Source organism: Mercenaria mercenaria, chromosome 7, assembly GCF_021730395.1.
Source record: "Mercenaria mercenaria strain notata chromosome 7, MADL_Memer_1, whole genome shotgun sequence".
Taxonomy (NCBI): Eukaryota; Metazoa; Mollusca; class Bivalvia; order Venerida; family Veneridae; genus Mercenaria; species Mercenaria mercenaria.
In genome coordinates this window covers 82,364,106-82,436,194 of record NC_069367.1, presented here as the reverse complement: position 1 = coordinate 82,436,194, position 72,089 = coordinate 82,364,106, and the positions used below count along the sequence as shown (strand labels likewise).

General features: G+C 34.5%; 1 protein-coding gene across 2 annotated transcripts; it reads left to right on the top strand.

The window, feature by feature from the left end:
• The first annotated feature begins 23,496 nt into the window (after positions 1-23,496).
• Positions 23,497-58,804, top strand: LOC123553785 (fibropellin-1-like). 2 transcript variants are annotated; one of them, XM_053548802.1, is made up of 11 exons: positions 23,497-24,007; positions 30,515-30,624; positions 47,199-47,365; positions 47,702-47,841; positions 48,364-48,517; positions 49,293-49,433; positions 49,922-50,064; positions 50,555-50,648; positions 51,262-51,396; positions 52,009-52,213; positions 57,552-58,804. In XM_053548802.1, the coding sequence occupies exons 1-11, from the start codon at positions 23,849-23,851 to the stop codon at positions 57,700-57,702; spliced, it is 1,599 nt and encodes a 532-aa protein (XP_053404777.1). In that variant the 5' UTR covers positions 23,497-23,848; the 3' UTR covers positions 57,703-58,804. The 2 variants fall into 2 exon arrangements, with proteins under 2 accessions (XP_053404777.1, XP_053404778.1); XM_053548803.1 differs by lacking the exons at positions 23,497-24,007; positions 30,515-30,624 and adding an exon at positions 38,947-39,023.
• Positions 58,805-72,089: the final 13,285 nt, after the last annotated feature.

The following is a 72,089-nucleotide window of genomic DNA, read 5'->3' as shown; positions in this document are numbered from 1 at the left end:
ATAAAGGAGAGCTCACCTCCCCCTGGCGTAATTCAACAGCGTACTGGAAATATTCAGAATAACTGTTACATGCCTTAACACATTACTTTACCTGTTTGTACATATCTCTTATAATACGTAGGATTTTGTCTTGAATACAAGTTTTTTATATAAAGTTTTAACCATAAAGCGTTTCGATAAATTTCGTCAAAGCACTTCATCATATCTAGACAGGCAACATACAATCTTTATTTTCATTTAAATATTTCTGAACAGTAGACAATACAACAAATATTGCCTCTACAGTGGATCACCCTTTACGAAACCCGAACTGTGTATCAGAAATTACGTCATGATTTTCACAAAAATGTTCAATTTGTTTATTTAGTGCAGATGTAAACAGTTTTGATAAACAACTTAAAAGTGTAATACATCTGAAATTCACATCATCAGTTCTACCTGTTTATAAACAGGTACGATAATACCTTCCCTCCACTTTTCGGGGAAGTAGCCAGAGTTTAAAATTGCATGAAAAATTTCACATAAATGTCCAGAAATTACAACTCAACTTGTTTGCGCGTGCCAGACGCTTTGTGTATAACGGAGAAAAGGATTTTTAGGCTAATGTTTTCACTTTACCTGTCTTTTTGCACACATGCTTAATGTAATTGTTATTGAAATATACAGTCCGGGTCCAGGTGCTTTCTGTCGTTGACATTTTTGCACTTATAAACGATATCCTGCATAGATTATTTCAGAAACTTACTAAAATGCACTTTTCTGAAATATAAGCTTAAGCAGAGAATTATTACTGGTTTTGAATTTAACTTCGAGCACAATCTTCATCATCAAAGCATGAATAATTCGATTTTAGCAGATATACTATTGTGCAATGTTCTTTCTCCCACTAATCCTATGTAATTATTTCTTCTGAATATTATAAAAGCCAAATATATCATCAATATTTGCATTTGAAAGGCTTCCAATCATTGACGTAGTACCGATTCGATTTTATCTTTCTTAAAATATTTTAGCCAAATGTTTTGAATTTTAAGAATAACAGTTATACTTTTCGATTTATCAATATATTACAATTATAGCATAGCATAGCGGAATTATGTGCAATTTTCAAGTAAAAACCAGCTGAAACAGATATAGCAGTGAACCCAATATTATCAATATAGCAAACTCTTCCTGTTACCTGCACAATATGATAAGTTTTCAAATATGACTTTTCTTATTTTGACTGGGGCTTTCTTTTTCAGAAGAGTTGCTTCCCTTCAACATCGGAAATCTCTACCTAAAGGTAAGGAAGATCACTGTGTAGAAGATTGAAAAAAGAACTATCATTTTATTAGTCCAATCTCTTTATTTCTAAAGCATCAACTTCAAATACTTATGCAGCATTATCGTTAATATAACACATTTAAATGCACAGCAGCCGAACATTGCTTTTATAAAATATTCACATAATGCTACTTTAAAGTCTAAGCAAAGAAGATAACGTTTAATTACTATTTTACTATTCAATACAATATATGAAAACAAGATGGATATGCGGAAAGGCCAGTTTGTTCCGCATATCCATCTTGTTTTCATATGTATGACGTCAAAAGATGTCAGTCTGCTTAGATATGGTACAAACTAATTGTCGGAAAAGTTCCATTGAAACGGGCCACGTGTATTATCAACGTCATTCTTTATTCTTAATTGTTAGCATGATTTCAGTTCAACGTAATTTGTAACAAATTGTGTGTAGTGTAAATGGAACAGCCGAATGGCAATTAACCAATTATAAAATTGCTAGCCGTTTTTTTTTTGTTTTGTTTCTTTTTTATGTTTTTTACAGACGCAGACAGTTTATATCATTCATTCATGCTTTATTTTTCTTTGATAAAGAATGCATATTTATTTGAATATGTTCAAAATGAATCACAGTCTTAAAGTAAAATTCAGAACACATTGAACCTGCTTATCCTTTATTATTTAAATTTCATAAAAAATGGAAATAACACAATGTTCTGAATTCTGGTTCAGGGGAACCATTTTTCTTGCATGCCGGACAGGATTTTCCCGTGCTTTTCCGGTGCTAGAAAAACTCATTTTACGCCCGGGGGATTAAGATGACTCACGTGCTATAATTTATGAATGAATGCGTAAATTCATACGCTACTGTAACAAAATAGCGCCTTAAAGAAAAATCTTCGTTTTTCTTACTAACTTCTACAAATTGAAGAATAAGGCATGCAAGAAAAAGAACCTGGCAGCGGGTAAAGATGGGAATATCCGATATTCCATCTTTACCCGCAACTAGTGAAAGATTCTTATAATATTATCAGTTTTTTGCAATGATAATGGAATTCTTACAAACGCTACCGTCATAGTTCATTTATCCTCCGAAAAGCATGAATTAAACTCTACTCATACCCTATTGTATTAGCTCTTGAGAGGTTGCTCGGTAAACATATTTTGGTCTGTTCACAACGACTAACATCATTATGATTATAAAATTTGTTTTAAAACAAAACGTGTGACAGGTAATAGGTTCCATCACATAACTTACAAATGGATTGCCAGCATTTACGTACAACTAAGACCGAGACAAAATCACTCAACTCTAATTCTTCCTTTCTGACGTGTCACCAACTGAAATATTAACATAGCGTCATGCAAATAAATGCATTGCATTCATAGAAAAATATTTAAATATTTACATATGAAAAAATACAAATGAACTTTAAACCGCCTCGATAACCTAGTGGCAGAGCGTCCGCTTCGAGTGTGGGAAGTCGTGGGTTCGATCCCTGACCGCGTCATACCAAAAACGTGAAAAATGGTACCAGTAGCTCCCTTGCTTTGCGGTCAGCATTAAAAGGGAAACTAGCCTATTCTGTCATAGCCTTGTGGTGCTGGATTCCGTCAGTAATGAGGTGTCGAGAGTGATTAATACAAGTTGCAGAACACCCTTCATAAACGACCTAAAATAAATTATGTGTTAACTTAAATAAACTTTGGTTTTGTTGATAACATGTCGATATGGAAAATACTGAGTTGGTCATACTTTAAACTGCGTAAGGTATCTTTTATTTACATGGTAGAATCATACAAAGTATTCACAACTAATTTCAGGTTTGCCTTCTATTCTTTTCGAAATTGTTTATACTTTTGATATCATATACATGTATCTTTGAAACAACAAATCGTCAACGAACTGATGCTGATCGAATAGCAAACAATCTAAAGTGTCATGATAACATTCATTTTCCATCGGAAACTGCTGGGTAAATTCACGTTTTTCATACAACAAAAGGACGTAATTAAACAATCGTAGTTAATTGTATCGTTATCAACTACTCAGCTTCCATCTAAATTGGTATGCATCTGCTGCAGCTTCATTTGTTGACATCTCTTTGGCGTTAACAAAAATAAATGAAAGACGAATCGATATATCTACTCCTCATTTACTTTGCATGACTTGAGTTCCAATTTAATTTCCCGCTATAGTCTCTCAAGCAAAGACAATTTTATATCTTTATCCGAACGGATTTGTGCTCAATAGGATCTGTCAACAAAATGATGTCTTTATACAATATCTGTAACAGCTGACTTTATGTTCTTGCATACCAGACGGGGATTTCCGGTATTTTCACTTGTGCTGGAAAACTCCATCTTACTCTATAAAACGGAATAAAAATCCAATACCTATACAATTCCACTTTTTTCCTTAATAAAGTATATTTCTAGATTCAAAAACGTAAGCTTATTGAAAATATGTAACGTTATGCTGCAAGTGATAAAACAAAACCGGAACTAAACATTGCTATTTGTCTTTTAATTGTCATGACGTATTTCCTGTTTACGGACGTTGATTTCCCGCACTTTGTTTAAATAGGTTGGTGTAAGTGAATAGTTCTAAAAGGAAAGTCATTCGTTTGATTATATTATTACAATTATTTCTTGAATATAGTATGCAAGAAAAGATTCTTTCACCGGCTGCGGGTGTCGATGGGAATATCCGGTTCTCTGGTAACTGTTTACGCGGAAACTCGGCTGAACCTCGTTACTGCCTTAAACAGTTACCCTCGAGGCCTGATATTCCCATCTTTACCTACAACCAGTGAAAAGAATCATATATTATTGCCCTGTTTGGTATATCTTTGCCATATTATGTAACAATGAGGCGAAGTATCGAATGTATCAAAAAGGACAGAAAGTAATTTGATTTCTAAATGAATCCGTGCTATTTTCACTTTATAGTTCCTTTATTAATTTTCACATTCTGTACATTTGAATTGATTTAGCTTTACATCTTTCTAATGTTATTACAATATCATTTCTTTTGACGCCTTAGACAATGAAATTTCTACACTTCTACGTAAGGCAACGAACTTGAAACATGTTTTATAACTAAAACACACAGGTAGGTACATTCCCTGTAAATCCTATAAAATGAAAAAAGTCAATAACAAAGTACTTTTGAGAAGCACTAAGTGCCGCCTGATATCTTACAGTCGTGTATTTGAAGTAAATGTTGTATGCACAAATTACACTTAATGGTGCAAAACTAACACTACAACGTAATGGTAATTGTATTTTGTTAAGATTATATTTTCAAATGGGCATGAAATAAATATTTTGTATATTGCATTATTTTCAGTATCCTGTAAGACAATTTTAGTAATAAATCAACTTGCTTGTTTGAGCCTTTTGCTCCAGTTATAGATCAGTTTATACGAGCATTAATATTAGTTTATGCGTTGATATTCATGCAGTTTTTCAGTGACTTCAAAGAGATACACGATATTCACGCTGTACAAGGTTACACATTGCTGTTAAACGTAAGAAACTGCTTCTCGTATCTAGAGGAATGTATATATATATATATATAGCCCGCCCGCTTAGCTCAGTAGGTAGAGCGTCGGTCTACGGATCGCGGGGTCGTGATTTCGATCCTCGGGCGGGGGGTATGTTCTCCGTGACTATTTGATAAACGACATTGTGTCTGAAATCATTAGTCCTCCACCTCTGATTCATGTGGGGAAGTTGGCAGTTACTTGCGGAGAACAGGTTTGTACTGGTACAGAATCCAGGAACACTGGTTAGGTTAACTGCCCGCCGTTATATGACTGAAATACTGTTGAAAAACGGCGTTAAACCCAAAACAAACAAACATATATATATATATATATATATATATATATATATATATATATATATATATATATATATATATATATATATATATATATATCTTTTTATTGCCTCCATTCTCTGAATATGTACATAGCAAAATACATGTGATACAAATAGCAAAATGATACACGTCAAATAACATATGATAGGCAAAGAGAAAATATGCACAATTACAAAATAAGAATGTACGATTGTAACTTTACACATAATTACAGGTACTGCCTATGACTTTAAACTCAGTTTCTCCGAAAACGAAAAGAAAACTATGTTAATTGAGTCTTAATGTTTTACATGAATGGGACTGAAATCTCAGCCACCTAAATTACGTTCATGAGACAGTCATATAAGTGCATGATATTATATAGTCTATACTATTTGTGCACTTGTTTTAGAAGTTCAGCACATAGAATCAAGAATGTTGGGTACAGATCGGCAGTTAACACTTCAGTTAAGTTTTCGTCAACTTTACCAAGCATATAGTCAATGAGTCCATGAGTTGAAATTCGACTTAACATTTGACTGAGAGTAATACTCAATAAACTGACATTGGTAAGAAACGTATTTAGCAGTCTTTCGCCGTCGGTACAGGAAATCGTCGGTACAGGAACACTCGAACAATAAGTGCACTGTTTCGTTTTTGCGCTTCCGGCAACAGAGGAAACAATCTTCCGGTTGGTCGGGTGGTCGCTTACAGCAGATGCAAGCAAGAAAGTTCATCAAGGAGACACTAGCTGGACGTAATTTAGCAACAGTCCAAATGCTTGACATACTAAGGTTCGGATGACATCGTTTGAAGATGTCAAAGTCATCGGACGAGTCCATTCTAGCATGCCAAGACGACTGTTTGTATGCGTATACAGCTCGGTAACACAGTTTTTTTCCAAGTGATCTTTGGTGTTAAAGTACCATCTGCTTTGAACTGGTTCAGATACGCTCTGAGATTGTATTTGCATAATAAACGCAATATGTCAGGAATAAATCCCAGCCTTTTAGTCTTGCACATATCATGCTGGAATAATCGCAGCATATATACCTTTCCACAAAGCTCACCAGGGGATAATCGGCACAGCGTACCGAGGAACAATAGTTCTTGAGTATCGATATGGGCTTGTAGTGATGTAGCACCTAGCAGGCCTGTAACCATATCCGACCGGGTGAGGAACGGGAGACCCTGGATTCTTTTCAAGCAGAAGTGATGGGCGACTTCCAATTGCTGGTAGCTGGTATCGGCTATGTCGTCCCATAATTCTCAGCCGAATAGTGCTCGAGGGAATACGCATGTTCTTCATGGCAGTGCTAGGATTTGGGCCTGTACATTCCAGTAACAGACATAAATGTCCCGCGAATTGTTTGTTTAACTGTATCGATGTTATTTGGGTGTTCCCTGACGTTGACTGGACGATACCTAAGTGTTTATATACTTCAGTTTCTGGAATGATAGTGTTTCCATATTTTGCATATTTTGCAGGCGCATTTTCTAGGATTAAACATGTAGCGCCATTTGTTTGCATATATGTGACATATATCTAAGAGTTCTTTTAAACCCTTTCAGGATAAGGACAACGGTACTATATCGTCGGCCTGTGTCGGCGCTGCCAGCATAAGTTTGTCGATGTGTAGACCATGGGGAAATGTCTGTAACGCTTTCAGAAGAGCATCCACGTATACAGTATAGAAGAAAGGAGCACATATGGACCCCTGTCTTGTGCCTTGCTCAATATTGAAGGAACGTGAGAGATGACCATGCAGTAGCACACGGCTCGAGCATCCCTGAAACGAGTTCCATATTAGGCGAAGCATCTTCCCTCTTATACCAATACCGAACAGTTTATAGATCAGTCCTCGGATCCGTACGAGGTCAAACGCAGCTTTCGCGTCCATGTAACATACGTGAAGTGGACTGCCACGCTCACAGCAGTAGTCGCGGGCTTCTTGTAGAATGAAGGACACCATTTTACAACTTTTGTTTTTCTGATATCCGTGCTATAGACCGTTAACGTTTTTTGTAAGGTCATTTTCTTCGAGTCTTTTCATCACCAGTTTTTCATAAAATTTAGAGATAACAGGAAAAAACGATATGACTCGATAGCTTTTAGGATCCGAGTATGGTTTACCATTGCCTTTATATAAGGTCACCGTAAGTCAAGATTTAAAGTCTGCGGGTAATGATTCTTTTTGAAAAATGTTATTGAACAGTTTCGTCAAGCATTCAACAAGTTCTTCGCCACCATACTTCAAATGTTCATAAGTAACGTTATCACTGGATCCATTTTTGTTGTTTGGTAATGCTTTGAATAAATGGTGAACCTCATCGGCAGACACAGAACTGCTAAGTTTATCAGCAGAGGGCATGGCACCATTTAATGTGATGTATGTGTCTACTTCGCGATCTACAAATAGTTTATGTTCACTGTCAAAGTTCCCACTGTCTCCGAATTTATATAGATCGTTGAAGTAGGATGACCAACCAGATAACATTCCGTCAAGAGTTGTCTCTCTTTTACCGTTAAACACTAAATCACAGCCTTGCTTTTCATTGTGCGATTTCTTAGAGTTCAAACTTTTCCAGAATGAATTTTGATCTACTTCACATAGCTCATCGATAGTTTCAATTTCAGACTGTTCATACGCATGTGCCGCTGCTCGTAATGATTTTCTATATTTACGTTTCATTTCCTTATATTCTGCGCATTCACTCGAATTTTTCAATTTGCCAGACCATGTCCATAGTAGGTGAGCGTTTTTTAATTGTTGGTACAGTTCCTTTAGTGTAGGTGACCAGTATGGTTTTAAGAACTGCTTGAATTCGCGTTTAGAGAGACAAATGTCGGCCACTGTTGACACACAGGAAATAATAGCAGAATATGCACTATCGACGTCGTTATAACCGATGTAGGTGGACTTAATTAGCTCCAACACTTTGGTTTTATAAGCATTTACTTCATTCGGTTTGTTCCATTTGTACACAATCTTTTTACATGACGGGGATATCACATTTTCAGTAACATTCACATTAACTTTAAAGTGTAGGAACAACGGGAGATGACGCGAGACGTTCAATGCAGCGTCTGGGGTAATGGAACAGCTGACCAAATTCTGCATGAGGGACGAATCCAGTAGAAAATGGTCAATGTTTGTTGGATTTGCATTAGTATATGGATAAAAATAATGAGTTGAGCCAGTACAAAAATCAGTTTCCGTAACAGCAACAAGACTGAGTGTATGACAAAGGTTGGAGACGTAAACATCACGTGCACGTAAGTTGTTGGTAACCAAGTCTCGAGCAAATTTCGCGTTAAAATCCCCCATAATTAGAAGATTGTTGTTTGTAGAATGTAATACACACACGTCGTACAACTGGTCTACAATTTTTTCAAAATATTCCAGACAGTGGTTTGCCGAAGGTAGGTAGACTTGCAATATAACAATCAACAAATTGTGAAGACATAGTTTTATAGCTGCAATTCTATCACTTCCGGTGTCTATAATTTCAATGCATTTATCTAGGCTGCGATGCCACATAATAGCTACCCCGCCCTTGCCAATATAACGTCCATTCAAGCTGCTGGGATTCGCGCAAGTGACCACATGTGCATTATAATTCCTATTATTCTAAATACCAACGTTGTGATCAAGAAGCCAATGCTCCGATATACCAAAAATAGATACTTTTTTTGGCGGTCAACTCATTAATAATGTACGGTATTGCGGTCATTATTCCAGTGACATTGTAAGAAATAATACGTAGGTCCATATTAATTCAGTTGGGTTCAATTATCCTGTTCGTAACTCTGATAACGCTGTATGTATTCAGACCTTTTAATCTAAGGACGACATGAAATTCCTTCTGGCCATGTTATTTTATCTATGCAAGAGGCTTGTAATTATCGACCACAATTTGTGCCACTTTACAATCTGTTTGTCCTGTAATCAAGAATTTGGCAGATTTGAAGGTAATATCCATGTCATATTGTAGAAAGTCCTCAAGACCCTCCTGGTCGCTATCAGTATGGATGCCAATGATAACGAATGACTTAAAGCGTTTCCGGGCAGCCGCGCTAAATCGCCCCCTGTGACTATTTTGTTCACGGAAACCATCAGGGACATTAGTAACAGAAGACTTTTCCTTTTGACGTTCTAGCGTGTCAGTGTAACACAGATTAACGGAGTGTTGGTAACGTCCTTTATAGAACAGTCTGTATGTTCTGTGTTATCAGAAATCTCAATTGTTACATGTGTGGGTTCTCTCTGTATGGGTCTACTTTCACATAAACTATACATTTAAAGATGTTCAATGGCCATCTTTCACTAAAATATTTTACCTTTAGATATTTACTTCTAATGTACAAAATCCTAATCAGATGTATTTAAATTTACTAAATGAATGAATTAAGTTTCCATATAAGCTACATTCATAATTAAAGGTCCATTACTAAGGGAAAGTGAGTTGGCAATTTTTTTTCACAGCCAGTGCATAGACTTCTGCAAGACACTAAATAATGAAGATTGGCAGGTCAAAATTTACAGAAGGTCTTTGGAACTCAAAGAAATGTATGTGTATTATGTTGAAATTTCAATGAATCGACAGAATGACCCCCCAGGTCTTTTTAACTTTCTTCATACTTCATAGAAAAATAATTGTACATATACTGCGATTTATTTCTAATTTCTACATACCAACTTTCATTTTCCAATAAAATGAAATAGTTTCTGTGCTTTTTAAAAGAAATTAAAATGTTCACTTTCCTTAGTATTGGACCTTTAAACATCGTGCAGTAACAGTTGTTGTTGGTAAAAACATGCCAGTGTTTTACTAGTTGTACACATTCATACTGTGTTTATCTATACACTGATACAGTGTGTATTTTTTTACACCTAATGCATAAACTTGTTTATTTTGTGTTAACATAAACTATATAAAGTAATTGTTCATGTTTTAAATATGACATTTTGATCTAATATACCTTTAAAAGAATTCATTATATATATCTTTAATTATTATACCTCACATAAATGTCCAATTCAAATTTCCCATTAGTTGAATTTTAATTTTATATCATATTCCCCAATGATTTTATGACTCATGTGCAAAACCGTTATTTTCAATTTCTGCGCAGGTGATATGATCCATGATTTCATATCACATGCGCAACAGCGTTATTTTGTTTTTCTGCGCATGTGATATTATTTTTTCATATCACCCGTTGAGAGATTGATACTTACGCATTGATTAAAAGACTGAGTCGATAAATTTCCAGACGAGAAGCTTATATAATTATACTTTAGGATTAAATTACCCTTTTCTGGTGCTCTTGCATGTGCGAATCCGGCCGAATTTTCTTATTTATGCTACGTGCAAAATATTTCGAAAACAACTTTTCATCTAATATTGAATCGAAACTAACACCATGAGATTGGAAATGATCTAACTAAGAAAATGAGTACTCACACTTATATGTTTCGTTTAGAAAAAAGAAAGTTATCGCCGTTTTTCGAATGTTAGGCCTACTGATTGACGCAATGCTGAAATATTAGAATAATACTGTAGGGGTCAGCGATATGTAAACGTCCCGATTAAATCTATCAAAAAAGTCTTATTACACAGCAAAGTCGCCATGACAAGTAAATACTCCTTAATTCTGTCTTCATTATCTGGTTAGTAATTACTTTTTAATGTTAAATAAATTACTATGTTGATTTTCCAGTAAATGTTTTGACCCTTATAATCTTTCGGTATAATAAAATAAATATTGCATTCCTGAGAGGGTGATATGAAAAATGTTCACCCCTCGAAATATGAATATAGACCTCGGCTGGCGCTTCGGTCGATATTCATATTTTTTTGTACAAATACTGGTACTGATGATAAACCCGGACAGATGATAAAATCGAACACCTTGGAAATATTCGATTGCAATCGGTTATTTATAAAATTGAACACACCATCTAATAGTTTCCACTTACAACACCAACTGGTGAAAACAAAAACAAAATTGGTAAATATTCTGTATAAATAAATGACTTACATAAATTTGTATAAAAAAATGTATCCAAAATTACTGGGGAAGAGGGTGTTTTTGCACATGCTCACTGTCGAAACACGAATGCCTGACATTTGTTAACTTTTCATTACTTGATCAGGAATGACTGTTGCAGCTTTTTGGGGAAAGTTTCAATATAATAATACCAAGAAAATTTTGTAAATGACAAAGGGTTCGAATTTATCATCAGTCAACGTTCATAAAGTCCCCTTTTTACATACCCCTTTCAGGCCCTCTCTTCGTGTAGTTTGCTTCCTAAATATAAATTTGAATTATGTAAAGTTTTCAGCAAAGGTTAAGCTTTATTTTGATACCGACCATTGATTTCAATTTGCAGAAATAAAAAAGTTACAGGTAAAAAACCTCATTTCTGTTCGGGTTTATCATCAGTACCAGTACCGTATATTATTACATAATCCTATAGGGTAAATTGTTATAGACTTTATTAGTTTGAAATTTAAATATTTTGGTAGTTTAAAGAATATATAGAAAAACAGTGTATCCATGTAATATCATCATGTATTATTTGATTCAGTGTAAAATAGAAATATATTCCAGTGCGTGAACACCAGATGAACTATTTCTAAGACTAAAAATTAAAATCTGGTCCTCATTAGTGTAAGATATTTCAAAGTTACAGGTAAAACAAATGTATCTTCCTTTTTCTTATGCCATTTCAATGCATTTTACTAACTAAAATCAATTATATGTGCCTAATATCAGGTGCATTTGGGTAACATCAAAAGCAAAATCAAGACGTCAAAATGCAAATATCATAATAATTAGAAAAAGCTGAATAATTCATTGATATTTCCATAAATAACATATTAATTCAGTGAAACGGATATGTTTATGTTTTTGTAGTTATTCATTTAGTTACGTGTCTGTATTGATATGTATCTAAAACAAAATGAGCGTTTCAGTCAGCATATATCACGTTCAAGCGTTGTTCAGTAACAGTGAATTTTATAAAATGAAAATCTCAGTGTTTTGCAAACCTAATCTACCGTTACGGTTCAGAAATCAATTGAAAAGCTTGAAATAAATTTTAATAAGCCTTGTGGTATTAAGTGAATAAACAAATCCGTTCGCTAAAAATGTAATCACGTAATAGGTAATAAGATTCACTGTCAAATTTACAAATAGACTATAGTAAACATAGATAGCCAACACAAACGTACAAATAAACATGCGACAAAATCAGGCAAAATTTAATGTTTGATATCCTAAACATTGTATGATTGATGTTCTTATCTAATTTCGCGCCATTTTTGTCCGCACAAAGTTGATTTTGTGTTTTATCATAAGAAAATTGCATTGAATAAGACCCATTATCACAGTTGAAAGGTTCGTCTAATATCATTTCATCTTGAATGAGAATTTCCTGGAATCGGCTGACTTTCCCATTTCCTTTAATCAGTGAGGTCATATAATTTGATTTTGTTACACAAAGGCCTGAGCGGGCGACTTTCATTTCTAAAGTATAAAACTCTTTATATTAGATGCAAAGTACATTGCATACAGTGTTGCGTACATTGCAGTATTAAACAAACAAAATTGTTGTTTGTAAAAACGAAAGTGCACTTCTGCTTTCAGTTTATTTGCTTCATTTAAACTGCGTCAAACATATTTTAGGAAACTAGCACATTCCATTTCTTATCACGTAGGTAAATTACTGTAAAGCACAATTGATAGACATGCTCACATTTAGATTGGTAGTGCTCTAGCCGACCTGGCACGTAATTTACTTCTGTCTTAAAGTGTCTCTTAAGGTGCTGGACCCCTAATAGTAATGTTTAAAAATGGCATTTGCTTGGTATATTCTTAAAGTTGACCGTGTTTCCTACTGCGTTGCAATTTTTAAAAAACTTTTACCGTGCCGTTTTTTTTATAATTTTGTATAATTTATGGTACTTCCTCTAGCTCAAGTAGAGACAAATTTCAAAGTGATGGCCACTATCCAAAATAGTTGCAGAGAATTCATTATACCGTTAATTGTGATAAATGAAACATCAAACTATTATTAAACAATTATAAAACACAAAGTAAAATTGTCAAAATCATTTTTTCTAGGGTGCGTTAAGTAAGATTATTCTTTATATTAATATAATAAGTGCATAACATGTGTTTACTGAACTGTGAGAACCATCTTGATTTTATTACCAATACTAGCTGAACCTTGAATGTGTTTATACATGGTAGCCTCGTTATAGATCACACTGTCTATTGTAAATTCCTCATATTTACACATGTGTTCATGTATTGAGAGAATAAAAGAGATGTTCTGTTCTGATGGAATTCTAACTCCAAATTCAAACTGTCTAAACAAAGGTGTTTTCAATTTTGATCTAAAGCTGGCTTCTGACTTAATGTCTTTCAGATAGCTAGGTAGATCTTTCCACCATTTGGGACCAACGACGGCCATAGAGCTGTCTGCTAATTTTGTTCGCCGGCTAGGGATGTTAAAGATGTATTCTGCTCATCTCTCATTGAAATATTTTATATTTAGATATTTACTTCAAATGCTGATAATCCTTGTCAAATATATTTAACTTCACTAAATATATAAATAAATTGTCTACATAGAGCTACATTCATAATCAAATGTCATGCAGTAACAGCTGATAGTGTAAAAAACTTCCAGTTTTTTTATGGCAGTACACATTATACTGTTTTCAGCTGTACATGTATACAGTGTGTTCTATTTTTAACCAAATTCATAGCAGTCTTAATACACATAAATTTGTTTATTCTATGTTTACATAAACTACTGGCAGTATTTTTCCATGAATCTAAATATGAAATTTGGGTCTAGTATACCTTTAAAGTTAGTGTCACTTTTTTATCGTAGTGTGTGCCGTTGTAGTACAAACATTTTCCTCAGATATACTGGAGCTTAACCATTGATGGCACGGAAGACTATTACTAGGACTTTGAACATGACTCTAGCCTTAACTGGAAGCCAGTGTAATTCTTTCAGAAGTTCAGTACTTGGAAGCATTCATGACTACTCTAGCGGCATGATTTTGGACTCGCTGTAGTTTGTTTAGTAGGCTGGAATTTCGGTAAATAAACCGTTGCAGAAGTCAATGTGGGAATGAACCATATATTTATATAAAAGTATACTAAATGTGAAAATTTATTTTGAAAATATAAAATTCGATTATGTCCGGTGATGAGGTTTTTATTATATATAACTGTTGCATACATTTTTATACACCCGTTTGAAAAACAGGACGTATTGGCGGAAGGGCGGCGTCCACAGACTTCGTCCGGAGCATATCTTCTTCATGCACAGATGGATTTTTATGTAATTTGGCACATTTGTTTACCATCATGAGACGGAGTGTCATTCGCAAGAACCAGGTCCCTAGGTCTAAGGTCAAGGTCAAACTTGGAGGTCAAAGGATACAAGATTGAAAACTTTGTCCAGAGCATTTCTTCTTCATGGATGATGGTATTTCTATGTAACTTCGCACAAATGTTAATCACCATGAAACGGAGTGTCATGCGCAAGAACCAGGTCCCTATGTCCAAGGTCAAGGTCACACCAAAGGTCAGATATAAGAATGACTTTGTCCGGGGCATTTTTCCTGGGATTTTAATGTTACTTGGCACAAGTGTACACCATCATGAGATGGAGTGTCTTGCGCAAGAACCAGGTCCCTGGTTTAGAGTTACTTCCCTTTGTTGTTACTATAAATAACTTATATTGTCACTTTTTTATTACTGGTCGTAGGGAAAAATCGAGACTTTTCTGTAGTTCAACATGCATGTTATATCCAATTTTAAGGAGGTGTACTTTGACCTATCGTTATCTGGTAAGGATTTTGTGTGGACTTAAAATGTTTATTTTTTTGGAGGAGGGGGGTGGGGGCGAATATTCTTAAGATTAACTTCCCTAAGTTATGACTATATAAAAAAAACTTATATAACTTTCTTTGTAATTGACCGTAGGGAAAATCAAGACCACTTTTCTTTGGTACAACATAGATGTTACTTTTAAATTTTAGGTGTATTTTAAAGTATCTCTACTTGGAAAGGAGTTTTTGTAGACTTAGAAAAAAACAAAAGAATTACAATAGTTTCTACACAACCACAGAATTAAAAGTCCATTTGCAAAATTTAATACAGGTGCTAGTGTAAAGAAATTTGCTATGACGGGCGTGTATTGTGACATTCTGGCACTCCTGTTCTTAACTGACATAATGTTGCATATGAATGTAGCTGAGCAGACTAACATATAGCTGCCAATCTCATAAGAAAATGTAATACAAAGTTTGAATATGCACATGACCGACTAAAAAGTTAATCTATCTTATATGTGTTCATTTGTTTGTTGTAACAGTCTGCATAACTGTTACTTAAATCTCAAGGAATCAGCTGATGCTGAATTCAGGTCTATAATTGATCTCTCATACAGTTTCATTATAAGACATATCCGTCTACCAATGATTAGATTTCGATACAATAATCCAAGAGCGTTTGATATACATTTGATAATTAGGCAGCGGAATTTTAAGTAGGCACTACATATTCAAGATATATATGCTTAGTAATCTGCATCAAAGTACACAGCCTGAAAAATACTTAAAGTATCATTTTCTGATAAAGAGTTATTTTAACCAAAAGAAATGTCCTCTGGTGAAATATTTGGATTTGTTTTCATTGCCGCCGAGGCCTGACTTCAATTCCCGCCTTGGGCATGGATTTTATCTTGATTTGGAATTTTTAAGATAGTTGAGAAACAAAATCTCATGTTCTAATGTTCATGATATGACCAAACTTCAATTAAAGAAAAAACACACACAAAAACTTCTGAATGTCAGTGCCTTTAAGTTTGAAATGTCAAATAATGTACAGATATAGAAAACTTGATCTGCACCTGCTCTAAAACTATTTGAGAAATAAAGCGAAACGTTTTCCACAAATAAATAATACTTGTTTTTTACCAAATTTTCAGAAACGTGTACATCTAAATCTAAATAGCATATCCATGTGTTAAACCCTGACACATGAACAATAAGCTAATATATTCCATGTAATCTTTCAGGTGAAAAATCTCAGTCTTCCTAATAACAAGTATATAGACAATCAAGATCCCTGAATCATTCTAAGAATTAAAAATTGCAAACATAAAAGATATAAACACATGACTAAGATATTGTATTAGCTATACACGCATATTAAACTTTAGCAGCAACAAATGTTGATGATTTGTAATGTTTATTTGTATCAATATCAATTTCACCGACACATGATAGCTCATATGGCGACTTACCAGCTTTAATGGTGGAGGAAGACCCCAGGTGCCCCTCCGTGCATTATTTTATCACGAGCGGGCACCTGGGTAGAACCAGCGACCTTCCGTAAGAGAGCTGGATGGCTTCCTCACATGAAGAATTCAACGCCCCGAGTGAGGCTCGAACCCACATCGATGAGGGGCAAGTGATTTCAAGTCAACGACCTTAACCACTCGGCCACGGAGGCCCCTCAGCTGCTAAAGCAAATCTAACAGTGGTATCGATTTATTATCAACTTCAAGTTCCACTGACAGCTTCTGGTGCTATATTGTGATGCGACCGTTTTTTTGGGTGGCGTCAAGAAATTCATCAACTGAGGAGTTGCGTTTGATCTATTCCTCATTGTATTTCATATAGGTTTTCTTTTCTACTTTTCTTTTTTCTCGTTTATTTTCATTATAATTCATCCTCGTCACAGAGTAATTCCATTTTGTAAATAATTAAAGGTCCAATACTAAGGAAAGTGAACATTTTAACTTCTTTTAAAAAGCACAGAAACTATTTCATTTTATTGGAAAATGAAAGTTGGTATGTAGAAATTCGAAATAAATCGCAGTATATGTACAATTATTTTTCTATGAAGTATGAAGAAAGTTAAAAAGACCTGGGGGGTCATTCTGTCGATTCATTGAATTTCAACATAATACACATACATTTCTTTGAGTTCCAACGACCTTCTGTAAATTTTGACCTGTCAATCTTCATTTGGCATCCAGAGTCTCAGAAAAATAGGATAACTTGTAAAATCACAAAAATCTATCATTTTACTACGAGGTACAGCAATTTGTGGTGCGTTTGCGTTTGTTTTAAACTATTTATTGCATTTTAAATTTTACAACACAACTGAAAAATATGAACTCGAGGTTGATTCCATCTGAAATGGGTGTTGAGAGCGATTAATCAAAGTTGTAAGAACTAGTTTCGCAATCGAGAATTAAGATACTAGTATCAACTCAAAATGCAAGAATTTTTTAAACGATGATAATCGCGCCTGACAAAATTGCAGAGGCTTTTTGTACTCACCTTATCATTTTTGGAATAAAGATATACACACTCAATTTAAAACTGGTATAAAATTTCTTATTTTAGTTTTTGTGAAGATCATTTTTACTTGGAATCTACTAATGTTTATAATTCATATAACAGATAACATTGTGTTGCCAATGAATTGCTCTATAATGTGCCGAAAACCGCATCTAAAAATAACAAGCGGTTACGGAACTACATACGGAGTACAATTACATATTGAACGCCCCTTGTATGTGAGATACATGTATTCACTTGGCGGAGAGTAATTGGATTTACATTATTATATAAGGGCATAATGGGTGTTAAAGAGCGGCCTTTGCTGGCAGTAAAATAGCTTCTCCGTGTATGTTTCTTTTGTTACTTCTGAGTTGTTATTATAATAATAATTAAATCAATTTGTGTTCATGTACACATGTCACCAGTCGGTGTGTGCGGGTATACATTTATACGTACCCCTATATCCCCGCTGAATTCTGTATAGTTACTGGCTTTTTGGGTTTGCATTGTGTCTTTGCGTTATGTTTTGAGTTTAACACCATGGGTAAATAGCAGTCAGTTTTACACAGAAGAAAAATTCAGATTATTTATTTCTCAAAGCCATGTCAACTTTACTCTCTTGGCTTTCTGTAAATAATGTTTATATAACCTCTGTGTCTATTTATCAGATAAATGTGTGCTCAATACGACGTGAAAGTGTTATTTAAGTGTTTTATCAGAAATCATTTCGTGACAAATTAAGCCTTTTGTAATGCAACAGTGAGCTTTAGATCAGTAAGAAGCTTTCTGGGTGAAAACAGAATTGTTACGCGGGGTTGTTCCTGTAAGTGTAGTTGAAATGTACCAGATTATCTATTGATAGATTTCTTTCTACTGCGCATGTTTTAATTGCAATATGAACATCTATAAATTAGTCTTGCCCTACCAAATGTGTATGTGTCTGTTTAAACAGAAGCTGCCAAACGTTCACAGTTCTATGATCAATACCTTGAAGTTCTCTGATTGGTTTTTGAGATATCTTTTCTTCATTTGTGTAGTTTAGCCATTTTCTAAACAAGCATTGAGAAGTATATACTGAACAAAATAAGTAACTTCCGAATGTAAATGTGTATGAAATATTTTATCGTTCTACGTTTACGTCCAGCAGTATTACTAAATGATATAGCCGTCGCACAAAGAAAGACTACTAACCTCCGTGGCCGAGTGGTTAAGGTTGCTGACTTCAAGTCACTTACTCCTAACCTATGTGGGTTCGAGCCTCACTCGGAGCGTTGATTTCTTCATGTGAGGAAGCCATCCAGCTGGCTTACGGAAGGTCGGTGGTTCTACCGTGGTACCCGCCAATTTTCACACTCAACAATAAAGTGTTTGATAACTAAGAATGCATACTAAGGAATATTGATAGTAAATAAGAACATTAGACTTTCACGAATCATAACCAACTCGAGAACAAAAAACTTAATAATTCGTTTTGTTTGCTTGTTTAAGGATTGTCAAAAGGTGAAGAACATCGCATCGTAAGCAGTACAGAGTCTTCTGTTCTTTGTTTTCACTTCCTGTGACAGTCATCAATTACCAACGGACTTCCTCAGATTTTAGTGACGTTCTTGGCAAAAAAGTCACAGTCTCATGAAATCAATGGATATTGGATGAAACTGTCAAAGAAACATGAAACTATGTACAGTGACAGAATTGGGGGTGGGGGCATATTTGTATTTTGAACACGCATCTAGTTAATGTCTGTACATCAAGGCTTGACAAAGAAATGTTTCTTTGTTCAGATTTATAGAGGACATTCACTATCATTAGCTTGGATTTCTGTGATATTGCTTTTAAAGCAAGCGAGATTTCCATGGAATTGCAAGCAGCAATAAACCATACAACTTTGACATAAAGAAGCCACGTGATTTTCCTCTTGGCGTTAGATGCTGATTTTCTAATTTGGTTTGCTATCATTTGTCTCATCTTTTTACTAGGTATAATCTAAGTACTTCGATAGGAAAAGAGACATAAATAAACATTGTCGCCAGAAAAGCTCCACTTCGCTGTTTATCATAGTGTTTTCAAGAGAATCGTGATAAGTTGTGCACAAAGCCCTTTTACTGTTTTTTACTGTTAGGAATGTGCTTATTGCTGCAGTTGATGTTATCCCCTACCATTTCTCTGTCTCCCGTGAAACATTTGAATAGATATAAAGAATAAGAAATTTCGAAAGATTCATTCAATTTCCCATCAGCTCTCAGGGATATTTAGACTTGAAAAAGTCGTTAGAGTCGTTTAAAGTAAACCTCTTTGTCGTAAAATCCTCTTAGTAGCACTTTCTGACAAATTTATATCTCTTATCTCTGTCTTTAACGCTGAAATGAGCCTAGAGAGAAACAGGTTTCCTAAGAAATTCTAATACTACCGTAAGAGCAAAGAAGCCGAAACTGTGAGTTATTATGTAAAAATAAAGAATTTTTGTACGTCATAATATGATGACATAGTTTTAAAACGACGAAGTGATGCGCTGCAAAAAAAGGACATACAAAATGGGCAAATATGGTGCTGATGTCGAAATTGTACAAAATAATCATTGACATTGTGTTTGAATTGAAGTAATATACATCAGTCAGTGATTTTTGCTGCGCGCGGTTGTTTAGAATTCTTTGCATCTTATCTCCAAACAATAATTTTAAGTACAACAAAGAACTGTTTGTGATAAATTATTTTTTAAACATCAGTGCTAGTATGAAGAAAGAAAATCTTGTGCTTGAATAGCTTTATCCCAGAAGTCCTTCAGAAATATGAGATCTTCTATGGTACTTCATAAAACATTGCTTGCCATTTTGGAAGAGATGCCAAAAACAGCGGGTATAATAAAAAAAGTTTACTGTCTCTACACTGACGGGTTTACTGTGTGTATAATAGCGAATTCTCTTTACAAGTGTTATTCGTTTGGCAGTTCGAAGAATTCTATGGTTAATATTCAGATGCGAAAGATATGGTGTTAGCCTATCGTGAATTAATTCATGTACAACATGATTGTTTCCTAACGGTGTCTTTAAAACGTATGCTGTCTAAAGTTGAAATAATGGACTGTATGAGTAAGTAAACTAGTTATTTTTGCATAACACAATGATCAGTTTCTAGAAGTTGTTTATTATCAATTTCTTAAGGTTTGTTTATTAACAAATAGTTTAGTCAAAATTCATTAGATATACAAAATACAAGATTCAAGATAGCACAGGACACCCGAAACACAGCTAAAGAGATGTATACAAGTTTGTAAAAGATATATTACCCACTTTACCTATCTCAGTTTGCAACCAAGATAGAGTGTAATTATCCTCTTTGTTCCTATTGTGGTCATGTTGAGGAAATATCCCATACCAGTGAAATGAAAAACTCGACGTTATACTAACATTAATAAATTAGTTAATGTATTATTCATTGTAAATATACATGAAAGTCTACGCATGCACTTTTTTCCTTGCCTATTTCCTTTAGGAAATAAGAATACGTAAAAGTTGGCACAAAATATTGCTGAACTACATTTGACCACTTTTAACATTGAAATAAAACATGTCTGAAGCGTAACAGCCATTCGACGGCTGTGAAATTAGTCTGCCCGAAAATGAACCCAATGTTGATACATTTTCGGTCCGTTGGGATCTTGAAAAATATTCAGTTTTATAACAATAGAAGTCCGCTCCCACGGAATAATTGTATTTTTGTGTTTGTATGGTGGTAATTATGTACGAGTTGCGAAAAAAGAGAGAAATGAAAATATTGCTTTGTTTGACAGTGACATTTCAGGAGACCAGGACAAAGTGTTTACTATCACGACATTGTATTGAAATAATGAAGTAGTATACAGAGTACTTGACGTATTTAGTTTAGACCACACTTTTCACATCAGTGTATACAAGTTCAGTAATATCCAGTAATACGGAGTAATGCAGGGGAAACAAATGTATCAATGCCTATCACAACAGAACTAAGGCGGAAGGATATTACAAGGATATTACATGGTTATTATATTTGAACACAGTAAACAGTTGTAAATGAAACATACCAAACGTTTGTTTACTTGACCAATGCACCACGAAGGAATACGTTCTTAATAGCCGTTAAATATACACCAGTACCCCGTTACAAATTCTTTTCAATTTTGCACGAAAAAATACTTAAAATAACTAACTCTTATGTGTTTCCTATACCTTGATTTCTGTCTTTCATTAAAGAACGATACGTTGAAAATTACACCGCTAATCCTGACGGTTCTGTCCATTTAGGCAAATGGTTAAATGTAATTCTTTTTTATTGATCGTTCAACATAGCAAATGATATTGGCCATTATGAAGAAGAATCCGTCACTGACAATTGAATGAATTATGCAAATGTTCACAGAGTACGGGGCAACTAATTTTTCTGACATTTATTCTGTTGTTGCCATTTTAGTTTGACACATATAACAGCATGGTCAAAAGTGTCAAAACAGTATTCGGTTTTATGCGAAATGTTTTGTTTTGATCATAAGCTGCAATACTTGCAGTATTTGGTATAGTTCCTAGATGGCAAAACCAGGCAAGCCTTTTCTTTTATAAGGATTGACATTGTCTTCGATTTCTAAAGACGTCCAACGTATAACAAAATTTTCAATCCGTTCGTGTCCGTTCGCATGCGTTTCATTTCCTTTCTTAGGCGGCACCTGCGCTCCTTGTCCGGCGATGTCCGTTCAATCCGGTGGAAGGTTTTGAGCATGTTCAAAATTTGGCACGTACACCACCGGACAAAGTTGTCCGTTAGATGTACGGTAGCAATCCGCTGGTATGTGTTTTGTTCGTTACTCGTACGTTCCTTATTCTGTACTTGTCCGGTTCGCATCCGTTCTTGTCCGGTGGACCTGATTCACGGCCGGACTACTACCTGACATACAACGGATGTAACCTATGTTCAACGGACGATAACTGACAATACATTCGTCAAACGTTCGAAGAACGTTTTATCAGTTTCTCATGCGTTGCGTTTACGTTTTATGCGATACAAGTCCGTTACTAGTACGGCGATGGCCGTCAATTGAACATTGTTCGTTCTGTATATGCGCGTTGATCTTGCGGACATTGTCCGTTTTATGCGACCCATACACCGATCGCGAGAGCACTGAGCAGCAGTGGGGGATGCCTTTCGTCACTGGATAACTTTCTGCCGCTATTTTTCTATACGTTGGGCGTACGTTAACGCTATACCGTGTAGTGTGACTGACCCAGTAGGAATCTTCAAGACCCGCTAAAGTTGCTGCGGGCCATTAGTATTATATACTTATCGAAAGTCTTTCACTCGGTGGTTTTACACGGCTGGTACAAATTTCCTAGATAAACTGATATGTTTGCTAACAGTTGTTTATATATATTTTGTCGGTCCGGTATCATTTCTCCTTCTTTGCTGCATAGTAAAACAAGCCTTTTTGGCATGAACTGTTAACTTAATTTCACAACAAAGTTACAGCAATAACAGCTCTGTATTTCTAAAAATTAACATTGTTCAAGTCATTTATCACTAAAACACAACTGGCATCTGCTACATACGCATTTGTCAAGGTCGTCTTGTCCGGTGTACACTTTTAATCCTCCCACACAGAAATGTGGTCCTGCAGAAAATAGACTACACAACTGTTAAAGACATCAGAAATGACACAAAATTTACATAATGTCAAAAACATACATTTCAAATGTAACCAGTTAAAATAGGGATGGCTTCAAAATGGAGACTTTGCAATTTCAAAGAATTACTTTCTAGAATGCAACGATAGGGAAGTACTTCAATACCGGAGTGACACTATATTTGCACCGAGAGAAGATATTGTCTCTCGACGAGTGGTATATTTGCTTGGTTTATGACCACAAGTTCAATAATATCCAATAATACTTGCAACGAACTAAGAGTAATGCAGAGGAAACAGATGTGTCAATGCTTATCACAGAGGAACTAAGGCGGGAAGATGTTACATGGTTACTTACTTTGGAAGCGTCCTTTTTCATCCTTTGAAGATATCATTTATATACACAAATCAAACAGAGAAAAACACGATTACATATTATAGAATTTACTGAAATAGCTTCAGGTTTTAGTGAAAGGGAAAAGTATGAATTAAAGAAAAAATACTTATTTACGTTTTGACGGAAATTCAAAATGGATCAATAAATTGAACTTAATTCCTGGAGTTATCTTAGAAACCTCTCAGAGCTTGAGGACTCCGTCAGGAACTGAAGTGCAAAGAAGGACTGAAAAATTATGTGAAAACGTATTGGATACAAAATAATCATGCGTGTTTACCTAATCATTTGCATATTGGTTAATGTTTCATGGATAAAGGAGTTTTGTTGTTGGCTTGAAGATATAAAATGTACAAATATGACGGAAAATACTCAAATCGAAATAACCTCGAGTTACAGTTTGGATATTTATTTGGAAAATAAAACGGTAAGCTATTAACATTTTTGAAATCTCTTAAATTCCGTTCAACCTTTAAATAACTGTTCATCATCCAATTAGAGGACCATGAAACATGCATACAAAAATGCTTTGTGTACCTTCTGCTAATAAAATAAAACTGCCTTTGAATTATAGGTAAGTGGTCGTTACGGACCATGTCGTTTCGACTCAAGTTGATTCGGAATCGAGTCAGTTTTGGTGTTTAATATATTACGATTAGTATATATGAAATAGGATGACGGTGTATGTTAAAGATTACTTGCATGTTTTGGTCACTGACTTTTGTGGCACTATGTGTGACATTCGTGACTGATTTTTTCATATAGTCTGACTATGTGTGTCGGTTGTAGGGTTGCTGTTGATTTCAACAGATTTGTTTTAATACGGTATTAACGTTGAAAAAGTTTTATTGGACGCAAGTGATTGCATTTAGTAATTCCTTTAGCTTAACAAAACGGTATATAGCGCATCCAGTGCGCTGATACAGTAATTGAAAAAATATATAATTAGGATGCTTCTGGCACTAGGTTAAACAATTTTCTATTGCTGAAAAGTTATAATGATGTGAGAAATAAAACACTGAGCAAGAAATTTATTGATAAGAATATTCTATTTGATTTCTCGGTAATGCTCACAAAATGAGTTTTTTTAAAGGACATTTCTGACGACGTTACATTTTCTCCTGTTATACTAAACATGAGTACAGTGTACATCTTATACGATGAAAGTCTCAATTGTTCCGACTTGCATACTTCTTGTATGCGCTGGAGTAGAATTTACAAAATTAAAGCCAAATAAATGCAACATTTCGTGTCGGTACATGCACTGTCTTGACTCGCTGAAATGTAGGCTTGACACTAGATCTATGAATTATTTTATTATATATCTTATAGAGACATCTCAATCCCCGTCTGTTCACTGGATAGTTAGTAGATATTATGTGACATAGTAAGTCTATAGAAATGATTCTACTGTGTTTAAATTAAGAAATAATATATCTTAAACAATGATTTATCGTTGAATCAAATCATTGTTTGGAGTTTAGATGCGAAGGAGTTATATCACGAGGGCGCAGCTATTATGCAACCGAATTTAGAAATTGCAGTTGTTAACAGCATCTAAACGACAAACAATGATTTTATTCATGAGCAAATCACTGCTTTAGATATATTATTTCGATACTTATATGTTATCAAGGAATATTATATATGTCCTTGACGACATCAATCAAATATTTGCCAGATTTCTTCTGATTTCTTTTCCTGCACGCCGCTGTGCCGTCTAACGCTATGACGTAATAATTGTGACAGCAGAAAAATGAATTGTTGAATAATAACACACAGTTTTCAGCCTTCTTTGTTGAATAGGTCGTGTTAGAATACCCGTTTGTATATATTATATATTTCTACATCTCGTGTTAAACTCCGGCACAATCCTCTCTGTAATTTCTAAGTAAACTATAGAAGAGCTTCTTTCCTATGATTGATGTTTTTCCGTCTGGTAGAAATTAGGTTTTACTCCCAAGCCAAGCCTTATGATTTATTAACAAATTTATAATGCGATTAATCCCAGCTAATCGTATATATTTTTTTATTTATATCTTTATTTACGTCTCATTCTTGCATACATGCACTTCATACAATTACATTATGATAAAAACATAAAATCATATGCAAGACCATTCTATTATAGAATTATAGGAGACTAAATTAAATACTATACATGTCACAAAATTCTATCATATTACTATTATTGTATTAAGAAAGATTAAAAAAAAACATTATGATGTGTAAAAACCGAGAAGATGGCATTAATATGGGCTTTTAATGGCCTAAAAACTGCCATAAAACTGGACAATTACATTAAAAAACTGAAAGGCCAAAACACCACTAACGTGCCCAATATAACCAAAATAATACGAAAAATAATCAAAGTTTGTGAAAATTTCCGATAGCTATGCCTGAAATGTTATAATGAAAGTTGACAACTACGGAACAAAACTTGTGTTGCACATTACATAACCTCTTATGAACAGAAACAATCAAACCGAGTCTGCTATTATTCTTCTTGGTTGCATTCTGTGCTTCCAAAGGATCTTTTTTACAGATTATGACTGCGTTCTTAAATGGTTTAATTGATTGAAAAGGATTCAATAAAATCCAAAAGTATTCGACATTTTAGTTCGTTTGGTACAATTTTTAAAATTTGTTTTAGATTTGTGAACGGCAATTTTTCAAATCCTCATCAACAAACAATTCATGTGTAATGGTACTGTCGTTACATGTTCTGTTTAGATATGTGAAATAAATAGATTCTACGATATGTGTGTTACTAGCAAAGTTTTCAATACTGCAAAATAAATTTGTTATACCATCACCAAGAATAATGGAAATGATTCTATGTTTGTATGGCGAAATGTTTTTCTTTAAATACCAAAACGTTATTATATTTGAACAGCAAACAGTTGTAAATAAAACATACCAAATGTTTGTTTACTACTTTTTACACAATAAACTGCTGTAAACGAGTTAAGCCAAACGTACTTTTACTATATCTGAAATTACTCTTAAAATATAATGTTTCCATTTCAAATTATCTGTCAGTAACTAAGTTTTAAAACCTTTATAATAAATATAGCAAACATTTTTTGATATCTAAACATTTTCTCTTCTTTTTTTTGTTGTTGTTGTCGTACGATCTTGGATGTCATTGCCTTTAATAAAGTATATTCGTTGTTTGTCTTCATACAGCATTTCTAGCTGACAGGATAATACCGGGTAAACTGTCTCGATTATAAATGTCTATATTTAGAAGTCATAATTCACTACTTCCGCTATAGCGCTATTGGTTACGACGACGGGAAAATGTCTTTATTGCCGCGGCGGTCCAGGGTTCTGTTCCCGACGCGGTCATCCTTTTTTCTTGATTTGGAATTTCTAAAATAGTTTAAAAAGAAAAACTCATATTCTAATGTTCATAATATGACCAAACTTCAATTTGAAAGAAAGATTATTTTTTAGCCAAATCTGGAGGTCAGTGCCTTTAAGACTACATGTTACAACAATGCACATTGTTTTTCATGTATGCATCACGTGTATGCGTATTAATTTAAATTGCTGCTGAGTATTTCTCATTGTACGATGTATGTATCGAAAATACTATTGTTAAACCTATTTCTTGATTACTGTCTTTTCGTTTCAAGAGCGATACATTAAAAAATACGTCCGCTTAGCTCAGTAGGTAGAGCGTCGGTCTACGGATCGCGGGGTCGTGAGTTCGATCCTCGGGCGGGGCGTATGTTCTCCGTGACTATTTGATAAACGACATTGTGTCTGAAATCATTAGTCCTCCACCTCTGATTCATGTGGGGAAGTTGGCAGTTACTTGCGGAGAACAGGTTTGTATTGGTACAGAATCCAGGAACACTGGTTAGGTTAACTGCCCGCCGTTACATGACTGAAATACTGTTGAAAAACGGCATTAAACCCAAAACAAACAAACAAACAAACAAATAAAAAATACGTCCGTGGTAATATACCGCTAATCCTGATGGCTCTTTACAGTCGCTGATTTTCATTTAGGCAAATGGTTAAATGTTCTTCTTTGTTTATTGATCGTTCAACATAACAAATGATATTGGCCGTTATGATGAAGAATTCGTTACGGACAATTGAATGAATTATGCAAATGTTCACAAATAGGGTACGCGCAATTACTTTTTCTGACATTTATTCTGTTGCTGCCGTTTTAGTTGGACAAATATAACATCATGGTCAAAAGTGCGGCAGCCTTTATTGAGAAAATGAAAATAACTCTTAATTAGTATGAGGTATTTTATGTTTCGTGTTAGTCTAATGTTACTTGTCAATATGATGCATTTCACAACAACTTCCCTTTGCTCTATTGTATATGTGACTTTGCGATCATGGAGTCCATTCAATAGATGCGTAATAGAGTTCCACTTAAGCTGGTGCTGGGGTGGGAGGGGGGTGGAAGAGGCGTGCGTGAGAGGTGTCGCATAATTACCTCTTATGAACAGACTCAATCTGTTTAATAGAGTCTGCTTTCATTCAGCTTGTTTACATTCTGTGCTTCTAAAGGATCTTTCTGCAGATTTTATATTTCATTACCTCTCATGAACAGACTCAGTCCAACCGAGTCTGCTATTATTCTGCTTGGTTGCATTCTGTGCTTCTAAGGGACCTTTCTACAGATTTTACATTTCATTACCTCTCATGAACAGACTCAATCAAACCGAATCTGCTATTATTCTACTTGGTTGCATTCTGTGTTTCCAAGATTCGAGATTATATTCTTACCTATAACAGATCATCACAGATCGTTTTATTTCTCTGCTATTTACTCTCTACCATGGTGTATTATTGTTTATTCTGTGTTTCCAAAGACTTCTACAGATTTTATTGCATTACTACCGTTTTGTTATGGTAGAGCAAAGTTTTGCACCATTTAGGAACGCTGGTTAGGTTAACTGCCCACCGTTACATAACTGAAATACTATTGATAGACGGTTTTAAACCCAACTAAAGCAAGAAAAAAGCCCTTATGACGAATTCGTTATTTTTTAAATGCGCGTTAGTGCCCATTTTTTACATTAAGTATTTTCAAACTTTCAGTTTTAATTAGCTTTTAATTTTGAAATTAGCAATTGTTCCTCAAATTTAGCGTGTAAATACTATTATTTGTCTTTATGGCTGTGTTTCAAGATTAAGTATACTGTGATGAGTCTCTTATAATTCTTTTACAGAATGGCTGTGTACAGCTGTGCATGACTATTGAAGATGATTATTTTATAATCTGTACATAATAAAGATATAAACTGGTTATGAGTCACTGAACAAAGATCGGTGTATATAACATTAAATGTGTTTAGTATCATATCAATTAAATCAACTGTACATGTCCTGTAAGTTTGCGACAATTCGTAAATGATGCTGTAACTAAACAGATACTCTTCTAGTCTATCAGATTAAATGATGCATTGATCAAATTGCAGTAGAAAATATTTGTAAACAAACTATTGTGTAATGAGGGTTGTCTCGTGCTATACGGTTGACAAGGAAAACGACTTGAAAAAGCCTTCTACGACTTGAAAAAGCCTTCTAATTGTCTTCCGCAGTTGTCGTTACTTTGCAGACAAGGCCTATTTGTCGCCGTAATTTGTTGTTGGTGTCGGCTCGGTATCATTTCTCACTCTTTGACATATAGAAGAATAAGCATTTGTAGACATGAATTGTGTATTTCAAAACAAATTTTCAGCAATGGTTGCTCTGTATTTCTCAAGTTTAACACTATCCAAGTCAATAAAGACGAGAAAACAACTGTCAAGAACGATGAACTTGTTTGCTATAACCTAAACAAAAACCAATGGAAGAAAATATCATGTGTTGAAATCGCCTATCCCGTTACCATTCTTTATTGAATAAATAGAAGACTCTGTCAATATTTGGAAAACTGTCAATTACATCCGAGACTCATACATCTTTGTGTTGATTAAAACATTAAAACTGTTTCTGCAGTGTTATTTTTAATAAAAAATGATCTTTTTATTTTCTGATTCACAGCTGGATAACCGAAGTTTAAAAGCTGCATAAAATAGCGAAAATCTGACACAGTCCTGTTGAAAAAAATATTTATCCCTTCCTAGAAAAAATAAAAGTGTACGTCTCTGTATTGTTATGAATGATATATACTCGTTTTTCAAAAGCACAGCTTTTATGAGTAAGCAAACGTATATCTAAATTACGATAAACTAAAATGATCTTGTAGCTTTTCCAAAGCGTGTATCATTCTCTTATGTATACAATAGGACGGTAATAATGTCATGAGAAAAGGTATGCCACAAAGGTTATTACTGTTTCTTCTATCTCAAGAAATGTTTATTTACAGACATAGAATAACTAACTCATCTTCATAATTACAGTTAATTCTCGATAGATTACAACTGTACAATCACGCAAAAAAGAGCTAAAACAAAAAAACAGAAAAAAATAACAACAAAAGAACGCATTATATATAAATCTGGTATATAACATGGTAATAATATTTGAGTTTCTCCATTTTCTGTCTATTTAGATATAAGGTCAGTAAGATAAAGAAATTGAATAACGCACTGTCCCTTATCCATTCAAGAAACGTGGTAAAGTTAAGTCAGTAGCGAAACCCCAAGCAGGGTGTTTCCACAAGCCAATGGTGCACCAAAACCGCACCATATTCCTAAGTTACACACGTAACCGCAACGTGAAACGTAGTATGTAAAACATAAAGTCAAACACAATCAGGGCCAGATGATACAAGCGAGAAGATACTCGTTATTCTGAAGCTGTAGCAAGTTACTTAAATGTTTCATTCTTTCAGTACTGCTGTGCCCTTGCTTTTGTTCTTTGTACGTATATAAAACATTCCTACAGTCTCATCTGTATGCCCCAAAGGAATATTTTGTGGAATTATCGAAATGCCAACTGTCTCTATTTACAGATCAATGTGTGCTCAGCTTCAACGGCGTGTCACTGTTACCAAAATATATTCAGTGATGATACCTTTCGACAAATAAAGCCTATAACTGTTCAACAGGGAGTCTCCGTAAAGTAAGTTGATTTCGTAGGAACGAAAGTAAGATACCGCAGCAAAATTGATTTGAATACTGTCGTTTTTGTTTTTAGTTAGGTATATTGAGATTGCACCGTGTCCAACGTATACGTCGCATTTACGGTGGGTACGCTGCATACATTGTATATTGTACGCTCAATTACCGGCATTTCCTGTTGATTTTGGCAACATCCCTTATAGTGAGGTAAGAAAAAACTACTTATTTTCATTAAAGTTCAACGTGTTCAAAGAAACGATATATTCAGTACGAGCTGCAGATCATTCAAGCTCCCAATGGGAATGTGTTTTTGGTCAGTAATTTTCTAGTTTCTTCAAACATTCGAGTAAACCGGCGTGTGAAGTCGGTTTTGAACTCGGATGTTAACTTTCAGGTTCATTTTCTGTCTCTTAAAATCATTCTGTTGACTTTTCATCGGTTTAACGCGAGAATAGTATCACAAGCTACAATTTGAAATATATATCATGGCGTAAATTCATGTTTAAAGGGAGCTTTATGCCAAAATTAGCGATGTACGCCCTATAAAACGGCGCGTCTACAGAAGTACGCCACATAAAAAGGCCGTTATATATATCTAAAATGCAACAGTTACTGTCAGTATTGTAAGGAATTTCCGGGGAGGATACCTAAACCCCACCACTGCGTACTATGATAAATTCCTAGCAAAAAGTCTCTTTAAAATATCAATTTTAATGTCGAATGTTATCAAATAAACTTGACTAAATATATGAAATAACTGTGTTTGTAGAGTTACATTCACAATTAGATATCATGTATAATAATTTTCAGTCAGTTGTCCATAAGCATTTACCTGGCACTCATTATTCTTCGCCAATATTTTCGGGCGTTTACGTTAGCTTACGAAAGAATCGTATCCTGAAAATAATTACATATATGTAGAAAACACATTACACGATGGCGTGGTGTCTCAGTATTACGCAATGTTATTGGCATTGATTTTATTCTTATATCATTTCACGTGTATGTAACATATTTTACGAATTTTAATTGTTTTCATTTGTAGATTTGAGCCGCAACATCAGAAAACAAACATGCAGTGGCTTTGCGACAAGCATGGATACAGACAGCCTGCGCATGCGCGCATTCTGGTCAGAATCCATGCTATTCGCTTATGGTTTCTCTAATTGCAATGGGCTTTGAAAGCGAACAGCATGGATCCTGACCAGACTGCGCGGATATGCAAGCTGGTCTGGATCCATGCTGAAAGCCAATATGTTGGTTTTCTTATAGCGTGGCTCATTTTTACTTTCAGGAATCATTTACAACAGGAAATATGTCTTTCTTTCTTCTTAGATACTTTAAAAGAAAAATCGACAATTTCTTCCACGGTTATCTTGGAAACAAGTGCTTTTCATTCAGGAAATGAACAAGAAATGATGATTATTAGTTTGATCAGATAAGTAGGGGAGAACGCTGTTGAATGTGCCACACGTGACTTATAATATTTATTGAAGAGCTTAGACGTCATTTGCATTTTTTCTAAAAAACGCCATTTTTTCAAATACTCATCTTGGAAAGCACAAGCATTGTAAACAAAAGGACAACGAAACTGTGTTTGAAATACCGATTTTGACCGCTATAAGTAATTTTTGACGTATTACACATTTGTGTTCTGACAGTTCGTTATCATGTAGATATATCGACATAAGATATATAATGAAATTCAGCATTTCCCTAAGGTTAAATACCATGTACTTTCATACTGCTATACCATACTGAAAGGTAAGGGTGTACCCCGCACAGTGTACCCCGCATACTGTCACAACCTACCGCAGACGCGGGGCAGGTTGTGAAGTTACAGGCCATGTTCACACTAGCAGTATTCGTTTTGTCCGCACTCTACCTGATAATACGACAATATGTTACTTGTGAAATACATTTTCAGTTTTTAATTCGTTTTAGGTTCCGACACCGAAGATTACTTTACGAAAATATATGGAATGTTCATGATTCCCAAGTAAAAACTTTAAAGGGCAATTTTATACCGGACTGTTTATACAAAACAAGCATGTTTATTTTATCTTCCGAATAATTAATATTACTGTTATTACATTATGTAATTCCAAAACCGTTCATAATTGTTAAAAAGTGTAAATAAAATGAAAGAATTGATGCGAGTGAAGACATACGTAATCAGTTGCTATAAATATAACGGCCTTTTTATGTGGCGTACTTCTGTAGACGCGCCGTTTTATGGGGCGTACATCGCTAATTTTGGCATAAAGCTCCCATAAAACATGAATTTACGCCATGATATATATTTCTGTTTGTAACTTGTTATACTATTCTCGCGTTAAACAGATGAAAAATCAACAGAATGTTTTTAAGAGACAGAAAATGAACCTGAAAGTGAACGTCCGAGTTTGAAACCGACTTCACACGTCAGTTTACTCGAATGTTTGAAGAAACTAGAGAATTACTGACCAAAATCGCATTACCATGGGGAGCTTGAATGATCTGCAGCTCGTACTGAATATATCGCTTCTTTGAATACGTTGAACTTCAATGAAAATGAGTAGTTTTTCTTACCGCACCACATAGGATGTTGACAAAATCAACAGGAAATGACGGTAATGGAACGTACAATATACCATGTATGTAGCGTACTCGCCGTAAATGCAACGTATACGTTGGACACGGTGGATTGTATAAAAAGAGTTACAGTTTAATAAACAGTTAATATGTTTCCTAGTATATATTTGAGTTTTCTTGATTGAATCATCGGATGATTACCAGCTGCAATATATGCTGTATGATCTTCACTGGCTACCAATCAAAGCCAGAATCACATTCAAAATGCTCACCTATAAGTATAATTGTTCAGTTGGAAACTCTCCAGAATATCTTTCTGAACTTCTCATAAAACAAACACAGACAAGGAACTTGCGTTCTTCAAATTCCGTGACTGGGTGTTTCGTTGTTCTTTTCAACAAGCGCAAAACGTTCAGCGACAGAAGTTTTGGTACTGTTGGACCTAAACTCTGGAACGAATTGCCTCTCGAAATAAGGAACTCGGACACAATAGATGTTTTCAAAAAGAAATTGAAAACTCATTATTTTGGAAATTACTTTGCACTCTTTTAGAGACTGTGACTGTAATTTTTAAGAGATTGAAGTAACGTGAACTGGATGATTTTATTGTGTAAATACATTCGAATATGAACTATTTTATAACAAATACCAAATACAGTTGTTTGTAATAACTTCTGGACATGTCGCAATAACCCACTTATTCTTACTTAATAACAAACAGCTATCTTACTGTATCTTAATATTCTAATATTTTATTAATCTTATCTGATGCCTGATCTTTTTTTAATGCTTACTAAATAGTTTATTCACAATGATATTTATGCTCATTTATGTCATATGTCATTTAAAATATCTTTATTTTTTTTTTGTCGTATTTTTTATGTATTTGTAAAACGCCATTGAATATGTTTCGCGTAAAAATAGGCGTTTAATCAAATAAAACAGTTTCAGTTTTTTTCAGTTTCAGTTATTTACGAGCAGAGTTGCGAAGAGTAAATATTTAAGGTCTAGTGTTCCCGATTTGATTTTATGAAACTAATACATGTACATTTTATGTTTACATGGTTTCATATTAGGTGTTTTGAAACAAATTTTACCCACGTTATAGTTCCAAACTTTTCGTACGCCCGTTCTGAAAGAAAGGAAGTGTTGTGTGATGCCGCGTGCGTCCGTCCATATGTCTGTCCGTCATAATTCGTGTCCAAAGCATATCTGAATTAAGAAAATAATAAATAAATACATTTAAGATGTTGATTTTAAAGTTGGCATACACGTAAATGGCGATGAGAAAATAGGAAGAACGTCGGCGGATAAAAGGTCAATATCAGAAATTGACCTAAAAAGTCAAATCCTTTCTCAGATTTCGTGTTTTGAGCATAACTTAGTAACTATTCAAGGTATTGATTTCAAAGTTTGTATAAAATTAGGTGGCGATAGGGCTAAGTGTTGACCGCATGGAACGTGTCAGAAGGTTTGCTTTTTCTGTCATACTTTGTGCCCTGAGCATATCTGTATGACCATTTAAAGTATTTTACTCTAATTTTCAGTAATCATTAAGAATCTAATCTGTTTACGTAATTACATCATGAAAAAATGTATGAGTGATTTAGCCCTGCCAAATACAAGTTTGTGCTTTTACCAAAATTACGAACACCTTATTTGTATGGACGTAAAGCCAAAACATCTAATATTGCTCGAAACGATTTCTTTATATAGCGAAGCACGGACATGAAAAAGTGTTTAATTTGTAACCAGGAAAATCGTAAATAGACTGAACATTAATAATAATAAATCTTTTTCATTGCAGTTTTCTTGGCAGAATAATGTCTGTTTTGTGCAATATTGTCTCTAGTTACGTTTTGTGCAACAATGTCTTTGTGCGAACAAGTTTATTTAGAAAATTTAAGCATTGACAACGGCCTTCAAAAGATGAACCTATTCTAGGCTACAAGAAATTACCAGTTTTAAAAGACTGGCAAAAGATCAAACCTGTAATTATTTAAAAAAAAAAAAAAAAAAAAAAAAAAAAAAAACGGATTAACAAAACACAGTACTTACAATCTCGTTCACAATGACCCGCCTATTAAACATTTTAATTCTTTTTCGTTTTGTGGTTATAAATAAATGCGTGCGAAATGTAATAGCTATTTTGAACAGCAATACACAGGGGTTTAAAAAATAATAAAGATTAATTGTTTCATATTTCTTCTTTCATGACAAAAATACAGTACTTTGATTAGTAACACACATTGTCAAGACACTGGCGTAATTATATGTTCTTGTCCTATACTATTTTCTACAGCACAACTACATAAATATGCAAACCTCGAGTTTCAAGTAGGTAAAGGAAAACAACATTCCTGAATTCATAAATATTCTACTTATTAGTCACCGACAGTTTGAACTGCTTGGTTCAAATCTGGGTGGGCCGGTGGTCTAGTGGTAACACGCTTGACTGTCAATCCAGAGGTCCGGAGTTCGAATCCCGGTCCAAGACACTGGGTATATATGAAATGCTCTCGGGTGTCTCCCACCTAACTAAGAGGCCTGTACTGGTTCTCCACAGGAAAGAGGGATTTATCCGTATCTGTGCTATATACCGAGAACGTTAAAGAACCAAACCGTCTATTCACAAAGAGCTTGGCTAAGTTAGCCGGACAAGCATGTATCTAAAAAAAGAAGATTTCTCTCTCTGTTCTGGGGGCTTTATCTCACTCTGTCCCTCTGGTCAGATCTTTCTGTGTCTGTACCAGTAGAGGGTGAATTTCACGCCCTGTATGGATGCGTTAGCTATATGCAAAGCATCTTTGAATGTGTTTATCATGATAAAGGGCGCTATATAAATCTGGTCTGATAATGCTAATAATAACTCCTAGGCTAGGTCTTTTTTATAATTTATGTGTATTAAATGTTTTTGTTACAGTTGTTCACGCATTTTTCTATTTAAAGTACTTTTATCTTAAATAGAAGATAGATATTAGATACAAAAAGAAAAAAATATTGCAAAATATTCATTTATTGAATTTAAGTTAGTTTTGACTTTTGATAAACATGAAGTAATGACGTGATGTCATTTATCCGGATGCCATAAAAATATGGACTCAGATTACAGCCAGTTAGTAAAATATAAAAAAGAAAGATAAAATACGGAATAAAAAGTTTGACATGTTAAATAATTTGAAATAATGTAACAAAATCAGAAATATTTAAATGCTATCTAGAAAAAAATCAACCACGCGACCCTATCTCTTTTTCTCTTTCTAGTTTTTTTCATGCATCTCCTGATGTTTTGACAATTCAGGATTTAATCCAATTTGATTGAAAAAAAAAAAAAAAAATTAGAACGGGCAAATTAACCTTAACTGAAAGAAGCTCATTAAATGTCATTTACCAGGATATAGAAGGTTAATCATTGATTATACCATTAAACGTAATTTAATTTTCTGTTTGCATGACGGGGATGTATCTAATTAGGAAGAGTGATCATCAGCTAGGAGTATTTTCAAAGACATTTATAAAGGCTTTGATATTTAGAGAAGTGTAGCATGTATATCTTGATACTATATAAGTAAACATCTTATATGAGAAAAATATGATTGCAGCGGCTGAATTATTTCTTTGTAGGGATAACGCATGTTTTTTCGTGTTATAATTTCTACAGAATCCCGAGGGATTGGTTGGTGCCCGAGCCCGTAGGGCGAGTGTGCCAACATATCCTGAGGGATTCTGAAGATGTTATAACACGAAATGAACATGCGCTAACGCTATTCTAGCATAAAAAACGTGAAAAAATAATAAATGAATACATTCTCCCGCAACGTCCTTAAATATTTCCATGAAATGCGCGGGAATATCTGAGTTGTTTTTTCACGTTGAATTCATTTCCATTTGAATTATCAGTTTTGGGCCGTAATACGTTAACGCTTTGCCACGGAACGCGCATATATATAAAGAGAGGATATTTGTTTGTTTCAGTGTAAGATCGAAATATATTTCACCGAGTGAACACTATAATTAAATATTTTCACGAGTGGCGCAGCCACGAGTGAAAATGTAAATTATGGTGTTCACGAGTGAAATATATTTCGATCTTACATTGAAACAAACAAATTTTCTTTTTATTTCATGTATTTTCAATGGTTTTAAGGAGGTAGGTTACCTTGTTACAAGGGTAAATTCAAATTAGTTGAACCGCAGCATCTTTTTGTATTTCGTGTAATATGAAGTTTTAACTGCTAAAATCTCAGTTTCGTTTGTCCCTGTCCCTTCAAGTTCAATTTTTATCCAGGTTTGAAGAACATGACCATCCAAAGGTATTTCATATTGAAAGAAGAAGGAAAATACGGATATTTAACACTTTTCGGTGTATTTTAGTTTCATTGATATCCGTAGAAGTCAACATAATCTATAATTTTACTAGTATGCACGTTAGCTTTCTAAGATAAGCTTAAAATGTATATGTCGCGGGGCTCGTGTTTCCATGGTAACGCATTTTCTCTCAGTTTTAAACAACTATGTATAAAAATAGGGGTTTTCGACGGCTTCAGTGCCATTCTGTTAATGACCAACATTGAATATTTGGGTAATATTATTAGCAAAATACCAAGCACTATACATGGTACACTATTTTTCTTAAAGTTTAAAGTAACCATGGCAACAGAGATGTTTAAAATGGCTTATATCTTGCTTTTTGTCGTAATTTCTTATAAAATGATATTGAATAAGATTATCTTTCTAGTTGATGTAGCTTTAAAACATATTATTTCTAACGTAAGTTATATTTTCGTGTAATCTGCATTTATTCAAACAAATTTCTAAGCTTAGAATACTTACAGCAGTACCCCTCGTCCGGCATTTTTCATGGAAAAATCGTTCAGCATGCTACTATTATTCTCATGGATATTGTTGAAATGAAAATAAAAAGCCGAAGCTGTGTTTCTTAAATAGACAAGTGTCAACGCTTTTGAATTTTACATTTAGATACATAGGTCACGGGCTTCGTTTCCATGGTAACATCAATTCAATTCAAGAAACCACAATTTTCTACTGAAATTTGAACAATTTTAGATCTTAGTTTTAGTATATAAGTAACAAATTATCAACGGAACCTGTAAAATAGGTATTACAAATCAAACTGCTAGATTTTTTATTTGAAAATGGCCGTTACAAGTAACCTCTCACCCAACTATATTCCAAATAATATTGGTTACCATCATCCATTTTCTTACATTCCGCATAACATTTCAATATAACTACATAAAAGAAGCAAAATATTGATTATTATTCAGAGCAAAAGACTCATAAAAAATATTTCAGCAAATAATGGTTATTTGAAAATAGTTTGAATAAAGAAAATGCACAGAATTACGTACTTTCAAGATAAAAGCTGTTAATTTTGCGCGGTAACTGACACGTAACGTCATGACGTCAATGACGTCATTTTAAGGCAACATTGTTTTGAAGCGTTTCTGCGGCAATTTATTCATTATTTCTGCATTATTAAACCATAAAGCGTCAGATCGAAGACAGGTCTATGATTTGTTTTCAGAAGAATGAATATACAAAGACATTTAGTTTGTCGTAAACGTCGTCGTAAATCGTCACGCTAGCTTCCGGTTGGACATGCGCACATACAAATATAAAGGTAACCTACCTCCTTAAACAAATTATATCCATTTTACCCGCGCAGCGTCACGTGCATCGCGTCATGACGTCATAATTTCATGACGTCATGATCGCTGTGTAGAAACACTTTTAAATAGTTCTATACCGTTTCAAGATTTGTTTTCGATTTTATTACGATGGAACGTAAATCTTTATGATCCTGTAAGTATTTAGATATACATCTATATCTTTACTGAAGTATATTTTGCAAGGAATTTACGATTATGTATAATTCATATTCATTCGCATTCAAGTGTAGTTCCGTACCAGTGAAAAATAAAAATGATATTTTCACTGTTTGAACCAGTGAAAATATCAATTTTATTTCATTGATAAATTTCAGTATTTCACTTAAAAGCATAAAATAAATATATATAATATAACAGCAAGTGAGCCCGAGAATCTATATGTTAACACACGTTTTCTCTCCTGTTAAAACACCCACGAAAAGTGAAAAGAACAGCAGTTTTATGCTAGAATACCTGCTAAACTCTCGTTACCAAGTATATAAAATTATCAGGTTTCTGAAAGACATAAACGCAATAGGTTTTACAAATCTGAAAAGTCTTTATAAAAAATATCATATCTCGTAACTTCAGTTCTGTATTCAAAATTAATCTAGAAAGAGATACAAAAGACATTTGCGGGTATATAAAGACGGATTTGGTAAATATTAGCTAAATTATACAGTTTACAGTTTACAGTTTTATTTCATATAAATCCATTAGGCTAAGAAGCCCATGAGGCATACAAGTACAAAATTTTATGGTGAACAGTAACAGCAATACATAAATATTGACTATGAATACATATGACACAATTAAGTAAATACCATAAATATATAGTTTATCCCAATGGAGAAGGTTCTATTGAGTTAATAGCAATCTCTAGCTTTCAATGTCATTTTCATACATGTACATATAACTATACATTTTACAACACAATCAAATGTCTATAACATTCCAGTTGTGCGTCACCTTAAAAGAAACGAAACAGAAAGGTGACTGGCTGGAATAGAACTGCATGTACTTACATCATGCAAGAATATATAGAAATACAATATTAGAAAAATAAACAGTAAAAAAGTGCAAATTATCAGAATCATTATTTATATTGATATTCTTATTCACAGCACTATGGTTTTGTTACCAAGGACTTTTCTAGAAAATTCATTTATATTGCAGGGTATTATAACATTGCATAATATATCATTAATGATTACCATATAACACTTCATTACGTTTCTTAAAAGCATTGTATATGAATGTTCCAAGCTTTCTTACCATCATTTTGTTTTCATTATTTAATAAGTCCACAAATTTAAACATGTTTGGTCTTCTCCAATATTTCGATGGTATATATGTGCGTCTAAATTCATTATATATTACACATTCTATTATAAAATGATACTCGTCTTCTAAGACGTTACAAGTATGACATAATCTTTCATTTAATGGTGTAGCTGCTGGTCTTGACCAACGTCCTGCTTCTATTTGTAATCTATGAGAAGAAACTCTTAATCTCACTAATGATTGACAAAATCTATCGTTTGTAAAATATTCTAAGTATGGCTGGAACCTAAAATTTGAAATGTTTCTGTAAAATAATGCTCTACAAGAGTTTTCTAATCTCTCGTGCCAATTTTGTCTGAACTGATCATATAACGTTTGTTTAACTACAGATAGAAACATACCAATATCACCAACACTTTGTTGTAACCATACAACATAAAAACCAAGAGTACATAACAAGTTTTTCACTAAAGAACACCAGTTTACCTTATTTGGTGCAGCGTCTAGGTCACTTTTGAGCATTCTATATACTAACGAGACATATTTATTTTCACTTGTTTGCAATATTTTAACCCAGTACTTTATGATATTGTAATAGTGCACAGTCTTAAAATTAACTCGACCTAATTCACCATAAACGAAATCATTTTGTGTGGTCTTTTTAACTCCAAGTAATTTCTTACAAAAATGTAAATGTACTCTTTCAATGGACAAATCTTTGGCGAAGCCACACACTTCACTTCCATAATTCAAAATAGGGGCTATTAATTTATCAAATAAATCTAATTTATGCTTAGGAGTAATATATGTAAATTTGTATAAATACTTATTTAACTTAAATATAGCTTTCTGAGCTTGCCCAGATAGTGTACTCTGTGCTGTAGTTAAAGAGCCACCACTGGTAAAAACAATCCCTAAATAAGTAAACCTATTTACAATTTCTACTTCCTGAACATCATAATAAAATTTAAGATTTCTAGGTACTGTACCACCTGTTTTAAAAATCATTACTTTTGTTTTCGTTTTATTTACTTTCATCTTCCAGGTTTTGCAATAATCTGCTAATAAATGTATATTTTGTTGCAATTCTTCGGCTGAATTACCAAAAATTATAATATCATCTGCATACAATAATAAATATACTTTGAACATGTAAACGTCTATACCTTGTGTCCCACTCTGAATATATATATCTTCAAGATCATTAATACAAAGAGAAAACAAAAAGGGAGATAAACACTCCCCTTGTCTAACGCCAAGCATACAAGAAAATTCTTCACTCAGTTTATTCATATACTTTACTCTTGACTTAACTGATTGATACATAGACTGCATAATGTTTAAAATATTACCTCTCAGACCTAACTTGATCAATTTATACCATAAATTTTCTCTCACTACATAGTCAAAAGCTTTTGAAAAGTCAACAGATAAAGCATATAATTGTTTTCCTTGGTTTAACATATGGTTTATTAAGCCATGTAATACAAATACATTATCTATGGTGCTCATATGAGCGCGAAATCCAGCCTGAGCTTCGACATACACGTTGTATTCTTCAGCCCAATTTCTAAGTCTGTTATTAAGTATATGTGTAAAAAGCTTGCCTAAACAACTCAATAATGTAACTCCACGATAATTATCCACATTGTTAACGTTTCCCTTTTTATGTAAAGGTATAATGTAACCCTCAGACCATGACTCGGGAAAGTAGCCTATATCGAACAATCTATTAAAAAGTTTATGTAAAACAGGTATAAATACATTTCCACCAGCAATAAAGAATTCATTTAACAAATAATCTGGGCCCCCAGACTTATTAGTCTTAAGTTGTTTAATTGCCCTATATATTTCATCAAAAGAAATATGTTCATTTAATTCTGCAAACATAACTTAAAATTCATTGTGCTCATAACGCTCTATAAAGTTTAACACATCTTCATCTGGTGTAAAAAATCTATCTTCTGGATTATTTATTGACTTAAAATACATTTCAAAAGATGACAAAGGTATATTTGTGTTTTTAACGCCAGCAGTTTCTTTCAACATATTCCAATACAATCGTGCATTCTTAAACCTAGCATTAACAAGTTTTGATGTTTTTTCTTTATCAAAATTATACCGGCATTTTCTTAAAGTATTTTTGTATATTGACCGTGCTTGCACCATATTAATTCTGTTGACATCATTTGGATCACATTATATCTATTCAATAAATTTAAAAATACATCTTTCTTTTCACAGCATTCGTTATTATACCAAATATTGTTATTTTGAAATGAGCCATTACTATCATTTTCAGTACGTTTCCGAACTGCCTTTTTAAACAATGGAGATGCAACTTTATCAACAATAGTTTGAAAACTTTGTAAACAATCATCAACATCTTGCTTTGTAGAACACAAAAGTATATCATTGGACAATGCATCTAAGCAATGCGAAATATCTGTGCTCGACAACTTCTCGATAAACTGAGTTTTGTAATCATTATTCCACACGTATTTAAAATCTATATATTTCTCACTCTCAACGTATATATCATCATTTTCAACAATTTTATTATGAGTATCTAAACTAAACATACAACTAACTAGACAGTGGTCGGACAAAATATTTGGCATATCAATCTCAAACTCATTTATATTACAAAACATTTCAGGCTTGCATAATACATAATCTATAAGGCTACAACCACGACTGTTTACAAATGTATATTTACCAATATGCATGTCATTACCGATTCTGCCATTTACTATACGTAACCCTGACTGTTTACAAAATTCTAATAATTGAATGCCATTATTATTTACATGACCTGCATCTTGGGAAAATCTTTCCATTACATTATCACAGACATAATCATCAAGTAGCATATATAACATATTCATGTGCATATCATTATCGTTTGAAACAAAATCCGGTAACAGTGACGTTCGTGCATTATAATCACCAAACAAAGCTAAGTAGCAATTACCGTTACAGCTGTTTTCTACATGTATAAGTGAATCAGTTATTCTATCAAAAATACTATTTTCTACAAAAGCTTGCCTACTACTGTCATCTGGCAAAACATAACATAAACCTAAATAAAAGTCTTTATCAAGTGATAATTTTTCTCCTGAAATTTTAACCCATAAAATATCGTCCTGACTTGTAAAAAATAAGGTTTCTTCCGTAATTAATTCATTTCTTATATAAATGACAATCCCACCCGAATTCCGTTTACTGGTACTTTTAATCAATTTTCTATGCAAAATAAAGTAACCAAAACCGTCAACATTTAAATCTGAATATTCATCACTCCAAGTCTCTGTAAACATTACAATGTCATGATTATTGAACACGCGTTTTAAGTAATCGCTATTTAATTTATTTGATCTTTTTGTTGATAATCCCTGTACGTTAAGCGAAGCACATCTCAGGTAAACCTTCTCCGCGCCGTCCTAGTTTTTAACATTAGAGTTCAATGTGTCAACCTCGTGCTGTTGGCTATTTTTAGAAATTGGGGATTTCCGTTCCCTACTGGCCGATACACTACGATTGTATGGTTTGAATGACTGCGTACGTCTCACACTACGATTTCGCGCACGAGAAACATGCGCTACTCCTTTATTTTGACTGTTATCTGAAACCGTTGGTGTGTTAACGGGATCACTTGACCTGAAAATGGATTGTTTAGTGTTTTGTGTATTCATTTCATCGGATGAAACGTTATGAGACTTTGATAAATATTCGTCGGAATTTGCTGCATTTAATTCTATGTAAGTAGCAGTTTGATCGTTTTTATCACATGGTGTGTTATCAGCACTATCGTCTACCGACGCATGATTGATTGTACTTATTTCACTGTGACTTGACTCGTGTATCACAGTATTTGGGGCCACATATGTAGAATTTTCCAATGGGGACATAGTAACGATTGCTAGATTTTGAGGGGGCAAGGTATCCATCTCTGTCGGCGGGGGCAAAAAATTATTTTCAGAAGAAGTTTGAAGGGGCAAAGTGTCCATCAACTGTTGAGGCACGTTATTTTCGCGATAGCGCATACTATCAGTTGTTGGGGGAGCACGTTGTCCTTGTTGGCACAATACGGTGTTGTCTTTTGAAAAGTTGTTTGTCTCATTCAAACACGAGTTTGGTGCTGGTTGTGACATAGCTACACTGATACCAGGAAGCCCGTATGGTATTTTTCCAGTTTGCATATTTCCAGGCGAATTTGTAAATTGCCCATTTACAGCCGGTGATTGAATGTTTACATTGTTTAAATGCTGCTGTACAGGCACACTAACGGGCATGATATTTTGTTGTGAATTCAAAACCTGCATGTAGGGGGGCAATGCGGGACCAAATACCGGCGGATTATTGAAACAATCAGTCATATTTGATGCAAAATGGTTGTTTTGCATACCTGCGGTCAATGAACTGGTTTGTTCTGTACGTGGGAAAAAACATGGTTGTTCGCTATTTGTTCAGTGAAATTCGTACCTGCTTGCTGTCCTGCTACTGGTGCATGATTCTGTGTTGGCGCTTCAGCTGAATTCTGATGACGCTCGAATTGTGATACGCAAGGCTGAGGTCCGATAACATCCACATTTTGAAGCCTGTTTCCACTGACACAAGCTTTCCATTCTGGAAATTCATCATGCACTAAACGTCCATCGACTATAAGTTTAGCGGGATACACGATTTTAACCTTCGCATTTCGATTGAGCGACCTGTACTGCTTGAATTTCGGCCATAATCGCGATCTCGCGAATCGTCCTGAATTTCTTTTGGAAAATCATACATATACATAAAACTTAAAATAAATCCACCGGCAAATGAATCATACTACATTTACCACTTCCTGAAAAATGTCTTTGAAGGTTTTCATCCGGCAACGACGAAATAGGACTTTATACGTCTTTTTATTTTAGCGGTTACTTCTTTTACGAATGATGACATTTAGCTCTATATGGTTCGATTTGTTGACATATCATTTTGTGATATTACGCAAGGTTTGTCGTTCAAAGCTCTTCAAATGTACGCCCTTTCTTTTACAGGACATGACAGTACTTAAACATTTTGGTCGCATACCTTAAGCTGGTTACCTTTAGTGAATAATATTGCCATTATCTGATATAAACATAAATATCAGAGAGTATATTAAAAATTCTTTTACGAGTAAAAATATTTTAAATCATAATATTTGAATAGAAAAAGTAGAAAACAACAGGTCGCCGAACACGACATAATGGAATTGCTGCAGGCTCGGTTTGACTGAGTTAGTGTAAATGGAAGCTAAACGAAAGCCGCATAATAAGACAGCGAAATGGAAGTACGAGCTTAAACAGTTGATGGCAATACAATGACAGAAATTGTGTTTTAGATATTAAAAACGTTGCCATTGAAAACACTTCTTAGAAGTTAAGAAGTTAAGTCTTTATACATAGAGCTAGCACAATGATGTCAAATATGACAAATCGTTATAAAGTTTAGTTTTTATTTGTGTTGCTCGGTTTTTGTGGTACAGTAAAGGAAACATTTCGAGATATCAGAGACGAACGTATTTTCATATCACGTGCACATTTTTACTATAAGCAGAATCTGCATGTAAGGTCAATAAGATCTGAATGAATTGTACTGTCATACTGGATATAAATTTTTAAACTTCATTCTAACACGATCCGCAGCAGTTGCTATATAAACATATAGCGAAATCGCCTATACATGAATCTACGATAAAATATAGCTGTTCCATTCCACCCTACGATTGTAACATGACTGTGAGATTCTATTCTGCTTCCGTTATATGCCGACTAAATACTCGACTTTTTCAGTGCTAAGCAGTAGTAATAAAATGTACATCAAATTTTCTGAAACAAACAATTTCTAACTGATGAATTTATTTGTTTATATTTTTACCGTAAGAAAATGTTTCAGCCCGGTAAGTTTCAACCTCAACATCAGTGCATCTATCTGGTCGTGTACGTAGATTACAATTTCTGCGCTGTAAGCACCACGAATGTCAACTAGATTCTACTTTGAAATTACTAAATTAAAACTATAATTCATGTTCCAATGTTCCAGACTCAAGTGTTTACGTGTTTATATGCCGCAATGTTCTGTCGTGTATGTTTCAGTGCCATCATGTAGTGACGTGTACTATTTTAAGACAATGCATATATATAAGGTTTGAAAAAAGTATTTACATCTGATTTCTATATCTGACCTTAGATATTATTGAAAATAGCATTTCTCAACTTAATACTTTAATTAAAAGTTAATGAATATCGGAAAACTCCGTTTTATGCAACGCTTTTCATTCGTGGGAGGCTTTTGTAATAGCATATGACCAGCCGAATGACATATTGAGCTAAAATGTAGTGCTGTAAAATGCGCAGAATTTGCGTGGTTAGAATCGAAATAATAAATATGTTCCAATAATTGTATCAGTTAATAAAATATGGGCAGTCGTTCGGATTCGAATATTAAATCACTCGTGCTACGCACTCGTGATTTAATTATTACGCATCCGAACTCCTGCCCATATTTTATTAACTGATAAAATATAGGGACATATTTATTATTTCTTAAGTATTATATTATCATAAGTATCATTATCGAAATAATATATCCCAAATAGTGATTTGTCTTTTAAATTGTTTGGAGATAAGATGCGAAGGAATTATATCACGAAGGCGCAGCCCGAGTGATATAATAATAGAGTCTACGCATCTAAACGACAAACAATGCTTTCATTCACACACAAATCACTGTTTGAAATATATTATTTCGATTCTAACACGTTATCAAGGATTATTATATACGTCCTTGACGATATCCATCAAGTATTTGCCTGATTTTTGTTAATTTCTTTTCCAGCACGCCGCTCTGCCGACTAACGCTATGACGTAATAATTATGACGTTAGAAATATGAATTGTTGAATAATAACACACAGATTTCAACCTTCTTTGTTTAATAGGAAAACAAATCGGGTCGTGTTATATAAGAGAAATTTTTATTACTCATAATCATACTTCAGTGGTTATTTGTTTCCTTAGTATAACAGCATACAGTGGAGGAACTATGCAGTTTTATACAACAACTACAGAACAGTTTCAGTCTTGTACGGTCAACAACAACGAAACAGTTCCATCTTTCAACATTTCTACAACTGCTTGCCAAATACCAATGGAAATGTTGAACACTGGATCTAATCTTTTTATCTGTGAGTACGTTTTTACAAACTTGCATACATGAATGTTTCTGGCTTTTTACAGATCGTAAGAACACTAAATCTAACTTTATTCAAATTACATTCATGTTCGCGAGAAACGAAAGCAGAACTGTTGCATAGTTACATTATAATGTGTACTAGAGTACAAAAAGCGATTTTCAAAATGTGTTTTCATGTCGATTTTCATGAAAATATTGTTAATTTTGATATATCTTTATATAAAATGTAGGTGTAGCTCTATATCATTTACTGCGCACAATGAACATTACAGATTAATAGATATGATAATAATCTTGTTCAAGAAAATTGTCATACATCCCGTTGCAGGCGATGATCCAAATAATTCAGAAATGACCTGTGAAAAAGGTTGTCGTTTGAATGTAACAGTTAAAGAGAATGAATGTCAGAACAATGCATCACAGAGCATCTGTAGTGGAAATGGTCGATGCACTTCGGCGTTAAACGAGGTAAAAACATGTTTCTTGCGTTTACTGGTATTAAAATTCATTTGTTTTCTATAAAGCAAATCTCAAAAAGGGGAATCAGATGATGTAAATGATTCAAAACTGATATGCCAACAAAGTCGTTGTTTCAAAAACAGAATTAAAGAGAATGAGAATGAGTGGAGAAAATGATATGGGCACAAAAGAGGTCATATTTCTTAAAATGCATTTCGCTTGATTGTTTGTGACGTTTCATTGTTTTCTGATAAATGGCGAGAAAACAGAAGAACTCAGCTTAAAAGCCTTATGTTGGATTTGTTTCTAATATTATGTTTTTTGCTTTTAGTTAAAGGTAAAAGAAGAGAAAGTTGAAACTCCACAGGCCGCTCACCACGACAAAAACGAAAAAGACTATTTTTTCTCATTTTGGTGAAAGTGACAACACACTTTGACAACCTTTGATAAACATGACTTTTTTTTATTAAAAGGTCCTTACAGACTTAAGAAGAGCGAAATCAATGCAGTCGTTTCTTTATTGTTTTACAGACAACGTTTACTTGCAACTGTTTTGACGGTTTTATTGGAGAGACCTGTGGGATAATATACACATATCCTAATATTTCATCTGAGTGCGCAGACACGTATTGTAGAAACGGCGGGACATGTGTCACGGAAACATCTGCAAAATTGGCATTTAACGGTATGTGATTGTCAATGTTTTCATGATTTGTGTCCAGATTACCATGACACAATTTTCGTCATTATATGGTATACTTTTTATACGCAAATTCATGTCGCAAAATAGCCGAACGCTCAACAATAATTACGGGTGGTGATTGCGCATAATCAGAGGACAAACCCATTTCGTTCTTTTGCGGTTACATTCCTAAGATTTATTACATGACCTTGCAACGAGATAGAGAAGGTATTAGGGTAGTTCTGCACGTTTGATAACCTGGAAGTGATGACGTAACGTCAGTTATCCGGAAAACGTAGAAAAATAAACATACGGACCTATACATTTTACTTCACGACATTATAGGCCATATGTATGTGTATTTACAACTGTAAGAAGTTTCATCAAAATCTTCACTGTAGAAAATGTTCTATTCGCGAAAAGGTCCAAATTTTTCTAGCACAAAGCACACGACCCTATCTTTTTATTTGCTAAGTATATTCTGAAGTTTTGAAAAATCAGAGTTTAATCAGATTCTACATTGTAGAAACAATTTCGATCCGAACGTGCAGAACTACCTTAATCGCCGATTTTATGGACATGTATTTTGATTCTAAAACAGTTTGTGTCATACAACTCGTACACTGTAATTGTCGTTCACTAAAAATGCTTTACCGTTTAACGAGTCTATACTGTAAATAACAGATGTTTGAGTATGTGTAACGCACTGATTTTTCATGAGCGCCTTTTGACAGAAGAAAAAGCACCAGTTAATACGTACTTGATTAATTATTTTTAGTTTCAACATGGAAATGCGAATGCCCTCCTAATGTTACTGGGGAATATTGTGAGACAATTTTGAGTCAATGTAAGTCCAGTCCTTGTGTGAACGGTGTTTGTGTGGAGCATGCGGAAGGATTTCAGTGCTACTGTGTCCCTGGTAAGTGTACATGCTTTGAACAGCAATATTTTAGTATAATCAAGACCAGTTTGATATACTATGTAACCTACAAACGTAGGAAAAATAAACTAAAAGTTACATCAATATTTTCTTTGCACAAATGTACCTTCAAGATAAGTTGAAACAAAGCCATATTTTGTACTTCTATCAACTCTGTACAAAACAATGCTCTTTTGTGGACTTTGATAGATGTATTTGAAGTCTCTGTGTGAATTGCATGGATAATAGTTTGTTAAAATAAAATTTTGAGTCAAACAGACGCTGTGTGCAATTATGAATCTGCCATTTACTTGGGAAAATTCAGTTTTTGCAGTCAGTAAGATTACCCGTGTCTATTTAAAGAACAATCTACTACTACGTGGTGCTGACTAAACATTTTCTGAAATAAACGTAAGAGTAGCTTGCAAAATAATAATTTGTTAGATATAGAGTGCTTGTGCTATAAGCTATAAGCACATTATTGATAGGTTTCCATGGCCGAAACTGTGAACTAGAGTACAACGAATGTTTGAGCAATCCGTGTTTAAACGGAGGTACATGTATCGACAGAGTGGACAAATATGAATGTAGTTGTACATCTGAGTATAGAGGAGTCACGTGTCAAGACAAGGTAGGTAATATACTGTGAACATAACTAAATTTTACAAAGTAGAAATAAATGTCATGTAGAAACGTATCGTCACAAAAAGAAGCACTATAGCCAAGACATATAGACCTAACTGTGCCCTAAATACCGTATTTACAGCATTCATGTAAAACATTGTGGATCAAACATACTAGTATACATGTATTAAACTAATTGTGTAAGCGTGATTAACTATAAAAATACTTGTTCATTAAGTTTAACCTGTCATCTTACTGCAATGCACTTTATCAAGGTAAAGCTCCTTGCTATGTCCAGCAAGCAAACTATTTTAAACACTATCAAACATACACACGAGACAATGGCACCTAATTAACAAAACACAACTCAAAACATTAAGCGTATCGTGTATTTATGTATGAAATCTGAAAATGACAATCTGACAACCTACTGTTTTAGACTTGAAAGTTCCCCATGCGCCTTATAGCTGTGTTATTTGTATTACCTTACCTTTCAGGTTGATCTTTGTAAGCCGAATCCTTGCCGTATGAATTCTACATGTACTACAATACATGATTCATTCCAGTGTACATGCCCACACAGTTACACAGGTTTAGTTGCCAACAATACACATTCCGAGCTTTTTTTTGTTTGAAATCAGGACTGGCTAAATGTCCTTCTATATTTGAAGCATTGAATACAGAAACCGTACTACTTATATTATATTCTAATATACTTGTTTCTGTTAAAACACGCTTATGCTAAAATGACGTCACATTAACGTGCGATGACGTCAATGTTTTTGTTCCGAACAAGAAAGAGCACTTCAATATTTTATCCACAGTTTTAGATTAAGGGCTTATTATATTAATACGTGTGATATTATATATAGAAAGACTTTGTTACAAGAAACATTTTGCTTGTAATGACACAATTCTGTTTTGAACATTGGTGTTTAGTACAAACTTGTAAAAAGATGGGATAGAAGTGATAGTTTATTCATGCTTAATTAAATGGGACACTCTGGTAATGCAGTATTGTGCATAACAATTAAATAAAACAAAAAAATATGACTTTATATGATACGTTTTAAGTACATGTATGTGTGTACTACCAATATTTAAAAATAAATAGAATTGTGTTACATTGCGCGCTGCTGATGTTGGTAGTATTTTCAGTCATTTTTTCGCTTGCTCGTTTTAATAAATAAACAAATTGTTTTAGGGAAGCTCTGTAATGAAAAGATGAAGTCATGTTCTTCTAGTCCGTGTAAGAATCATGGTACCTGTATCGACTTTGAAAATGGTTACCAGTGTATGTGTCCAGTTACTTTTGCGGGACTACATTGCGAGTATATGAGTAAGTCAACTATGCGTGTATACTCATTTACATTGATGAGGAAACTCTGACATTGTGTTGTTTGTAGAGTTATTTGCTAGTATATTCAACTTTGACCTATTTTCAAGTGTATAACAAAATACAGAATTTCAATATTCAAGTATATATCTTTCTAAGTACTTTTACCATTAGGTTTGAAATTAATTCGACCTTAAGATAATAAAAACATGAATATAACTGTTTCGAACTTTTCTTTGATTTTTATACTCGTAAGCTCAGCAAAAACTATATTGTATCTGCACCAAAAATGTTGAAAAATGGAATTCGAATTCCTGTCTGTTACTGTTCTATATTTCATATATCGAGGGTTCAACGCAATAAGGGCGTATCTGCATATAAATATCGAGGGTTCAACGCAATAAGGGCGTATCTACATATAGTTATTATATGCAGATACGCCCTTATTGCGTTGAACCCTCGATATTTGTAGTACAGGTTTGTTACAGCAGAAACTTAGCAAAGAGACAAAAACAAATAGAAACAATTAAAACAGTATTTCAAATGTTGAGACTGCTGCAGAACTATAGAAAGCTGTGTAGCACATTTAGATATAAAATTCTAATTTTTTTTCAGTGGACGTGTTTGCTCCGCCGATGGAAGGGGCGGAACTATCAGGGAAGGCGCATAAACACAATATGTATATTGTTGCTGGAACTCTGGGAAGCATGGTACTTATAGTGATATCTGTAGCTATTGCCTGCTACTGTAAAATTTACGAGACGTATAAACAACTAATGTGGAAACGTTTACGGTATCACCGGCAACGATCAAACTCCTGGTAAGAATTTCTACAATATATTACCAGGAGAATTTCTACAATATATCATATTTAGTTTTAGAAATATCTGATGTCATGTTCAGCTTTTAAAAAGAAATATGCAGTTCAATTCCACTGCTGCCAGTAAGTATTACATATGGTTTTAACAATGCATATGCTATTTGGATTATTTTCTGTCTATTGATAATCCGTTAGTTGTTAGAAACTCAATTGAAATAGTCTTAAATACGGAACAGTAAAGTTATAAATTATGTCGTAGCAGCTTTGCAATTGTATTTGGTTGCAAATTCATACTAGAGGAACATTTTAAGATTTATTTATATTACTTACCTATTATGTTTTACGACTGGTGTTAGGGTAACAATTTTCGAAAGCAAAAAAAGTCCATGGTAATTCGATCAGTTGCCTTTTAGTGGGTACAAACTATTTCTGTATTAAGTGTGTAAATAATTATGGAACGAAGTAAAGAGCGGGGACTACTTTCTGCTGTATTTGCATTATCTATTTGAGCGAAGCAAGCAAGTATTCGGACATTAAAGTATGATTTTTTCAAAACTTTTTGATATTTTATGCTTGTGTTTTCGTACATATATGCTCTTCTTCTAACAAGTTAATAAGTTCCCATCAATAATATAAGCAGTGACATATTTTGATATCAAAAAATAACCCGACGTTTCAGATAACATGTATAAAAATAAGAAAATTTTCATCTTGCATTAGTGTTCTTTCCGTATTTCTGGCATGGCAGGAATCTTACAAAAAAAGAACAAACCGGAAATACTTCGGATATGTTATTGATACATTTAAAGCCAGCACAACTGCTATAATTGCAACATTACATAGTTCAAAAGGAGCTTAGCACATACTTTCAAAGAAAATCAGCTTATGTTATTGAAACATTTTGTTTAGTTTAGCGTTATATCACACGATAAACCTTTCAGTAGTGAATATCGCTTGTTCTCAGGTGCTTTCTTTCATTTACAGAATTACGAACATCTTAAAGACTTGTGTTTATGTGATTGCTCATTTTTTGTTTTCTTTGGATCAATAAACCTGATTATAAAAATGTACAGTCTGTATCCAGGATTAAGTATTTCATATTGGCTGTATGCAATTGTGATATATTTCATGCAGTAAAAAGGAACTTTATATTGTCTTGTGTCTGAGCCCGAAGTGTAATTTTATAAACGGACTGTTCAGGTCCACCTAGTAACGACTTTACCTGGAAAATATCAATTATTCTGCATTTGGCAATAATATAAGATATCTAAAGGATATATTACTTTAGTTTCTGTACGACTGATCTGTATCCAACACATGTTAAATAGTTTAATAAAAACAATTGAAAATGTAGCCACGAAAATAAATTTGTGCTGTGAGGTAACAATTATTGAATCGTTTGCCTATTCAAAACTATTGGCCCTCGAGCAATATTAGTGTGACTATTAATCGTCAGGGAATTCAGTTAGTGTACACATAACCTTGTAGGACGAAATGTGTTACGAATGTGTTTGTCCAACATGGGGGTTGACATGAGAAGCACATATGTATCATGTTGAGTTTTATACTGCAAATGTTCAACGAGTTGGTTGTCATCGCAACATCATTAAATAACTACCATAAGCACCATCACAAGTTAGCGTCGTCGTCGTCGAGGTCAATGACATCATAAAATTATTTGAGCCGCATCATGAGAAAATGGGCCTTCGGGAATCTTCGAGGCTTTGCGACCAGTGTGGGCCCAGGTCAGCCTGCCCATCCGCGCAGTCTGATCATGGCCCACACCGTTCGCTGTTATTTCAAAGAAGGCTTATTCTACCTGAATATGAAATTTTCTGACTCTGATTCAGATGCATAAATGCACAGGTCAGCCTAAATATAGACTTTCCGGAAATTCACGAAAATGTCCGAATGCCAATTTTTCCGTGACGTGGCTCAATTGTTATAATCATTTCTGCTTCCATTGTCACTACCACTTTAACATAATTACAACTTCAGCTACTTCTACTGTTACCTCGACTTGCTGAAATGTAGACCAACATGCTCAGGTCACTGGTTCGAACCCGGTGGCGACATACATTTGTAGCTATATTACGTCATCCAGAGCTGTTTCAAGTTGGTTGACAAACAGGAAGCTGCTATGTCACGGGACAAATTAAATACAACTTGTCATGGACGGAGTCGTTAGCCTTAAGTCTAGGAGGGCCCGACCTTGTGCTTCGAACTAATGTCTATGGGATTTTAAGAAAATACACCTTATTTTCTAATTACCTTCACCCCACTGAGTCCGTCTGTAGGCCTTCTTTTATTATAATCCGGCCGTGAAATAGCGGAGTCTAAGCGTTCGTGCAGTTATATATATATATATAAGTTCATGTCCTTGGTATAACTTGCCCATTCATAGTCAGATTTTCAAGTTATTTGGTACAAATGATCAGCATGGATAGAAGGTGTGTTGAGATCATGATCCTTGTTGCTACATGTATATATCCAAGATCAAGTTCACAGCTTTGAACTTAGATTGGTTTTGTTATTTTGTTGTAATCATAACCCGCTTTAGTCAGATTTCCAAATACTTTGGTACAAATAACCACCATTCATTGACAATCTGTAGTGATCATATTACACCTATTACTGCAAACGTCTCAAATTTTGGGACCCTGTAGAATGGTTTCGATGAATATTATTTTTGTTTGTAAGTAAGGTATTAACTGGGTGGATGAAAGACACATTGTCAATATCTCTGGAAATTCTGGCCCTGACTAGAAGTTCAACTCGCTCCGCCGGTTTCGTAATCTGCAAAACTATCCACTGCACCAGCCTCACCGATGGAGTTAGTCGTGCCGCTCCTATAAAGATACAAAATAAGAGTGTTTCCATACGAATGCAGACACCAGGCCTGGCAAGACAACTCTCATAGTAAATATAATTTCAATAAAGTTCACGCCAGAGTTTTAAGTTGGACTTATTTCATTTGTCGTCAGTTTTAGTTTTTTATGTTTAAAGCAATGCGAATTGACAAAGATAAACAAAACGAAAACGAAAAACCTATCTTGCAGCGAACCCGTGGACACCGACGACATCAGGATCAGAAAAATAGTCATAAGCAGTCCTCGATTTGTCAAGCTAGTCACTATTTTTAAGTATACATAGATGTATATATACCCAGTGTTCAGCTTTAACAAGACTTTCTATGTTAGTTGAGACTGCCTTGATCTTGATTTTCGAGTGCGCTTTATTTGTTGTTGAAGCGATACAACCATTATAAAAGTTGAACAGGGATCGCATGTGGTGTATCTTCCCCTTTAATCATACATATTCATATACATGTATTCATGCATTTAATAAAAATGAAATCTTACAAAGCAAAATCTATATGGGAAGTTTATAAGTGACATGTACATGAAGTACTATGAACAGACCAGTCATGATAACCATTCGGTATTCTTGCTACGTTTAATTGCCAGATAACCAACCAGTACCGAGATATTAACCTAACCGGAAATATCCCTCTAATCAACAAGAGGGCCGTCATGGCCCACTATCGCTCACATGAGTAATACTACACAATACATGTTATTATATAACTTATATACAAGTTTGATCAAAATGCAATAATAAATATGGCCTCTATTGTGTTCACAAGACTAAAATAAGCAGATTTTGCCATTTCAGCCATAAGTCTGAGATCAGTGGGCGATATGGCTGTTTTGAAAGGAAGTGAGATCCTATATAAGTTTAATGAAAATCAAATAATAAATGTAGTCTCCATTGTCTTCACAAGCAGCATTTTTTACCAATTCAGGGGCCGTAACTCGAAGTCAAATAAATGGTGCAATACGGTTGTCTTTGAAAGGAACCGAGATCTTATAGATATATAAGTTGTATGCATATTGAGTCAAAATAACAAAACATGCGGTCTTAATCGGGTTCAGAAGGCTAAAATCAGTAATTATTGCCATTCCAGGGGCCATAACTCCTAGATGAATAAGGTGATATGGCTGGTTTTCGAAAGGAACCGAGATATAGATCTATATTAAGTTCTGTGCAAGTTTTGTCAAAATCAAATGATAAATATTGTCTCTGTTATATTCGCAAAAAAAATGTGAACGGACGGGTGATCGCAATAGCTTACTTTGTCACTTCGTACAAGTGAGCTAAAACATGTTACAAATGTGTTTCAGATGTAAAAATGCACCTTTTTGTTCATTTTTTCCGATTGAAAATGACATGCGACAAAGTGATCAGATGTCACATCAAAAATCGGCATCGATCACATTCGTCACAAAAATTGTTACATATGTGCTTGATTTCTGTTGCGTTTGCGATCTCATTTGTAACACGTGTTACATATGCGATCGCATTTGTAACACCTGTTACAAATGCGATCTGTTACGAATGTGGTCCTACATAGCCTATTGGTATAAGCTGTACCCAAATCTTATCAAGTTTGGATGAACTGCCACTGGATGTTCAAGTTCAGGTGATACATATTTGAGTAGTCTTATGAGAAAGACGCTGACATGACAGAGTTCCGAATTCTTAAAGCATGTTTGTTTAGTAATTATTCCTATACAATTTATAACTGGAAGGCACGACGCACTTTCTAATTGACAAAACACTGCGCGTTAAAATCCTTAAAACAAGCTTTCAATAAAAATGATTGTCTATTTATTTAAAAGACTTCTTCAATAAAGTTTGTGAAAAGATACTGTGGAGACATAGAGCGCAACGAAGCAATATGATAGCAGACTCGCTTTGATTGAGTCTGTTCATGAGAGGTAATGAAATGTAAAACATCCCCACGGCCCCTGGAACCGGCGTAAGCGGAATTCTATCATGGTAAAATGAATGTACTCCAAGATTCAAAAGAACCAGAAAATATAACAACACAGAGTCAATATACGTGGAAATGTTTTACAGTCATCAAACGGTACTTAAACACTCCTGTTGTGATAGCTGGTAAAATCTGTGAAAACATGCAAGTCTGCGGTACAGTCTTAGCAGAATCGTTTAACACATATACATTAAATTATAAAAGTATCCCTTTAAGTATAACAAGTTGTAGATTATACATTTTCAAATGTTGTTTTACTATTCTACTTTCCCTCCTTTCGTTTTGTAATTACCTACGTGTGGTATTGTTAACGATTTCATTAAGAAAGTAAATTTTAAAAATTAATAAGACCATTTTAAATTTATAGAATACAGTGAATATGCAATTTCACTTAAAAGTTGTGTTGTTTTTCTTTAAAACTGAAGTCATTTCATTAACAGAAAATACATTCGCATTGCTATGCTTCTTATTCTTTGTTTTAATTTTATTTTATATTCACAGCCCGGACTTGGAATCATGCAACGAACCAAACTATATCGGTAAACATCGTCTGAGTGCTGATGCTATTTGGGAGGCAACCAGTCTATGTCACGAGAACGCAGCGTTTGAACATTCCAGTAACCACCAGACATTCACATCAATGCAGATATGAACCTTTCAGTTTAATATTACTATTACATTGTATTAGTTACAAGATATGTAAACACTTTTCTTATAGACCAGTGAAAGTCGCCTCGTTCTGTTGGTAACAAAGGTTATCATATATAAGACTCTGTTACCCTGGATACCAGGAGCAAAGGACGTGCGTTTGGGTTAAAAAGAAATAACAGGAAAGATGGAGGAAGTTGACAAAACAATTGTAAAGATATTTATTTTCGTCATGTGCAAACTGAGGTCTAACTATAGTAAAGGAACCAGTGTGGGAGCCATCTGGTCGCGTAATGGCGGATAGGTTTTTGAATACTAATTTTTCACTTGGCAAGGCAACAGAGGTCTAAATTATAGCTAGTTTCTGTTTAAATTTCATTGTGGATGTATTTTGGTAGTGAAGCTCAATTTTAGTATGAGTAGTACTTCAAGGTCACAGCAGTGTGATTTTGATGTGATTTTACAGTCAGCAAATGTGACAAGAGAAATCTCTCTTAGAAGATATGTGACCCCTACTTTTCTCTTCATTTAATATCAGTTTTATCAACACTCTTTAGGTAAGGATTTGTTCTGTGAAATGGGTCTAGCTATGCTTGGTAGCTCTTTAAAAATGTCAGTTTGTATAGAATATATAGGGAAAACTATTTACCTGTTTGTGACCTACATATAAGCGCACGCACCTTCTTGTAAAAAAAGATTGTGAAACATCTAATAAATGATTTTAATGTTGTTTAAAAAGAATGAAATACTTATTTGATAATTATTAACAATTGCCGAATTTTCACTGTTGAAGATGCGCCCGCTTTTTTCACTCATGTTATATGCTCGGAAAGCAGATATATTTTTCTGGGGAAAAAAGAAACAAGTTCTTCCGTTCATCTATTATAAAACATATTTTTACACTTTTAAAGTAGCTCTGCCACTCAGCTCGTCCTCTTTGTTCAATAAAGAAAGCGCATTTCTACGAATTTTGAGTTAACGAGTTCCATTTCTTGACAGACATATTTTGTCCGTTTCTGTTTGATGAAAGACATACGTTCTCCACCTGTAATTCATGCGAGACAATGACAGTTAGCTGCGGAGAAGACATTACAACCTTTCCCGATGTCAATATTTAGTAGAATATATTTAACGTATCGGTCTAATGATATATTAAAACTGACTTACGAATCTCCTGGTCAGCAGTTGCAGATAAAACGTCCTAACATATAGTTATTCTGCCGTAAGAAAACAGACCCAGAAAATAAAAGTTGTTATATAATATTTATTTTATCATTTTTGCAGATACCTTAGATTATCCCGAACTATCCATGTTCGTGAAATATTTCTTCTATATGTCAAAATATGACACTAAGAACTGAAGCATCTATCCGCTTCTTGCAATAAAAGTTTACTGATTTTGTGCAAATTCCTTTATTTCGTCGGCATAGTAACAAAACCACTGAAGCTGACTCGTTCAAAGGTCGGCATTAATTCTCCCGCATTGAATGTGCGCTATTACATCTATGTTAAACAAAAAGCTAAGCAGTAATTTTCTTCCCTTCGACGCTTTTTATTTTATTAAGATTTGTTATGTAATAAGGAAATTTTAAGCAATTGAATTGAGTGGGTTTTCTCGTGTGTACGATACGGAAAATGGCCATCCTGAGGAAATGAACAAACAATTAGATTTTTCATGTCTTTAACGTTTTCATAACAATGTACTTTTTCCTGAAAAGTCTGACAATTACAGTAATAGAAATATGCAGCCAAAAATTATACGTATAGTAGGTATTCCTATCAAAGATACTCTCCATTATTAAGGATTACTAAAGCGTCTTAATGTCTTTGAAAGACAACTTAATGGTAGGAAATATCCAACATATTCAACATAAATATAACATTAATGTCCAAACATTGTTAACGCCACATATGATCAATTACTGCTGTTTAGGTGTTATTGTTATAGTGGTTAATGTAAGTATGATACACAAACGATTCCAACATTTAATGGCAGCGTACTGAATGAATTCGCTATATACTTTCTGTATAAAGTAAACAATTTTTGAGAGCTGCTACACATAGCCAGACAACTAACATCAAAACCAATGATAGCATTTAAACCATAACAAGAAATATCTTTAAAAATGATGGTCGGCGAATTGTAATAAGGAAAGACGTTTATGAATTTTTCATCTAACATTCATCTTTCGTCTAACAATTTTCAAACTGTTCAAACTGGTTCATGAGAAGAGGTCATTAAACGTGTTTATATTTTTAGCTAAATTGGTCCCTATCCCCATTTGTAACAAAATAGCAGGAGACCTTACGATATTGTTACACATCGAGTTTGATAAAAATCCATTACATTTTAATTGTTAATGCGAAGAAAGGCATATCTACTTTTAGCTATAGTGGTCCCTAATAGGGCCCAAGTTCCTATATAAAATTTGGAAGAGGACCTTATAATGATGCTCCAGACCAAGTATGACAAAGATCCACCAAGCTGTTCACGAGACGCTGTATAAAGGCATTTCTAGTTTTAGCTCTAGCAGCCCCTAAAAGGGGTCAAATGTCCCAGCTGAACAAAGTTGGTTGAGGGCCTAATAAAGATGCTACAAATCAAGTTTGATTAGAATACATGAGAAAAAATCAATTGAAGGATTTTTTTATTTATTATTCTTATTTATTTCTAAAATAGGCCAACTGATCCCGCTTTAACAAATGCATATTCGCTATTCATGAATCTTTGGATAATGACGTCACACCTATAAAAAAGAAAAGGTCAAACAAAACATACAATTGTAATTATTTCAATATTTCTGTTTCATATACAAAGTTTGACCGTAGTCATATCATATAGATAAACTGTATGCAGCGTACCTTCATTTCAGTGTAATGAGATTCAGTCATTATATAGCATATATATAATGAAACAGATTTCAACTGAGTTCAATATTTGCATACCATACTAAAGAAAAATATTCATATATAATACATCATTTAAATAATTTATAACAAATATATCAAAGCAAACAAGTACTCATTTTAATATGCAATCTGAATAAGTCACAAAAGCAAGACAATTTTTCATATACAGACGACAATTGTAACAAGGAAAATCTTTTAAAAAGCACTTCTCTACATAAAAGACTCTTATCACACCCTTATTCATCTGATACGCAGACCGTATTCAGCTCTTTCTTTAATTTGATATATGTTGGTATTTGAACAGGTTTTTATCATATTTATTAAACTTACTTATCTTTTGAGATATATCAATATTCTTGCTAAATATACTGAGCTAAAGTTAGCTTTAAAACTGTGAACAGCGTCGTTTAGGATAAACGCTTTGTCTACATTTCACTCAGCGTAGCACAATCAACAGAGTGAAAGAAATTGACACTCTCGTCCAATCAGGCAGAGTGTTGCATAAATCTTCCATTTTGATAAATTATCTATAATGCGTTATCAAGTAGTTTGATTTGCAAACTGAAGTCACGTGGCATAGGTAACGAAAACGAATTTAGACGGCGTCGCCGAAAAACAGGAAGATAGGTAAAGTCAATAATTTTGCTTACTGGCACGCAATGTTTTACAAAATAAAAACAAATACAATTTTGATGCTATGTATCAAAATCGATAACAACAAGTTGATTTGGATAAAAGACATTTTCTTTCTCTCTACAATGCTCTTAAGACATTTCAGAATGATAAAAAACTACAAAAAAATTAGCTGATGAAATTATCTAATTAGGAAGATGTAAATTCAAAAGAGTTTATTGTACCTTCCATAATGGTACTATGAGCACTAAGGTTGATGCCAAGAGCACATCTTTACATCTTACAAATATAATTACATATATATTTCTTGAACAACAGAAATAAAGCGAACATGATATTCATAAGGAATTAAAGGGAATGTAAATCACACGCAATTATTAAAGCAGATGCATTCACATTCGTGTAATTCCTTTAGCTAAATATATATGACATCTCAGTATTCTGAGATTGGCATTAGTCGTTAGTGTCATTTCAAATAAATATCTCTGCCATTAAATCATCCAACACTTTCTGAACAAAATTTACAAATATCTCTAAACTCTGAATGTAACTGTTTAAATGAGCCTAGAGAGAATGGGCTTTTCTGAGAAAGTAACAGCGTCATTACAAAGAAAGAAGGAAAAACCATTAGTACAAATCACTTATCTCAACACATAAAACTAACGACCACGCAAATGATCTAAAATACAGAACGTGATGTTTTATTGTAATTGCTATAAACGATATAAAGAAGGAAGTGAAGCAATATCATGTAACCGGCTTTGTTCTCTTTGTGTCGAGGAGGTCATGTGCAATATTAAACAGAGTACTTTAATAACCATTTAAGTACGCATAACATCTATCTGGAAAGCTATTTCATCTGTTTAAAAAATAGGCATTATTGACCTTTAATTTTTCACAGTAACCCACATCGTGCTGACAAATGATATTGTTTTTTTTTCAAAAGAAATATTTTCGAATCATGGGTTTCAAATGACCATGTTCATTCTTTCTGAAAAAAATGATTAGCCGTTAAACAGGTATGGGTGAAAAAATACAATTGTTGGAAAATGTCGGTAGTATTAAACAACAGGCAGTCGTTGAAATGGAATATTGTCTATCGAGAAAGCAGGCGTATGCAGGTTTTTAAAATGTCTTGTAGTCATCTTAGATAATGTTACATTGTCTCTTGCTCATATATTAATTGTATCCTAATTAATACACACCTCACTTCACCTGCCTAGTTGTATTAGAACCCGTAATAAGTGAATATCTAAAATCTCTTTACGATAACACTGCCATATTTGGCACAGCGAGGAAAACGATCTGGGTCATTTATCAAAGTTTTCAAGCAGAGAAGTCGATTATTTTCCTTTGAAAATATGATTTGTTACCTTCATTCTGACATTTAGCAATTTTATTGGCCATTTATTTGAGAGTTGGTACTTGTGGACACCTACGCATTTCTTTCCAGAGCTACTATATATACATTTACGGTTTTACAAAGGTTACTGACATCACATATAATAGTCACCACAACCAGTGGGGGAAGTCGTCCGATCAGGCAATTCGGGTATTCCCCTAACACCTTGCCCGATCGGGAAATGTTGTGCCAAAAATTGCCAGATCGGGCAAGAAAATGTCATTTACGATGACATGAATGCCATTTTAGCATAGAAAGTGCCATTTTAAGCCTAGATAAAGTCAATATCCCGGACGAGCCCCCATCTTACGACTTAAGAGCGTAACAAAAAATGAAAAGTTCCTGTGGCGTGTTCGAATCTGGGTCGCACGGATGGAAGGGCAATGCTTTGACCACTGAGCCAAAGGGTCAACTCCAAGATGCAGTTGTCAGAGATTAGTTTTAAACGTACAGGGTATGTGTAAGCAGGGAATGGTGGTCTGGTGTATAAGGTGCCGGCCGCTCAATCCAGAGGTCGTGGGTTTGAGCCCCACTGGGGTCGCGACCATAACTTCTCATATGACACCAGTATTTTGCACATTTTCGTCTAAGCTAAGGGTGATTACTCTGATCTTGCTGAGTGAAATTCTGAACAAACCCCAGATGCACAATTTTGCATGCTGAATAACATTCTTATAAGGTGTTATGTAGGTTTTAGTTATCTATAACAAGGAACTTGCATAACAATATTTACAAGTTAAATGTAGTTTGTTTTTAAGTTTCACAAAAAGTCAAGAACTTTATTCGAAATAAATTATTATATGATAAATCACCTGACTTAGTTGAAACATCTCTGAAAACATGACTGTTGCATTTTCCATTACTGCTCATGAACAGACTCAATCAAACCGAGTCTGCAATTTTCACGGTTTGACTTGTTCTCGGTGCTTCCGAGGGATCTACTTATATTTGCTCAGGAAGTTATTTTGGAGAGATTTCGTCTTACGGCATATTGTCGGAAGATGAAAGATCGTTCCATGTGCGGTTAGAATACCCTAATGACTACATAGCTCTTGATTTCGTATCACGTCAGAATGTAATTATATATAGTGAAAACCACGATGTCTTGGGGGTAATTTAAAGTGCGATTAACTGTCACACGTTTTGTGACTTCTTAATTAAACGAATCAGTTTGAGATATATTAGAAACATACACTGTAATTCTCATATGTTTAGAGAATCATTTATCTATTCAAATTTTATTTTGTAAAGGACTAAAAGTAAAGAATACAGACAGTAGCAAGAAACAGCGGAGTTTAACCAAATTCCTATTCCTGCACTATCTTCGCCTTATTATTAAAACAAGAAACAATACTTCGACGCAAAGTTATTTCTAGTCGACAATTCTCTTTCAAAATATGTTGAGTTATTCGAAGGTATTCTTTAGGTGGCTGGATTGAATTTAGAGGTTGGACAGGTCGAGAATCAACTTAAGATACTTTGGTTCAATATTCCTTTTCCAGATTTCTGCTTTTTATATCAACACTCTGTCAACATAACATGTACAGTTAAAATATTCTTAAAATAAGTTACAGTTATAAACGTATACTGGCCACTGTCTTTTAGTTTATACTAATTTGTTTTAGCTCGATTGTGATGAAAGCTTCAAGCATATTGTAATCATTGTCGAGTCCGCTTCCAGGAAAACCAGTACTGGTGTCATATTTTTCATACCATTGGTTGTTACAGAATATTTGCATTAGAAATAGAGATAGAAAAAACGTTTTATGTTATCAACATTTGGTATTGCATACATATAAACGTGTATATGCAAAGAACAACCATTTTGCGGCGTAAATATTGACGACGAACAACATTTGACTTATACTCACCCAGTATTGTGCATGTATTGTTTAAAATTACAATGCATGTACTGTTTTCTTTCTAAAGTACATACAGCACATGTAACACATGTAAGATCTAGGAAGAAACAATATGTTCTATTGCAAGCACTGTTTCTACTTTAAAACTAATATAATTTCCTCAATGTCTTAAAAGACAAAGCACATTGTCATTTCAAATAAATCTAATGTTTCCTTTCTCGAGTTGATATGTTGTGAAACAGAATTTGCACGTCTTTACACGATTGATGTATAGTGGGTTCCTCAGCTGGGTTTAAAATATGAAAAACAAAACTGCCAGTATTGTTTCGTTTTTTTTTTTCCATTTTTTATTTGATTTATTTAGAATATTGCTCAACTAAATTAAAGTCTTTTGTCAGATTCATGGGGATATTTGATTTTTTTTATCTAATAGGTTAACTGTCACTGCTTGAGAAATATATAAAGGCTGTATAAAACACTAAATTCTTGTTTGAACTTTTTTTAGGGTTTTATTTGATATGACCAAGTGATCTACTTATTGACCCCAGATGACCCATTGAGATCTATTCAAACTTGACCTAGATTTTGTCGAGGCGATCATTTTGATTAAACTTCATAAAGGTCAAGTAAAAATGCAGCCTCTATTGCAAACACAAGCTAATTTTGGGCAGACGATGGACATCGCATAATACTTCAGTTGATCTAAAATTTGTTTAAGCACAATGTCACTGCCTTTCATTTACCAGTTCAAAATCATTAGGGTTCATCTGCCTGTAGGTCACAAATAAATTATCTACCAAGTTCGAGACTCTTGCACCTTCCTTTAGTTATCAGTCATGAAGAAACACAGACAAATCAAATAATACATGTATTATGCCTGCTGCCTTCTTGGGTTATAAAACACATCATTACAATTTGTTATTAACCTGTATGTCTACATAAATATAACCCTTTAATAAAGAAAATACATGATACAAAACAGTCAATGGGTTCATAATCACTTAAAAATGCATCGATAAGCTTTTAATGATCTTTAAAATATCAGTTAAAATGCATATTGTCTGAACTGTACCATCACAAGGTAAAATGTGAAATGCCGTTTCAAAGCAACAACTGCATCACAAAGCGATATGACATGACAACACGTTTTGAAGCCTGCCTGTTCCAGCAAATCCCTATTGTTGATTATAATTGCTTCATATCCTGCTCTTGCGGATGAAATCTGTAAAATTATAACCTGTCCTTAAAAGTGAAAGAGCATCAGTTTGTAGTCTAAACAAGTTATGGGTCGTTTTAGAAAATCTGTGGATTTCAACATTCGGCTGTGAAGTGAACAGTTTTTGTAACAATAACCAAGGTCAAAGAGAAAATTGTTATGGTATGAGCGAAATCAATCAAGGGGCAAAAACTCGAACAAGGGGCCTCCGTAGCAGAGTAGTTAAGGTCGCTGACTTCGAATCACTTGCCCCGCACCGACATGAGTTCAAGCCTCACTCGGGACGTTGAATTCGTCATGTGAGGAAGCCACCCATCTGGCTGACGGAAGGTAGGTCATTCTACCAAGGTGTCCGCTCGTAATACATTAATTTACAGTGGGGCACCTGGGGTCTTCCTCCACCATATGACCTATAATTGTGTCGGTCCGACGTTAAACCAAGCAAAAAAATCTAAAACAATTCTGCTTCTGCCGATGATGTTGACAACATCAATGATGCTAAGATGATATTTCTTTGAAACAGCCATGGTGATAAATGACTGTAATAAGAATTTGACACTGTTGTTATAGATTTACTGATTTCTTAGAATCATCGACCTTTTATATGCGTAGCTGGTGATCTATGGGTTGCCGGTGTGGGCCTACTTTGCGATGCATAACTCTATGGCTGTGTTTTAGGTGCTCTGTACTTCCGGGAAATCTTCCCTTACCTTTTATCTTTAAGTAATAACAGAATTGCATTACTCATTATTGATGAAATATCGTATGTCATTTCATTAAATTTGTTGCAAAAGACGATACTGTCCGTATTTTAGAACCAATTCGAAACATACCAATCGTTGTGTACAGCTCATAGCAATATCCAAACATGCTATGTTTGATTTAATGCTATCTTTTTGTAATTTACAATCGACAATTGTTTTCAGTTCATTGTCATATTTTAACTTTTTAATACCCTATATCAAGGTGATTTGTCTCTTGAAGGCAAATATTGATAAAAATTAGGTGACATTGACGGATTTTATCAACACACAATTTTAATATAATCTGGAAAGTAGATCCCCCGGAAGCACCGAGAACAATGCAAACAGTGAAAACTGCAGACTTGATTGAGTCTGTTCATGAGTAAATGGAAAATGCAACACTACCCACGCGTTTAAACTTCTTTTCGGTGTGTATGTGTGTGTGGGGGGGGGGGGGGGGGGGGGGGCCGGGGTGAAGGGAGGAAGGGTGTATAAATTAACGTTCGGCAGTCAGGTTTTAATATTTTTTTCAATGTTCAGCGCAACATTCAAAAATGCGCACCATTTTCATTGTCGAGCAACTTTGAACTATATTATTTTACACTTTAATACCATTTTAAAGCTTCAACGTAAGACAAACGGCATTCAAACGTTATATTGAGATCGCTCGATTTATGAAATATAAACTCTGGTTTTTCTGAAAAAGACCGACAAACGAAAGTTTGCACGTTATGAAAATACTTTAAGCAGCAAGGCTTGATTATTTAAATAACACGTTGAATACAAATTTAGATGCAATGTCAAAACCAATAATAGGAGAGAGACAGTTTGTAAAAGATTTCTAAATTACATTTTACAATAGCTGGACCAAATGAGTTAAAATGCAATCATTTCTAAGACAAAACTGTCTTCAAAATTAGTTTTACCCTCCCGGGAAATAAAACCCAGAATCATGGACGTAGGGTATAAACTGACAATATAATGGCAGTAAACAAGTGCAATTTCTCAATATTTATTTTTTTGTTTTCGTTTTTCAAATCGATATTCGGAAAGCGCATTGTTGAATGTTAGAATGTTAGTTCTTATTTGGTTATCTCGGCTGCATGTGAATTCATTTTTGCATGAAAGATTTTTTACATATTTTGCATGAAATGTGCATGACTGTCTTATATTATTTTATATGTTATTATTAAATGTAAACAGTCTTTATTTGGTCAAGCTCGAGAAGATACGTTTGTTCTTTGCTTATATCGACATAATTGTCTGTAAAACCATTTCTTGTTTAAAAACAGTGTGGTTAATGAGTTTTGGTTAGTCATTCCCATTAGATTGGCAATTGTCCCTTTAACTTAAGAATTTTGTATGTAGTAATCGATTGCTCAAATTGAGCTTTTTTACAGATCCAATGTGTTTACGACAAGCTACAATAATTGATAAAAACACCCTCAAACAATGTTCTTATATATAGTTTTGAAGTTCACATTATATTTACCTGGTAGCCATTTGTCCTGTAGATTGATTAAGACACTAGGTACATTAGTTAAAGCTTAAGGCAGCAAAACCTATATTTTTTAGGAGAACGACATATCAGATTCAAATTACACTTCACATAGATCTTTTCCACTGCGTGATTCTTAAAATCAACTCATGTATCAAAACAAGGAAGAATATCCAAAAGGGAAAGCTACGTTCCGAAAACGTAGCCTCCCGAAAGGCACACACGATGAACACACGCACACCACACATACACAAAACAAACATACAAGGACAAAACAAACAAATACAGGAACACAGTGGGGCACCGCCTTGGAACGGTCAGTAGCAAAACCACCACTGGGGAGTTTAAACCGGTTTATGGTGCACCTAACCTCACTCTTACCCCGACCATGTTCCAAAGTCACAAGGCAGTGTAAATAAAATTTATCCCCGCCAGGTGAAAGTCTAACTTCTGTCAGCTCGTCAGGATATGGGTTGGTTATAGTGGCTGGTCTAAACTTTTTGGTCTGGATTATTTGCAATTTCTTAACTATGTCTTACGTATTACCTGTAACAAACTACTTAGCTGAGAATATGCATATGCATATACTAAGTGTTGCAACGTTTAGATGTTTCAGTTTTGCGTCAGTATAACAATATCAGATTGGTTCTAATTAAAACGCTTTTACCATAAAATGAAGTATAACTTGATATAAAAAATAGAAAAGTGGAAACTTCACAGGTCGCTCAACATGACAAAAACGAAAATGTTGCAGGTTCGGTTTGATTGAGCCTGTTCATGGACGGTAGTGGAAATGTACATTGTAAAGAATCAAACTATTTTCCCGTGGGCATTGAAATAATAAATTATTGCGGCAAGTTTCTCTCTCTATGTTTCTTCATTACTAATGTTGTGATTCTGTGTACAGGGGTATGTCTATACTGCTTCGATGATGAAACAGTACAAAACATTTTATTCTGGTTTCAGTATGATATAACATCTGTCAAAAAAAACAAAGAAAAATATCAGACAGGGAGTGCCACGCACCAATAGCGCAGCCTCCTCAAAACGAACCCCCCAGCACGCAAATGCGTGCACCACACACACACTCAAAGCTTACACATCAGGACAAAACGAACAACAAACACACACACACACACACACACACACACACACTCAAAGCCAACACATAAGGACAAGACGAACAATAAGCATACACACACGCGCGCACACAAAGTCAACACACAAGGACAAAACGAACAAACAAAGGAACACAGTGGGCACCGCCTTGGAAAGCCATGATATGATTGAGGCGTCTATCAATACAATATAATTGATGCTATCTGTCAAAGTCACGACAACGGCTTTTAACATTAATGAATTCACATTATCGGTCGATGTTCCGACATGCCTGACGCGTCTTCTATCGGTCAATGTCACGGTATGGTTAATGTTTCTATCGGTCAAAGTCACGGTATGATTGATGCTTCTATCGGTCAAAGTCAAAGTCACGGTATGATAAATGCATCTATCGGACAATGTCACAGTTTGATTGATACGTCTATCTGTCAGAGTCACGATATGATTAATGCCTCTATCGGTCAAAGTCACGGTATGATTGATGCTTCTATCGGTAAAGGTCACGGTATGATTGATACGTCTATCGGTCGAAATCACGGTATAATTGATGCGTCTATCTGTCGAAGTTACGATATGAATAATGCGCCTATCTATCGAAGTCACGACAGTCTGGACGCGTATAACATTTGAAGTCACGACACGCCTGACGCGTCCATCGGTTACAGTTACGACACGTCTCACGCGTCTATCGGTTAAATATTCTCATTACAGAAGCTGAAACCAAAGAGGGAAAAGAAACTCTATGACAGGGAAAACCTTAAAACAGCCTATCAAGCAACCCATTCAGAAATGTCGGTGTATTGTGCCTCAAGTATCTATCTACGGGTTGCCAAAATCAACACTTGGGGTTGGCTAGACACAATGTCGTTATAGACTGTCAAGTAGTCAGTGACAGTGAAGAGAAATAGTTGGTAGAGCACATCGTGTACATGGCCAGCATCGGATATGGTTATTGTATCAGTGACATTCAATATTTTGCTGGTTACTATGCAAGTTCTGTAAGAGATACAGTTAGCGTAAAGCCTTCAGGGGTGGATGTATACGTTTCTTGGAAAGTGGGAGGAAATGAAAGTTGTTAAGTCCCAGAAGTTAACAATGCCAAGGGCAATGTCTGCTACCAAAGAGAAAATCGCTAACTATTTATGAGAGTAAAGGACTATGTTGAGAGATAATGAACTGCTTAATGCCCAAGAACGTATAAACAATGTGGATGAACCGGGCTTTTCCACAGGACATACACCATCAAATAGTCTGTGTGGATCTGATACGAAACCAGATGCCACATAAACAAAAACAATGACAGCCACACTGATAGGTGGTGTCCCTGATTTGAGTAATCATGTACCACCTGTTTACATGGACGGTGTAGTGAAAATCTACTGGATTGTGCTGCTCCGTGGTCAGATGCTGGGATGTCAGAATGTGGATTCGTGAACAGGGGTCTTTCTGAGACATATCTTATTTGACACTTCTCAAAACATGTTGGACTCAGTAAGGGGGTAGACAGACCCATAAAACTTGTCTTATATGATGGACACAAATCCCATATGTCACTAACTTTCACAAAGCGGGCAAAGCAACATTCGGTAATTTTGTTCGATTTGCCTCCTCACACGATCCACCTCACTCAACTGCTATAAGTAAGGGTTTTGGACTCATGAAACAATATTACAACCGTGAATGTAAACCATATATGCATTTTAATCCAGGCATCTTCATTACAAGATATTAGGTGGACAAACTGACGGCAAAGGTATATACACGGGCATTCACACCTGAAAATAAGTGCATACAGAAAGACCATGATATACCTATTAGGTGCTGAGGTAATCGATAAAACACAGACAGGACAATCATCAGTCTGCAATTCTCAACCAGCACAATAACAGGAAACAAATAACCACCTCCCACTGCTCCGGCTGAAAATGTAAACAACAAGAACCACAAAAACAATTATGTCAGAAAACAATTTTCTTGAAAGAACAAAGATCACTAAAATAATTAAAAAAGAAAGATGTTTGTAGCACCCTTTAATTTGGATGGGAATATATTGTCAGATGTGAACTTGAACACGATGAAAGAACAACACGAAAACAAGGTGCAGGTAAAAAGAGCTTTACAACAGTTTATTAAAACAAACAAAGAACAAAATTTGAACAATATAATATCCACCTATTCACGAAACCATCAACGTCTGGCCTGTCGACCAAGGCAGGTGCTCCAATTAGTATTAACAAATCTTCAAGTGTGGGGGTGGGTGGTAGGGGAGACGAAAGTCCATGTTGTGTTCTTGGCAAATCATTTCAACCGCAGCTGCGAGGGACAACTTCATTAGTAGTCATTAAATAAATTTTCGACAGCCAACCTGTTTTTTGTTGCAAAATATCTGTATTAAGTAAAGTTTGACCTGCTACACATATCGCACATAGAATTAACAATGACATGTTAAAATTTAGTGTAATTAGTTGTAAACATTATGTATAGCGGGACAAATAATGATATATTTATGTGAAGATGGCTGACAAACGTCTCTTGTTTCTTGGTGTTTGTAATAGGGGATGAAAATCCCCGAGACGGTAACGTCCGTATATAGATATTCGTCTTTGCTGTTTGCATATACTGAGGCAATTTTTTCGATGTTTTCCAGTTCCGGTTTATGTAAAATCCGCTGACTGGTTGTCTTTATGAACATCCGAGCACCCCGAATCAGTCATAGAAACTGGTAAACCGCGCTAACATGATTATTTTACTTCTTTTTCGTAATGAGAACTGTACATGCAACTGAAAAACACTTTTAAAACAGTAAGGAAGTGTAAAGACCGTCAAGTTTCTGCGTGGAGTGCAAACAAACAAAACAAAATTCTAAAAGCTAGTGCGAGAACGCTGAATGACGTCACCGGCATGGCTTCCGTAAATTTTGCAAAGTATGATATTCGCTGTAAGAGGTATGATGACACTAAATGTAAACTACAGTTTAGAGCAAAGTTTCACTTTCTTAAGCGTTGAAT

Coding starts and splice junctions, on each gene's coding strand:
- LOC123553785 (XM_053548802.1), top strand. CDS start 23,849: ATGCGTGTTTACCTAATCATTTGCATATTGGTTAATGTTTCATGGATA. Junction 47,842..48,363: donor GCACTTCGGCGTTAAACGAG/GTAAAAACATGT, acceptor ATTGTTTTACAG/ACAACGTTTACTTGCAACTG. Junction 52,214..57,551: donor CGGCAACGATCAAACTCCTG/GTAAGAATTTCT, acceptor TTATATTCACAG/CCCGGACTTGGAATCATGCA.